The sequence below is a fragment of the Triticum dicoccoides genome, chromosome 6B (assembly GCF_002162155.2).
Source record: "Triticum dicoccoides isolate Atlit2015 ecotype Zavitan chromosome 6B, WEW_v2.0, whole genome shotgun sequence".
Classification (NCBI taxonomy): domain Eukaryota; kingdom Viridiplantae; phylum Streptophyta; class Magnoliopsida; order Poales; family Poaceae; genus Triticum; species Triticum dicoccoides.
Genome location: NC_041391.1, coordinates 148244540 through 148316628, shown reverse-complemented (window position 1 = coordinate 148316628; position 72089 = coordinate 148244540). Strand labels below are relative to the sequence as shown.

The window sequence follows — 72089 nt, the reverse complement described above, 5'->3', positions numbered from 1 at the left end:
TCCCTCTCCCTCTCCCTCTCCTTCCTTCTCCTCCTAGTTGGACTAGGAAAGGGGGAAACCTAGTCCTACTTGGAGTAGGACTCCCCCCCTTGGGCGCGCCCCTTGTGGCCGGCCGACCCCCTCCTCTCCTCCTTTATATATGGGGTAGGGGGCACCCCATAGACACACAAGTTGATCTTTAGCCGTGTGCGGTGCCCCCTCCACAGTTTTCCACCTCGTTCATATCGTCGTAGTGCTTAGGCGAAGCCCTGCGTCGGTAACTTCATCATCACCATCACCATGCCATCGTGTTGATGGAACTCTCCCTCAGCCTCAGACGGAATTCTCCCTCAGCCGAAAGTGTTCAGGATAGTTTTTGATAAAACCGGAGTGCCGGAGGGTTACCGGAACCCCCCGGGAAGTAATGGGCCTTAGTGGGCCTATAGGGGAGAGAGAGGGTCGCACTAGGAGGTGGAGCACCCCCCCAAGGGGAGTCCAAATAGGACAAGAGGAGGGGGCTCGGCCCCTCTTTCCCTCTCCCTCTCCCTCTCCTTCCTTCTCCTCCTAGTTGGACTAGGAAAGGGGGAAACCTACTCCTTGGAGTAGGACTCCCCCCCTTGGGCGCGCCCCTTGTGGCCGGCCGACCCCCTCCTCTCCTCCTTTATATACGGGGAGGGGGCACCCCATAGACACACAAGTTGATCTTTAGCCGTGTGCGGTGCCCCCCTCCAGAGTTCTCGACCTCGGTCATATCATCGTAGTGCTTAGGCGAAGCCCTGCGTCGGTAACTTCATCATCACCATCACCATGCCGTCGTGCTGACGGAACTCTCCGTCAGCCTCAGCTGGATCTCGAGTTCGAGGGACGTCACCGAGCTGAACGTGTGCGGATCGCGGAGGTGTCGTGCGTTTGGTACTTGATAGGTTGGATCGCGAAGACGTTCGACTACATCAACCGCGTTACTTATCGCTTTGGCTTTCAGTCTACGAGGGTACATGGACACACTCTCCCCCTTGTTGCTATGCATCACCTAGATAAATCTTGCATGCTCGTAGGAAATTTTTGAAATTGCTGTGTTCCTCAACAGTGGTATCAGAGCCAAGTCTATGCGTAGATGTTATATGCACGAGTAGAACACAAAGAGTTGTGGGCGATACTAGTCATACTGCTTACCCACATGTCATACTTTGATTTGGCAGTATTGTTGGATGAAGTGACCCGGACCGACATTACATGACCGCGTTCATGAGACTGGTTCTACCGACGTGCTTATGCACATAGGTGGCTGGCGGGTGTCTGTTTCTCCAACTTTAGTTGAATCGAGTGTGGCTACGCCTGGTCCTTTTTGAAGGTTAAAACAACACACTTGACGAAAAATCATTGTGGTTTTGATGCGTAGGTAAGAACGATTCTTGCTAGAAGCCCGTAACAGCCACGTAAAACTTGCAAAAACAAACTAGAGTACGTCTAACTTGTTTTTGCAGGGCTTGCTGTGATGTGATATGGTCAAGGCATGATGTGATATAAATTGTTGTATGAGATGATCATGTTTTGTAACAAAGTTATCAGCAACTGGCAGGAGCCATATGGTTGTCGCTTTATTGTATGCAATGCAATCGCCATGTAATTTTTTACTTTATCACTAAGTGGTAGCGATAGTCGTAATAACAATAGTTGGCGAGACGACAACGATGCTACGATGGAGATCAAGGTGTCGCACCGGTGACGATGGAGATCATGACGATGCTTCGGTGTTGGAGATCATGAGCACAAGATGATGATGGCCATTTCATGTCACATATTTTCATTGCATGTGATGTTTATCTTTTATGCATCTTATTTTGCTTAGTATGGCGGTAGCATTATAAGATGATCCCTTACTAAATTTCAACGTAAGTGTTCTCACTGAGTATGCACCGTTGCTACAGTTCGTCGTGCCGAGACACCACGTGATGATCGGGTGTGATAAGCTCTATGTTTACATACAACGGGTGCAAGCCAGTTTTGCACATGCAGAATACTCGGGTTAAACTTGATGAGCCTAGCATATGCAGATGTGGCCTCGGAACACTGAGACCGAAAGGTCAAACATGAATCATATCGTAGATATGATCAACATAGTGATGTTCACCATTGAAAACTACTCCATCTCACGTGATGATCGGACATGGTTTAGTTGATTTGGATCACGTGATCATTTAGATGACTAGAGGGATGTCTATCTAAGTGGGAGTTCTTGAGTAATATGATTAATTGCACTTTAATTTATCATGAACTTAGTCCTGATAGTTATTTTGCATGTCTATGTTATTATAGATTAATGGCCCGTGCTACCATTCCTTTGAATTTTAATGCGTTCCTAGAGAAAGCTAAGTTGAAAGATGATGGCAGCAACAACACAGACTGGGTCCATAACTTGAGGATTATCCTCATTGCTGCACAGAAGAATTACGTCCTGGAAGCACCGCTGGGTGCCAGGCCTGCTGCAGATGCTACTGATGACATTAAGAATGTTTGGCAGAGCAAAGCTGATGACTACTCGATAGTTCAGTGTGCCTGAAGGAAATATGCCCTAGAGGCAATAATAAAGTTATTATTTATTTCCTTATAATCATGATAAATGTTTATTATTCATGCTAGAATTGTATTTTCCGGAAACATAATACATGTGTGAATACATAGACAAACAGAGTGTCACTAGTATGCCTCTACTTGACTAGCTCGTTAATCAAAGATGGTTATGTCTCCTAACCATGAACAATGAGTTGTTATTTGATTAACGAGGTCACATCATTAGTAGAATGATCTGATTGACATGACCCATTCCATTAGCTTAGCACCTGATCGTTTAGTATGTTGCTATTGCTTTCTTCATGACTTATACATGTTCCTACGACTATGAGATTATGCAACTCCCGTTTACCGGAGGAACACTTTGGGTACTACCAAACGTCACAACGTAAATGGGTGATTATAAAGGAGTACTACAGGTGTCTCCAATGGTCGATGTTGGGTTGGCGTATTTCGAGATTAGGATTTGTCACTCCGATTGTCGGAGAGGTATCTCTGGGCCCTCTCGGTAATACACATCACATAAGCCTTGCAAGCATTACAACTAATATGTTAGTTGTGAGATGATGTATTACGGAACGAGTAAAGAGACTTGCCGGTAACGAGATTGAACTAGGTATTGGATACCGACGATCGAATCTCGGGCAAGTAACATACCGATGACAAAGGGAACAACGTATGTTGTTATGCGGTCTGACCGATAAAGATCTTCGTAGAATATGTAGGAGCCAATATGGGCATCCAGGTCCCGCTATTGGTTATTGACCAGAGACATGTCTTGGTCATGTCTACATTGTTCTCGAACCCGTAGGGTCCGCACGCTTAAGGTTACGATGACAGTTATATTATGAGTTTATGCATTTTGATGTACCGAAGGTTGTTCGGAGTCCCGGATGTGATCACGGACATGACGAGGAGTCTCGAAATGGTCGAGACATAAAGATTGATATATTGGAAGCCTATGTTTGGACATCGGAAGTGTTCCGGGTGAAATCGGGATTTTACCGGGTTACCGGGAGGTTACCGGAACCCCCCGGGAACCACATGGGCCTTCATGGGCCTTAGTGGAAAGGAGAAAGGGGCAGCCCAAGGGGGCTGCGCGCCTCCCCCCTTCCCCTAGTCCTATTAGGACTAGGAGAGGTGGCCGGCCACCCCTCTCCCTCTTTCCCCCTTGGGAATCCTAGTTGGAATAGGATTGGAGGGGAGTCCTACTCCCGGTAGGAGTAGGACTCCTCCTGCGCCTCCTCCTCCTGGCCGGCGCACCCTCCCCCCTTGGCTCCTTTATATACCGAGGCAGGGGCACCTCTAAACACACAAGTTGACACAAGTTGATCCACGTGATCGATTCCTTAGCCGTGTGCGGTGCCCCCTGCCACCATATTCCTCGATAATACTGTAGCGGAGTTTAGGCGAAGCCCTGCTGCTGTAGTTCATCAAGATCGTCACCACGCCGTCGTGCTGACGAAACTCTTCCCCGACACTTTGCTGGATCGGAGTCCGGGGATCGTCATCGAGCTGAACGTGTGCTCAAACTCGGAGGTGCCGTAGTTTCGGTGCTTGATCGGTTGGATCGTGAAGACGTACGACTACTTCCTCTATGTCGTGTCATTGCTTCCGCAGTCGGTCTGCGTTGGGTACGTAGACAACACTCTCCTCTCGTTGCTATGCATCACATGATCCTGTGTGCGCGTAGGAAATTTTTTGAAATTACTACGAAACCCCAACAGTGGCATCCGAGCCTAGGTTAATGATGTTGATGTTATATGCACGAGTAGAACACAAGTGAGTTGTGGACGATACAAGTCATACTACCTACCAGCATGTCATATTTTGGTTCAGCGGTATTGTTGGACGAGACGACCCGGACCAACCTTACGCGTGCGCTTACGCGAGACCGGTTCCCTCGACGTGCTTTGCACAGAGATGGCTTGCGGGCGACTGCCTCTCCAACTTTAGTTGAACCAAGTATGGCTACGCTCGGTCCTTGCGAAGGTTAAAACGGAGTCTATTTGACAAACTATCGTTGTGGTTTTGATGCGTAGGTGAGATTGGTTCTTACTTAAGCCCGTAGCAGCCACGTAAAACATGCAACAACAAAGTAGAGGACGTCTAACTTGTTTTTGCAGGGCATGTTGTGATGTGATATGGTCAAGGCATGATGCTGAATTTTATTGTATGAGATGATCATGTTTTGTAACCAAGTTATCGACAACTGGCAGGAGCCATATGGTTGTCGCTTTATTGTATGCAATGCAATCGCGATGTAATGCTTTACTTTATTACTAAACGGTAGTGATAGTCGTGGAAGCATAAGATTGGCGAGACGACAACGATGCTACGATGGAGATCAAGGTGTCGCGCCGGTGATGATGGTGATCATGACGGTGCTTCGGAGATGGAGATCACAAGCACAAGATGATGATGGCCATATCATATCACTTATATTGATTGCATGTGATGTTTATCTTTTTATGCATCTTATCTTGCTTTGATTGACGGTAGCATTATAAGATGATCTCTCACTAAATTATCAAGAAGTGTTCTCCCTGAGTATGCACCGTTGCAAAAGTTCTTCGTGCTGAGACACCACGTGATGATCGGGTGTGATAGGCTCTACGTTCAAATACAACGGGTGCAAAACAGTTGCGCACGCAGAATACTCAGGTTAAACTTGACGAGCCTAGCATATGCAGATATGGCCTCGGAACACGGAGATCGAAAGGTCGAGCGTGAATCATATAGTAGATATGATCAACATAATGATGTTCACCGATGAAACTACTCCATCTCACGTGATGATCGGACATGGTTTAGTTGATTTGGATCATGTGATCACTTAGAGGATTAGAGGGATGTCTATCTAAGTGGGAGTTCTTTAATAATATGATTAATTGAACTTAAAATTTATCATGAACTTAGTCCCTGATAGTATCTTGCTTGTTTATGTTGATTGTAGATAGATGGCTCGTGCTGTTGTTCCGTTAAATTTTAATGCGTTCCTTGAGAAAGCAAAGTTGAAAGATGATGGTAGCAATTACACGGACTGGGTCCGTAACTTGAGGATTATCCTCATTGCTGCACAGAAGAATTACGTCCTGGAAGCACCGCTGGGTGCCAGGCCTGCTGCTGGAGCAACGCCGGATGTTATGAACGTCTGGCAGAGCAAAGCTGATGACTACTCGATAGTTCAGTGTGCCATGCTTTACGGCTTAGAATCGGGACTTCAACGACGTTTTGAACGTCATGGAGCATATGAGATGTTCCAGGAGTTGAAGTTAATATTTCAAGCAAATGCCCGGATTGAGAGATATGAAGTCTCCAATAAGTTCTATAGCTGCAAGATGGAAGAGAACAGTTCTGTCAGTGAGCATATACTCAAAATGTCTGGGTATAATAATCACTTGATTCAATTGGGAGTTAATCTTCCAGATGATTGCGTCATTGACAGAATTCTCCAATCACTGCCACCAAGCTACAAGAGCTTCGTGATGAACTATAATATGCAAGGGATGAACAAGACTATTCCCGAGCTCTTCGCAATGCTAAAAGCTGCGGAGGTAGAAATCAAGAAGGAGCATCAAGTGTTGATGGTTAACAAGACCACTAGTTTCAAGAAAAAGGGCAAAGGGAAGAAAAAAGGGGAACTTCAAAAAGAACGGCAAGCAAGTTGCTGCTCAAGAGAAGAAACTCAAGTCTAGACCTAAGCCTGAAACTGAGTGCTTCTACTGCAAGCAGACTGGTCACTGGAAGCGGAACTGCCCCAAGTATTTGGCGGATAAGAAGGATGGCAAGGTGAACAAAGGTATATGTGATATACATGTTATTGATGTGTACCTTACCAATGCTCGCAGTAGCACCTGGGTATTTGATACTGGTTCTGTTGCTAATATTTGCAACTCGAAACAGGGACTACAGAATAAGCGGGCACTGGCAAAGGACGAGGTGACGATGCGCGTGGGAAACGGTTCCAAAGTCGATGTGATCGCGGTCGGCACGCTACCTCTACATCTACCTTCGGGATTAATATTAGACCTAAATAATTGTTATTTGGTGCCAGCGTTGAGCATGAACATTATATCTGGATCTTGTTTAATGCGAGATGGTTATTCATTTAAATCAGAGAATAATGGTTGTTCTATTTATATGAGTAATATCTTTTATGGTCATGCACCCTTGAAGAGTGGTCTATTCTTACTAAATCTCGATAGTAGTAATACACATATTCATAATGTTGAAACCAAAAGATACAGAGTTGATAATGAAAGTGCAACTTATTTGTGGCACTGTCGTTTAGGTCATATCGGTGTAAAACGCATGAAGAAACTCCATACTAATGTACTTTTGGAACCACTTGATTATGAATCACTTGGTACTTGCGAACCGTGCCTCATGGGCAAGATGACTAAAACACCGTTCTCCGGTACTATGGAGAGAGCAACAGATTTGTTGGAAATCATACATACCGATGTATGTGGTCCGATGAATATTGAGGCTCGTGGCGGATATCGTTATTTTCTCACCTTCACAGATGATTTGAGCAGATATAGATATATCTACTTAATGAAGCATAAGTCTGAAACATTTGAAAAGTTCAAAGAATTTCAGAGTGAAGTTGAAAATCATCGTAACAAGAAAATAAAGTTTCTACGATCTGATCGTGGAGGAGAATATTTGAGTTACGAGTTTGGTGTACATTTGAAAAACTGTGGAATAGTTTCGCAACTCACGCCCCCGGAACACCACAGCGTAATGGTGTGTCCGAACGTCGTAATCGTACTTTACTAGATATGGTGCGATCTATGATGTCTCTTACAGATTTACCGCTATCATTTTGGGGATATGCTTTAGAGACGGCCGCATTCACGTTAAATAGGGCACCATCAAAATCCGTTGAGACGACGCCTTATGAACTATGGTTTGGCAAGAAACCAAAGTTGTCGTTTCTTAAAGTTTGGGGCTGCGATGCTTATGTGAAAAAAAAAACTTCAACCTGATAAGCTCGAACTCAAATCGGAGAAATGTGTATTCATAGGATACCCAAAGGAAACTGTTGGGTACACCTTCTATCACAGATCCGAAGGCAAAACATTTGTTGCTAAGAATGGATCATTTCTAGAGAAGGAGTTTCTCTCGAAAGAAGTGAGTGGGAGGAAAGTAGAACTTGACGAGGTAACTGTACCTGCTCCCTTACTGGAGAGTAGTTCATCACAGAAAACTGTTTCAGTGACACCTACACCGGTTAGTGAGGAAGCCAATGATAATGATCATGAAACTTCAGATCAAGATACTACTGAACCACGTAGATCAACCAGAGTAAGATCCGTGCCAGAGTGGTACGGAAATCCTGTTCTGGAAGTCATGCTACTAGATCATGATGAACCTACGAACTATGAAGAAGCGATGGTGAGCCCAGATTCCGCAAAGTGGCTTGAAGCCATGAAATCTGAGATGGGATTCATGTATGAGAACAAAGTATGGACTTTGGTTGACTTGCCCGATGATCAGCAAGCAATTGAGAATAAATGGATCTTTAAGAAGAAGACTGACGCTGATGGTAATGTTACTGTCTACAAAGCTCGACTTGTCGCAAAAGGTTTTCGGCAAGTTCAAGGAATTGACTACGATGAGACCTTCTCACCCGTAGCGATGCTTAAGTCCGTCCGAATCATGTTAGCAATTGCCGCATTTTATGATTATGAAATTTGGCAAATGGATGTCAAAACTGCATTCCTGAATGGATTCCTGGAAGAAGAGTTGTATATGATGCAACCAGAAGGTTTTGTCGATCCAAAGGGAGCTAACAAAGTGTGCAAGCTCCAGCGATCCATTTATGGACTGGTGCAAGCCTCTCGGAGTTGGAATAAACGTTTTGATAGTGTGATCAAAACATTTGGTTTTATACAGACTTTTGGAGAAGCCTGTATTTGCAAGAAAGTGAGTGGGAGCTCTGTAGCATTTCTGATATTATATGTGGATGACATATTACTGATTGGAAATGATATAGAATTTCTGGATAGCATAAAGGGATACTTGAATAAAAGTTTTTCAATGAAAGACCTCGGTGAAGCTGCTTACATATTAGGCATTAAGATCTATAGAGACAGATCAAGACGCTTAATTGGACTTTCACAAAGCACATACCTTGACAAAATTTTGAAGAAATTCAAAATGGATCAAGCAAAGAAAGGGTTCTTGCCTGTGTTACAAGGTGTGAAATTGAGTAAGACTCAATGCCCGACCACTGCAGAAGATAGAGAGAATATGAAAGATGTTCCCTATGCATCAGCCATAGGCTCTATCATGTATGCAATGCTGTGTACCAGACCTGATGTGTGCCTTGCTATAAAGTTTAGCAGGGAGGTACCAAAGTAATCCAGGAATGGATCACTGGACAGCGGTCAAGAACATCCTGAAATACCTGAAAAGGACTAAGGATATGTTTCTCGTATATGGAAGTGACAAAGAGCTCATCGTAAAAGGTTACGTTGATGCAAGCTTTGACACTGATCCGGACGATTCTAAATCGCAAACCGGATACGTGTTTACATTAAACGGTGGAGCTGTCAGTTGGTGCAGTTCTAAACAAAGCGTCGTAGCGGGATCTACATGTGAAGCGGAATACATAGCTGCTTCGGAAGCAGCAAATGAAGGAGTCTGGATGAAGGAGTTCATATCCGATCTAGGTGTCATACCTAGTGCATCGGGTCCAATGAAAATCTTTTGTGACAATACTGGTGCAATTGCCTTGGCAAAGGAATCCAAATTTCACAAAAGGACCAAACACATCAAGAGACGCTTCTACTCCATCCGGGATCTAGTCTAGGTGGGAGACATAGAGATTTGCAAGATACATATGGATCTGAATATTGCAGACCCGTTGACTAAGACTCTTCCACGAGCAAAACATGATCAGCACCAAAGCTCCATGGGTGTTAGATTCATTACAGTGTAATCTAGATTATTGACTCTAGTGCAAGTGGGAGACTGAAGGAAATATGCCCTAGAGGCAATAATAAAGTTATTATTTATTTCCTTATAATCATGATAAATGTTTATTATTCATGCTAGAATTGTATTTTCCGGAAACATAATACATGTGTGAATACATAGACAAACAGAGTGTCACTAGTATGCCTCTACTTGACTAGCTCGTTAATCAAAGATGGTTATGTTTCCTAACCATGAACAATGAGTTGTTATTTGATTAATGAGGTCACATCATTAGTAGAATGATCTGATTGACATGACCCATTCCATTAGCTTAGCACCTGATCGTTTAGTATGTTGCTATTGCTTTCTTCATGACTTATACATGTTCCTATGACTATGAGATTATGCAACTCCCGTTTACCGGAGGAACACTTTGGGTACTACCAAACGTCACAACGTAAATGGGTGATTATAAAGGAGTACTACAGGTGTCTCCAATGGTCGATGTTGGGTTGGCGTATTTCGAGATTAGGATTTGTCACTCCGATTGTCGGAGAGGTATCTCTGGGCCCTCTCGGTAATACACATCACATAAGCCTTGCAAGCATTACAACTAATATGTTAGTTGTGAGATGATGTATTACGGAACGAGTTAAGAGACTTACCGGTAACGAGATTGAACTAGGTATTGGATACCGACGATCGAATCTCGGGCAAGTAACATACCGATGACAAAGGGAACAACGTATGTTGTTATGCGGTCTGACCGATAAAGATCTTCGTAGAATATGTAGGAGCCAATATGGGCATCCAGGTCCCGCTATTGGTTATTGACCAGAGACATGTCTCGGTCATGTCTACATTGTTCTCGAACCCGTAGGGTCCGCACGCTTAAGGTTACGATGACAGTTATATTATGAGTTTATGCATTTTGATGTACCGAAGGTTGTTCGGAGTCCCGGATGTGATCACGGACATGACGAGGAGTCTCGAAATGGTCGAGACATAAAGATTGATATATTGGAAGCCTATGTTTGGACATCGGAAGTGTTCCGGGTGAAATCGGGATTTTACCGGGTTACCGGGAGGTTACAGGAACCCCCCGGGAACCACATGGGCCTTCATGGGCCTTAGTGGAAAGGAGAAAGGGGCAGCCCAAGGGGGCTGCGCGCCTCCCCCCTTCCCCTAGTCCTATTAGGACTAGGAGAGGTGGCCGGCCACCCCTCTCCCTCTTTCCCCCTTGGGAATCCTAGTTGGAATAGGATTGGAGGGGAGTCCTACTCCCGGTAGGAGTAGGACTCCTCCTGCGCCTCCTCCTCCTGGCCGGCGCACCCTCCCCCCTTGGCTCCTTTATATACTGAGGCAGGGGCACCTCTAAACACACAAGTTGACACAAGTTGATCCACGTGATCGATTCCTTAGCCGTGTGCGGTGCCCCCTGCCACCATATTCCTCGATAATACTGTAGCGGAGTTTAGGCGAAGCCCTGCTGCTGTAGTTCATCAAGATCGTCACCACGCCGTCGTGCTGACGAAATCTTCCCCGACACTTTGCTGGATCGGAGTCCGGGGATCGTCATCGAGCTGAATGTGTGCTCGAACTCGGAGGTGCCGTAGTTTCGGTGCTTGATCGGTTGGATCGTGAAGACGTACGACTACTTCCTCTACGTCGTGTCATTGCTTCCGCAGTCGGTCTGCGTTGGGTACGTAGACAACACTCTCCTCTCGTTGCTATGCATCACATGATCCTGTGTGCGCGTAGGAAAATTTTTGAAATTACTACGAAACCCCAACAGTGCCATGCTTTACGGCTTAGAATCGGGACTTCAAAAGACATTTTGAATGTCATGGAGCATATGAGATGTTCCAAGAGTTGAAGTTAATATTTCAAGCAAATGCCCGAGTTGAGAGATATGAAGTCTCCAACAAGTTCTACAACTGCAAAATGGAGGAGAATAGTTTTGTCAATGAACACATACTCAAAATATCTGGGTACCATAACCACTTGACTCAACTAGGAGTTAATCTTCCTGATGATAGTGTCATTGACAGAGTTCTTCAATCACTGCCACCAAGCTATAAAGGCTTCGTGATGAACTATAATATGCAAGGGATGAACAAGACTATTCCCGAGCTTCTCGCGATGCTAAAAGCTGCGGAGGTAGAAATAAAAAAGGAGCATCAAGTGTTGATGGTCAATAAGACCACTATTTTCAAGAAAAATGGCAAAGGGAAGAAGGGGAACTTCAAGAAGAACGGCAAAAAGGTTGCTTCTTAAGAAAGAGACCCAAGTCTGGACCTAAGCCTGAAACTGAGTGCTTCTATTGCAAAGGGACTGGTCACTAGAAGCGGAACTGCCCCAAATATTTGGCGGATAAGAAGGATGGCAAAGTGAAAGGTATATTTGATATACATGTTATTGATGTGTACCTTACTAATGCTTGTAGTAGCGCCTGGGTATTTGATACTGGTTCTGTTGCTCATATTTGCAACTCTAAATAGGGGCTATGGATTAAACGAAGATTGACTAAGGACGAGGTGACGATGTGCATGCGAAATGGTTCCAAGGTTGATGTGATCGCCGTCGGCACGCTACCTCTATATCTACCATCGGGATTAGTTTTAGACCTGAATAATTGTTATTTGGTGCCAGCATTGAGCATGAACATTATATCTGGATTTTGTTTAATGCGAGACGGTTATTCATTTAAATCAGAGAATAATGGCTGTTCTATTTATATTAGTAATATCTTTTATGGTCATCACCCTTGATGAGTGGTCTATTTTTGTTGAATCTCGATAGTGATGATACATATATTCATAATATTGAGGCCAAAAGATGCAAAGTTGATAATGATAGTGCAACTTATTTGTGGCACCGCCGTTTGGGTCATATCGGTATAAAGCGCATGAAGAAACTCCATGCTGATGGACTTGTGGAATCACTTGATTATGAATCACTTGGTGCTTGTGAACCATACCTTATGGGCAAGATGACTAAAATTCCATTCCCCGGAACAATAGAACGAGCAACTGACTTATTGGAAATAATACATACAGATGTATGCGGTCCAATGAGTGTTGAGGCTCGTGGCGGGTATCATTATTTTCTTACCTTCACAGATGATTTGAGAAGATATGGATATATATAATTAATGAAACATAAGTCTGAAACATTTGAAAAGTTCAAAGAATTTCAGAGTGAAGTGGAAAATCATCGTAACAAGAAAATAAAGTTTCTACAATATGATCGTGGAGGAGAGTATTTGAGTTACGAGTTTGGTCTTCATTGAAACAACATGGGATAGTTTCACAATTAACGCCACCTGGAACACCACAGCAAAATGGTGTGTCCGAACGTCGTAACCATACTTTATTGGATATGGTGCGATCTATGATGTCTCTTATTGATTTACCGCTGTCATTTTGGGGTTATGCTTTAGAGATGGTTGCATTCACATTAAATAGGGCACCATCAAAATCCGTTGAGACGGCGCCTTATGAACTATGGTTTGGCAAGAAACCAAAGTTGTCGTTTCTTAAAGTTTGGGGCTGCGATGCTTATGTGAAAAAGCTTCAACCTGATAAGCTCGAACCCAAATCGGAGAAGTGCGTCTTCATAGGATACCCAAAGGAAACTGTTGGGTGCACCTTCTATCACAGATCCGAAGGCAAAATCTTTGTTGCTAAGAATGAATCCTTTTAGAGAAGGAGTTTCTCTCAAAAGAAGTGAGTGGGAGGAAAGTAGAACTTGATGAGGTAATTGTACTTTCTCCCTTATTGGAAAGTAGTTCATCACGGAAATCAGTTCCAGTGATTCCTACACCAATTAGTGAGGATGTTAATGATGATGATCATGAAACATCAGATCAAGTTACTACCGAACATCGTAGGTCTTCCAGATAAGGTCCACACCAGAGTGGTACGGTAATCCTGTTCTAGAAGTCATGTTACTAGACCATGATGAACCTATGAACTATGAGGAAGCGATGATGAGCCCAGATTCCGCGAAATGGCTTGGGGCCATGAAATATGAGATGGGATCCATGTATGAGAACAAAGTGTGGACTTTGGTGGACTTGCCCGATGATCGGCAAGCCATAGAAAATAAATGGATCTTTAAGAAAAAGACCGACGCAGACGGTAATGTTACTGTTTACAAAGCTCGACTTGTTGCAAAAGGTTTTCGACAAGTTTGAGGAGTTGACTACAATGAGACTTTCTCACCCGTAGCGATGCTTAAGTCTGTCCGAATCATGTTAGCGATTGCCGCATTTTATGATTATGAAATTTGGCAGATGGATGTCAAAACTGCATTCCTGAATGGATTTCTAGAAGAAGAGTTGTATATGATGCAACCAGAAGGATCCAAAGGGTGCTAGCAAAGTGTGCAAGCTCTAGCGATCCATTTATGGACTGGTGCAAGCCTCTCGGAGTTGGAATAAACGCTTTGATAGTGTGATCAAAGCATATGGTTTTATACAGACTTTTGGAGAAGCCTGTATTTACAAGAAAGTGAGTGGGAGCTCTGTAGCATTTCTGATATTATATGTGGATGACATATTGTTGATTGGAAATGATATAGAATTTCTGGATAACATAAAGGGATACCTGAATAAGAGTTTTTCTATGAAAGACCTCGAAGAAGCTGCTTACATATTTGGCATCAAGATCTATAGAGATAGATCAAGACACTTAATTGGACTTTCACAAAGCACATACCTTGATAAAGTTTTGAAAAAGTTCAAAATGGATCAGTCAAAGAAAGGGTTCTTGCCTGTGTTACAAGGTGTGAAGTTGAGTCAGACTCAATGCCCGACCACTGCAGAAGATAGAGAGAAAATGAAAGTTATTCCCTATGCTTCAGCCATAGGTTCTATCATGTATGCAATGTTGTGTACCAGACCTGATGTGTGCCTTGCTATAAGCATAGCAGTGAGGTACCAAACTAAACCCGGAGTGGAGCACTAGACATCGGTCAAGAATATCCTGGAATACCTGAAAAGGACTAAGGATATGTTTCTCGTTTATGGAGGTGAAAAAGAGCTCGTCGTAAATGGTTACATCGATGCAAGCTTTGACACTGATCCGGATGACTCTAAGTCACAAACTAGATACATATTTTTATTCAATGGAGGAGCTATCATTTGGTGCAGTTCCAAGCAGAGCATCGTGGCGGGATCTACGTGTGAAGCGGAGTACATTGTTGCTTCAGAAGCAGCAAATGAAGGAGTTTGGATGAAGGAGTTCATATCCGATCTAGGTGTCATACCTAGTGCATCGGGTCCGATGAAAATCTTTTGTGACAATACTGGTGCAATTGCCTTGGCAAAGGAATCTAGATTTCACAAGAGAACCAAGCACATCAAGAGACGCTTCAATTCCATCCATCATCAAGTGTCGAAAGGGGACATAGAGATTTGCAAGATACACACGGATCTGAATGTTGCAGACCCGTTGACTAAGCCTCTTCCACGAGCAAAACATGATCAACACCAAAGCTCTATGGGTGTTAGAATCATTACTATGTAATCTAGATTATTGACTCTAGTGCAAGTGGGAGACTGAAGGAAATATGCCCTAGAGGCAATAATGAAGTTATTATTTATTTCCTTATTTCATGATAAAGGTTTATTATTCATGCTAGAATTGTACTAACCGGAAACTTAGTACATGTGCAAATACATAGACAAAACATATTGTTCCTAGTATGCCTCGACTTGAGTAGCTTGTTAATCAAAGATGGTTATGTTTCCTAACCATAGACATGTGTTGTAATTTGATGAACCGGATCACATCATTAGGAGAATGATGTGATGGACATGACCCATCCGTTAGCTTAGCATTATGATTGTGACAGTTTCATTGCTACTATTTTCTTCATGACTTATACAAGTTCCTCAGACTATGAGATTATGCAACTCCCTAATACCGGAGGAACACTTTGTATGCTACCAAACGTCACAACGTAAATGGGTGATTATAAAGGTGCTCTATAGGTGTCTCCGAAGGTGTTTGTTGTGCTGGCATAGATCGAGATTAGGATTTGTCACTCCGTGTTTCGGAGAGGTATCTCTGGGCCCTCTCGGTAATACTCATCAATATAAGCCTTGCAAGCATTGTGACTAATGAGTTAGTTGCGGGATGAAGTATTAAGGAATGAGTAAAGAGACTTGTCGGTAACGATATTGAACTAGGTATGATGATAACGACGATCGAATCTCGGACAAGTAACATACCGAGGACAAAGGAAACAATGTATGTTGTTATGCGGTTTGACCGATAAAGATCTTCATAGAATATGTAGGAACCAATATGAGCATCCAGGTTCTGCTATTGGTTATTAACCAGAGACGTGTCTCAGTCATGTCTACATAGTTCTCGAACCCGTAGGGTCCGCACGCTTAACATTGGATGACGATTGGTATTATGAGTTTATGTGTTTTGATATACTGAAGGTTGTTCAGAGTCCCGGATGAGATCACAGACATGACGAGGAGTCCCGAAATGGTCGAGACATAAAGATTGATATATTGGACCATGTTGTTCGGACACTGGAAGTGTTCTGGATAGTTTCGGATAAAACCAGAGTGCTGGAGGGTTACCGGAACCCCCCGGGAAGTAATGGGCCTTAGTGGGCCTATAGGGGAGAGAGAGGGCCGCACCAGGAGGTGGCGCCCCCCCAAGGGGAGTCCGAATAGGACAAGGGGAGGGGGGGCGCGGCCCCTCTTTCCCTCTCCCTCTCCCTGTCCTTCCTTCTCCTCCTAGTTGGACTAGGAAAGGGGGAAACCTAGTCCTACTTGGAGTAGGACTCCCCCCCTTGGGCGCGCCCCTTGTGGCCGGTCGACCCCCTCCTCTCCTCCTTTATATATGGGGCAGGGGGCACCCCATAGACAGACAAGTTGATCTTTAGCCTTGTGCGGTGCCCCCTCCATAGTTTTCCACCTTGGTCATATCGTCGTAGTGCTTAGGCGAAGCCCTGCGCCGGTAACTTCATCAGCACCGTCACCACGCCATCGTGCTTATGGAACTCTCCCTTGGCCTCATCTGGATCTAGAGTTCGAGGGATATCACCGAGATGAACGTGTGTGGATTGCAGAGGTGTCGTGCGTTTGGTACTTGATCGGTTGGATTGTGAAGACGTTCGACTACATCAACCGCGTTACATAACGTTTCCGCTTTCGGTCTACGAAGGTACATGGACACACTCTCCCCCTCGTTGCTATGCATCACCTAGATAGATCTTGCATGATCGCAGGAAATTTTTGAAATTACTGCATTCCCCAACAGTAGATGGGATCAAAACCAACACGATGGCGTGGTGGTGATGGTGGTGGTGGAGCACCGACAGTGCTTCGCTAAGCGTCGCCAGGACGAGGCGGTGGAACTACAGAGTAACAAGAGAGAGAGAGGGGCGCCAAGGGCTTGGTGTATCCTCTTGGGCGCCCCCCCTCTATATATAGGTGGAGGGGCATGGGAAACAACCCCTCCAAGCCCTAGGGCGCAGCTAAGGGGGAGAGGACTTGCACTCCAAGTCCAATCCTATTTCTACTAGGACTCCTTCATTTTTTTTCCTTCGCTAGCCACATGGGCTTTTGAGGACTTGGTGCGCCTAGCCCAATAAGGCCATGGCGCCTCCCCACAACCCATGCTAGCCCTTGGGTCGTGGTGAACCCACTTGTGGACTTTCGGACCCCTATGGAATCCTCCAGAACCTTCTGGAAGCTTCCCAGTACAATACCAAAAAAACTGCACTTTGTTCTGGAACCCAAAATATGACTTCCCATATATAAATATTTACCTCTTGACCATTTTGAGACTCCTCGTGACGTCCAAGATCTCATTCGGGACTTCAAACAACATTTGGTTACCACTCATCAAATATCCCAATACTACTCTAGCGTCAACAAACGTTAAGCGTGCGACCGTACGGGTTCGAGAATTATGTAGTCATGACCGAGACACCTCTCTGGTCAATAACCAATAGCGGGACGTGGATGCCCATATTGATTCCTACATATTCCACAAAGATTTTCTATTGGTTGAACCTTTATGACAACATACGTAATTCCCTTTGTCTGTCGGTATGTTACTTGCCCGATATTCGATCGTTGGTATCTCTATACCTAGTTCAATATCGTTACCAGCAAGTCTCTTTACTTGTTCCGTAATACATCATATTGCAACTAACTCCTTAGTCACTTTGCTTGCAAGCTTCTTGTGATGTGTATTACCGAGAGGGCCTAGAGATACCTCTCCTATACACGGAGTGACAAATCCCAATCTCGATTCACGCCAACTCAACATACACCTTTGGAGATACCTGTAGATCATCTTTATGATCAGCCAATTATGTTGTGAAGTTTGATAGCACACATGGTATTCGTCCGGTATCCAGGAGTTGCATGATCTCATGGTCGAAAGAACATGTATTTGACATTAAGAAAGCAGTAGCAATAAACTGAACAATCATATGCTATGCTAATGGTTGGGTCTTGTCCATCACATAATTCTCCTAATGATGTGATCCCTTTATCAAATGACAACTCATGTCTATGGTTAGGAAACCTTAACCATCTTTGATCAACGAGCTAGTCTAGTAGAGGCTCACTAGGGACACGGTATTTGTTTATGTATACACACATGTATTTACGTTTCCGGTCAATACAATTCTAGCATGAATAATAAACCTTTATCATGATTAAGGAAATATAATAATAACCTTTTTATTATTGCCTCTAGGGCATTTTTCCATCAGTCTCCCACGTGCACTAGAGTCGATAATCTAGTTCACATCACCATGTGATTAACACCCAAAGAGTTCACTAGAGTCAATAATCTACTTCACCTCGACATGTGATTAACACCCAAAGAGTTCTAAGGTGTGATCATGTTTTTCTTGTGAGAGAAGTTTAGTCAACGGGCCTGCCACATTTAGATCCGTATGTATTTTGCAAATTTCTATGTCTAAAATGCTCTGCATGGAGCTACTCTAGCTGATTGCTCCCACTTTCAATACGTATCTAGATTGAGATTCAGAGTAATTTGGATCGGTGTCAAAGCTTGCATCGACGTAGCTCTTTACGATGAACTCTATATCACCTCCATAACTGAGAAACATTTCCTTAGTCCTCTTAGGTACCTAAGGATAATTTTAACCGCTATCCAGTGATCCACTCCTCTATCACTATTGTATCCCCTTGCCAGACTCATGGAAAGGCACACAATAGGTCTAATGACGATGAGATGTACCTAGGGTAGGGTCTTAGGCCTGACCTAGACACCCTACCCAAGGACACTGCCCTAGAGTCAAAGACATTCAAAGTCCAACAGAGGGTACCGACTGAAATCACCTTGAAGTGTAATCCACTCGACAGAAGATTCCACTCGGATACCCCAATTCCACTCGACCACTATAGAGTCACTCAACCATATGGAGAATCACTTGGAGTACAAAAGATCTAAAGCCACCCCAGGATGGCAATGGTCAGGCGTTCACTCTGTAGTCATAAAGATCATTAATAGCTGGCGTTACCAGTAACGCCTCAGTCTTAACTCACATTGAACCCTGTGTAACTGAGGGTTGCGAGGGTCCTGGCGCACTCTATATAAGCCACTCCCCTCCTCAGGCACAAGGGTTCACACCCCCTATAACTTCCATGCATAATCCAGTCGACAAGCCTCTGGGCACCGAGACGTAGGGCTGTTACCTCCTCCGAGAGGGGCCTGAACTCATAAACTTGTGTGTACAACCTCACCGTCGCTAGGACCTTGCCTCTCCTATGTACCCCCTATTCTTACTGTCAGACTTACTCCCACGATAGTACTAGGATGAACCTACGTATAACATGGAGAAATCGCCAGCGATTTTTGAGTTTAACTCTTGTCATCGGATCGCTGACCAGTTCACGCTTACTATGACGGTCAGTTTTCGGCTTTCTCCCCGGAGGTGCTTAACTCGGCTAGCTAGAAGTACAATCGCAGAGGTTCTCCCTTTACCTTCTTAGCCGAACGTGCAGAACGTAAGAAAGCAAACACAGGAGCCGGGCAACCCAACTATTAACCCAAGACATAGTACGGAACTAGTGCATATAGTGCAATATCCGAGATGCCAAACACACAACGGAAAGTGGTGCCGGACTTGGTACATAGAGCTGATGAAGAAGTCAAGCCCTTGGTCAATTAACCGGTTTGTATTTATCACACAATGTGTGCATGCCAAGTTGTTCAAAGAGTGGAAAGAAGAAAAAGAGGGGCTAGACAATACAGATGCCCGAACACCACAAAAGGTGTTTTTATTTTTCGTAAGCTCAGGATGTCGTACAATTCGTACTGCCGATGCATTTATTATGAATAAGAAAAGAAAATTTTACATAGGAAAGGTTTCCACATGGCCTTGATGTGTGGGTCCAAGCCTCAACGGTACCCTGCTGCACGTATGCGCCTTTGCTTCTGGTAGGTAGAGGGGGAGGGGCGTCCATGTAGAAAACGCATGCCGGCAAGGGAGGCCTTGAATAGGAACCCTGAGAAGTAGCCGCGTTTCACAGCTTGATGTTGGGCGAGTCTGGAGTCGTACCTGTTGTTGTCCGAGGACGTGGTGATCCCATAGTTCGGTTGAGCCGGACATATGGTGTTGTTTGTTTGATATAGGCTGATACGTCCATTTTGCATCATACTTTTATGTTGATATTTATTGCATTATGGACTGTTATTTCACATTTTGGTTCAATACTTATGCCCTTTCTATCTTATTTTACAAGATATACATCAAGAGGGAGAATGCCGGCAGCCGGAATTCTGGACCAGAAAGGAGCAAATCTGAGAGACATATTCTGCACAACTCTGAAATCCTGAAAATTTATGGAGAATTATTTTGGAGTAAATAAAAATATTGGGCAAAGAAAATACCAGAGGGGACCCACCAGGTGACCACAAGCTTGGGGGGCGCGCCTCCAGGGCTTGTGGGTCCCCTGGCAGGTCCGCGGTGCCCAACTTTGGCTATATGGAGGGTTTTGACCTAGAAAAAAACCAGAAGATAACTTTCGGGACGAAGCACTGCCATCTTGAGGTGGAACCTGGGCAGGAGCAATCTAGAGCTCCGCAGAGCGATTCTGCTGGGGAAACTTCCCTCCCAGAGGGGGAAATCGAAGCCATTGTCATCACCAACGATCCTCTCATCGAGAGGGGGTTAATCTCCATCAACATCTTCACCAGCATCATCTCCTCTCAAACCCTAGTTCTTCTCTTGTATCCGATCTTTATCTCAGAACCTCAGATTGGTACCTGTAGGTTGCTAGTAGTGTTGATTACTCTCCGTAGTTGATGCTAGTTGGTTTATTTGGTGAAAGATCAAATGTTCAGATCCTTAATGATATTCAATACCCCTCTGATCTTGAACATGAACATGCTTTGTGAGTAGTTACTTTTGTTCCTGAGGACATGGGAGAAGCCTTGATATAAGTAATCATGTGAATTTGGTATTCATTCGATATTTTGATGAGATGTATGTTGTCGTTTCTTTAGTGGTGTTATGTGAACATCGACTATATGACACTTCACCATGTATTGGGACTAGGGGAAGGCATTGGGAAGTAATATGTAGATGATGAGTTGCTAGAGTGACAGAAGCTTAAACCCTAGTTTATGCGTTGCTTTGTAAGGGTCTGATTTGGATCCACACGTTTCATGCTATGGTTAGATTTATCTTAATTCTTCTTTCGTAGTTGCGGATGCTTGCAAGAGGGGTTACTCATAAGTGGGAGGCTTGTCCAAGTAAGGACAACAGCCAAGCACCAGTCCACCCACATATCAAATTATCAAAGTAACGAACGCGAATCATATGAGCATGATGAAAACTAACTTGACAGTAATTCCCATGTGCCCTCGGGAGCGCTTTGCTTTATATAAGAATTTGTCTAGGCTTGTCCTTTGCTATAAAAAGATTGGGCCACCTTGTTGCACCTTGGTTACACTTGTTACTTGTTACCCATAACGAATTATCTTATCACAAAACTATTTGTTACTGATAATTTCAGTGCTTCAGAAAATACCTTGCTGAAAACTGCTTGTCATTTCCTTTTGCTCCTTGTTGGGTTCGACACTCTTACTTATTGAAAGGACTACGATAGATCCCCTATACTTGTGGGTCATCATAGTCCCCCACATCCGCCCATGGTATTTTGAGCGCGAAGTTGTGCTCACGAGGCATGTAGAGCGCAACTAGGATGGGTATGCCGTGGGGCGCGTGTACCTATTTGCAACGAGTGCAGGCGAGCTCCCATGACGGGGACCCAAACTAACCTCTCTTCGGAAAGGGGGAGGTAGTTACTATCTTCAGAGTCATTGAGGTCTTCAAGATTGAGTGGATCCTCATGCTCTTCGTGGTCGCCTTGTGCTTGCTCATCGGCATCGTGGTTGCCGAGGTTGTCCACGTTGTCAGGAGTGTCATTTTCTTCGGTATCTGCGTTGCTTGCGTGGCTTCGACGTGCCTTGTAGCGGCGGCATTGTCTGCGTCATTTGGCGGCTCGTCGTTGGGCCTGCCGTTATCCTTTCTGGTGGTGCCGTTGTCATCTTTTAGAGTGTCCACCATGTAGACGTTGTAAGTGGACGTGGCTGTCTAGCGGCCGGTGAAGGGGGGAGCGGCGGTGGCGTTGGCCATGGCTCCGCTATCCTTGTCCATGATATCGACATTTTCTGAGGTGTAGTCCAACATGTCGGTTAAGTCCCTGACTATGACCACTCGGTGGGTGGTGGGTGGGTCGTAAAATTCCCTGTAATTCACCTCGAGGGGCTGCTAAACGCAGGCCGAGGGTGAGTCATCTCGAATGGCCATCATCCGAATTCGGTCAAGCGCCTCGTTTAACAAAGCAAGGCCTGCCAAGCTGGCGTGAGGCAGCTGCTCAGGACCGGTCTCCATTGTGGCAGGGAGAGGGGTGATCCAGGTCCGGACTGAACGCTAGTCTCTGAGGGCCGAGTCAACCTCGAGGCCCAAGGTCAGATTCGTGGCCGCGTAGGCAGGAGAGACCGAGGATGAAACCTTGTCTTCGGATGCTTCCTCCGTGTTGGGGCTCGATGCCAAGCTGGTGAGGGGGAGGTCAGTAGGGGATGATTCCTGATTTCCGAACATCGACCTGTCACTGGGGCTCAAGGAAAGATTTGTGACATGGGGAGAGGGTTCGGCCGAGAGTGACTCTTGGCGTCCGAACACCGCTCCCACGCTGAGGCCTGAAGCTGGGTCTTGGGCGGGCATCATTGGCGTGGCCGAAGGGTTTCCTGGTCCCCGGGCAGGACGGAGATGTCCAAGCTCGAGGCCGACTGAGGGGTTGAGGCCAATCCGTAGATCAGATCGGGAGAAGACTCCGGAGTAGGCCCCGCCGGGCCCACGGGGGTACCGGGTGAGGCTGTGAATCCGGCAAAGACCAGATCACCTCGAGCATCCGCGATGTACTCCAGGTTGCTGAATCTAATTTGGTGCTCGGGGGCAAAATTGTTGATTTGGTCTAGATGACCAGTTGGGCTGGCATGCAGCACGATGCTGCCGAATGCGAAGAGCTAGCCGGGGACAAAGAGGCCCCTCGGAGTTGACGCCATCTCCGATGATCAAGCGAGCCATCGACCCTTCAGCGACCCAACAACGGAACTCTCAATGAAAGCACCAATGTCGGTGTCCAAACCGGCAGATCTCAGGTACGGGGTCCCGAGCTGTGGGTGTACGATCAATGTGGAACAAAGGACGAACAAGACGGTGTTTACTTGGGTTCGGGCCCTCTCTAGGAGGTAAAACCCTACGTCTTGCTTGATTGTATTGATGTGTATGGTATGGTTACAAAGTCGATCTACCTCGAGATCAGACGAGCTAAACCATAGGTTGATGGGGTATTGGATGTTGCTCTAACCCTAAAGACTAAAGCCCTTCGGTTTATATAGACACCTGTAGGGTTAGGGTTACACATGGTCGGTTACAATAAGGGAAAGATCACGCTAAATCTTGACTTGGAGGGCACACCACGGCTCCGAAGGTTTTCTATCCGTTCACGGGTCCACGCCCTAGCTTGGCTTCATAGCAACCCATCAGTCCGGCCCATATGCGACGAGCCGGCGGCCCGAGGACCCCTTAGTCCAGGACTCCCTCAGTAGTTAATGAGGAAAAAGGTGTTTATGGTAACATACCATATTACCATAACATAATGCAGTCCAAGGTAAAATTAGTCTACAACCTACTAAATGCAACCATCTATAATACTTCGCACTATGATGTCAGTAACGTAGACTATTGTCATATGTCAAAGTTAATCCCTCTGTCTGGATTTATTGGACCTCTCAGCAATATAGAGGCGTCCATTATTCTAAATCCCCTCCTTGATTAACGCTAAAAGATGTTAGTTGTGCCCTTTAATTAATAGTACGCTTTTAATTCCGGCCGTAGTACTAGCCAATGCATGATGTTCTTTCCTCCACCGAGGGCCAGGCACCCGAGACTTTTGAGACTACCCATAGTGGGAATAAGAACAAATGTAATAAGATACAATCAACAGGCTATAAGGATTAAACAATTATATTTGTACTGAGTTGGATCAGAGAGAATATGAGAGAGAACTGTAGATTAACTGCCGGCTATAGCACAGACTCCAAGAAACATTGTGAAAGTGTACGGTGGGCCATGCATTAATAAAGTAATACTTCTTATAACAACTAACTAATATACATGTTGGTTATTAAGTTGACTATATGTGACATGACAACTTTATATAACCGGTTGTTGGCTATACTGTTAACCATGCTCTAACATAGATAGTAATATAGATGACACCTAATAAAAAAAGATGATACTACAATTATGTTACTTTGCACTGTAAAGATAGTAACATGGTTAGTATTTCTTTCGCAAAAAAGAAAAACATGGTTAGTATTCTCGCATAAAAAACATGGTTAGTAACAAATGCATGTTACTTGTCTAAGTTACTCTTCATTATAACTAGTCTTAGTCATCTTGCAGCGAGCACCCTTTATAAGGTAGTTATCAGTTAGCGTTTAATTCTTTTTATTTACTTCTTAAACTAGCACATATAATTAATAGGTTGCCTTGGTTTCTGACCCAATAGACTCACACGCAAGTAGTACTCCTCAGTATGACTAGCCTTATAGAATAAGATTCTTTTTTTTGAGATAAACCCTATAAACTGAAAAGAAGGTAGTAGGCGATGAAAGTAAAGGACACAATAAATCCCGAACATTCAGATTTTAAGCACGTTATCCCGACTGTTTTTTCATGGGAACTTTAGTTGACGCGAGATGCCAACTTTAGTTGTTAAAACATGTGTCTAGTTTGTTTGTTTTTCAGAAAATTATCATGTTTGTCAATCTCACGTGAACTGAAATTGCCATGAAAAACGCTAATTTATTATTTTTGAAAGTAAATTATTCTTGGCTGAGACGTACTCCGATATGCAATTAATTTGGCGCAAATCTAGAGAGAAATTTCATGGGCCAGTGTTGACATAGTCTCCTCGGTAGCAACTCACTGACAACCCCACTGGCAATCTATGATAGTATAATTTGGCACACATCTAGAGACAACTTGACTGCACGAAATAATCTACATTAATGAAATTGCCTCCCCGGCCGTGTCAAACTTGCCTCTCAGCGAGTCTAAGGCTGGTCATAGTGGAAGTAACATAGGTAGTAACATAGATGCCACACAAGCAAAAATAATGATGTGGCAAGTAGTTAATGAGGAGAGAGGCAAATAGAGTAACATAATATGTTACCATCACATAGCGGTTTCCAATGCATAATGAGTCTACAAAGTAATAAATGAAGGCAACTATGTTACTACACCTATAACACTACCCACTATGAAGGTAGTAACATAGACTAGTAACATATGTATGTTACTAGTCTAAGTTACTTCCCACTATGACCAGCCTAATGGACATCGTTAAAGGACATTGCAACTGTGTTGTGTTGATTAAAATTTCAAAACCAGCTAAGACCTCTAGCATCAACCTACCCGGCCAGCTAGTATTGTCCATATGTACACGCAAGTTGAAGCTAGCTAGAAAGCAAGAACATGTAGAGAGTTCTTGAAAAGTACCGACCAAAAAGGCAAAAGAATCAAGCACGGGAGAGAGAGAGAGAGAGAGAGAGAGAGCGCTAGGGTGTGAGTCCAGGCCCTAAGCACTCTATGGCCATGGAGTTCGCGACGGGGGCGATGGGCTCTCTCATCCCCAAGCTGGGGGAGCTGCTCCTGAATGAGTACAACCTGAAGGAGACTGTTAAGAAGGGGATTAGGGACCTCAAAGCTGAGCTCGAGACCATGCAAGCTGCTCTTGAGAAGGTCTCCAATGTCCCTCACGACCAGGTTGACTCACAGGTCAAGATCTGGGCAAACGAAGTCAGGGAGTTGTCTTTTGTCATTGAGGACAGCCTTGACTCATCCATGGTGCAAATAGAGGGCCTTGAACAGACCAAGCCACTCAGCTTCAAGGGCTTTATCAAGAAGACTCGCAACAAGGTCACCAAGTTCAAGATTCGCCATAAAATAGCTGATGACATCAAAGACGTCAAGACTCAAGTTAGGGAGGTGAAGGAACGGTATGAAAGGTACAAGATCAGCGATGTTGTGGCTAATCTCGCAACAACGACAGTTGACCCTCGTCTCCTGGCTATGTACAACAAGGTTAGAGTGCTGCTACTGATTGATCACCATGGCGGGATCTTTTTTCTTATTTTTTCTCTTTTTATTTTCTTTGTTGGCTATGTGCATCCTGGATATTTTTAGGCATCTTGTTGTTGCAAAGGCTGAGTGTAATTGGTATCTACTTGATATTAATATATTTCCCTTTTCAAAAAAAAATGTACAACAAGGTATCTGAGCTTGTTGGCATCGACAAGGCGAATGATGAGCTAATAGAGAGGTTGTTTGAGGGTGATGATCTATCTAGGACAAAGCTCAAGGCCGTTTCTGTTGTGGGATTCGGAGGATTGGGCAAGACAACTCTTGCTAAAGAAGTGTATGATAAGATTAACAAGTCATTCGATTGTGGTGGTTTTGTTCCAATGGGTCGGAATCCTGACAGAAAGAAAGTTCTCAAGGACATCCTCCTTGAACTTGACAAGCAATTGTATATGGATGCATCGACGATGGATGAAAGGCAGCTCATCAACCAGCTGCGAGAATTCCTCGCAGATAAGAGGTAACCATTATCCTTACCCCTAAGCTAAGCTAGTTTATGCCATCTTCGTGTTACCTTGTTGAGATTGTGTATTGTGGTTAATCCCTTTTGTATACTCTATGGCAAATGTCAAAACTAAACTATTATTTTTTGAGCGAAAGGGGTTTCCTCCTGATTTCCATTAAGAAATAGTCAACCATATCCAGACCAGCAACTCCCAAAAGCTACCTCCAAATTAACAAGATCAAATAAGAATCTTAGATTTAGGGACATGCTCCAACGTTAAACCGCAACCTGATTGAAATCTAACTTCCATGCTACCAGCAGCGCTCAGGAACTTAAACCATCTTCCTAACTTCAAAGCCAGGACAAAGCTAAACTAAGGCTTTGATCAATCAAAGAAGATACATAATGTATACTTTAATTTCTTGAAAGAACTATTATAGTCAGGCTGGCATTTTTTTAAGCTGTGTACACATGATGACATGACCCTTTTCTTGAAACATAGGGAAAATCCCACTTAAAAATTGTGAAAAATTACTTCCGTTTTCCTGTTCCTAGATAACTGTCACTTCCGTATCCCTTACTACTTTTCCCCCGTACCCATTTTTCTCTGAATAGCAAAGGTTTTGTAGGCTGGATCTTATATGGTTGTTAGGACATTTTTTATGTTCAAGGTTGGCATGCTTCATGTTTAAACACATACTACCACTTCTTGATAGTGTAACTAATTCAAGCATCATGTCTTCTTGTGCAAATAGGTACTTGATTGTTATTGATGATATATGGGATATACCAACATGGGAACTAATTAAATGTGCTATGGTGGATAGTTGCTCTGGAAGTAGAATAATCATCACTACTCGTATTTGTGGAGTTGCCGAAAAAGTTGGTGGTGTTTACAACATGAAACCACTTTCTGATGAGAACTCCAAAAGGTTATTCTTCTCTAGAATTTTTGGTGGCAATCCATGCATCAATATTGATAACCAATATGATGAAGTGCCTAGTAAAATTTTATGGAGATGTGGCGGTGTGCCACTATCCATAATTACAATAGCTAGCTTGCTTGCTGGCAAACGGAGGGAGGACTGGCATGAGGTATATGATTCTATTGGTTTCGGGCATGAAAAGAATGAAGTTGTTGAGAACACCAGAAAAATACTATCTTTTAGCTATTATGATCTGCCTTTTTGTCTGAAGACCTGTTTATTGCACCTATGTATATTTCCTGAAGATTTCTCTTTTGGGAAAGAATCGTTAATATGGAAGTGGGTAGCCGAAGGTCTCATCCCGGATATACCAGGGACAGGACTATTTCAGTTGGGAGAGAGCTACTTGAATGAGCTTGTTAATAGAAACATGATCCAGTTGGTCGAGCCATGTCGTATAGGTGATCTGTCGGTTTGTCGACTTCATGATATGGTGCTTGATCTCATCCGCACCTTGTCAAGTCAGGTAAACTTCATCACAATATACGACAAGGAGCAGCACATCACATCTTCACCTACGAATAGTGTTCGTAGGTTAGCCATTCATGGAGGAAGTGTGAAGCACAACCCTGGCATGGAGATGCAACACGTGAGGTCATTCAATGCTACGGGGTGGCAAAACAGTAGGATGCCCTCACTTTTGAGCTTTAAGGTATTGCGTGTACTGATTATGTATAAATGTAGTTTCTCTATGGGAGGTTCTAATCTGGAGCATCTTAGAAAGTTGGTTCAGCTGAGGTACCTTGGGCTGGTATGCACACATGTGGTGGAGCTACCAGCAGAAATTGGACTTGACCTTAAGTTCCTGCAGACATTGGACTTGAGGGAAAGTGGCATAGAAGAACTGCCACTGTCCGTTGGTGAGCTGAGTAAATTGATGTGCTTGCGCGCTAGTGAGGGCACAAGAATGATGTTCGAGATAGGGAAGCTGATATCCTTGGAAGATCTGCAGCTGAGCTCGGTTGACATGTCCCCAAACTTCTTCACACAGCTAGCGAATCTGACGGAGATGAGGGTGCTCGATATATGTTTTGATGAGATGGATGAGAGCAGGCACAAAAATATGGTGGAGTCTCTGCGCAAGCTGCGTAGAATTCAGACTCTGAATATATCATTTGCATGGAAGCAGATAATTCACGTTGACAGCTGGGAGCAGTGGATGCCCCCTGCTGCGCTACGTGAGCTGGGTTTGTCTGGCATAGTTCTACGCAAGCGGCCGTTGTGGTTGGATTCCTCATGTGTTCCACACCTCTCTAGCTTGTCATTGGAAGTGGAGGTGGTTGACGAGCAGGATCTACAAATTCTTGGGGTGTTGCCATCGCTCCGCTGTTTCTTCCTCAGGGTATGGAACATGGAGGTATTTTCGCATACTGTTGGTAGCTACGAGTTTCAGAAACTGAAAGATCTTGACACGAATATAGAGATCATCACATGTGGGGAGAGAGTGTTGCCAATGCTTGAACAGCTGGAATGCGGTGCCACCGTGGGAAGACAGGACGAGGTTGGTCTAGTGCCGGAAAACATGCCTTTGCTCCAGCACGTCACCTATAGGCTTGACTGCCAGTATTGCACTCCTAAGAGAGTGGTAGAAGCAGCTGCAGCACTGAGGCTTACGACGAAAATCCACCCCAACCACCCCACTCTGGAAATAGTTAGAATCAACTATGATGATGATGATGATGAATGATCGGAGGCGGTTTTGGCTCCTGACAGAGGTACGTTCCTACATGCCTAATTACATATATGTTGTACATATGTAGTACAATAATCTTAGTCGTTACCGCTTCAGCAATCATAATCATTAGTGCAATTTGTTCATTTTCTCTTTGTTTCTCATTCATAGAGATATATATGGATGCTACTTCAGCCGGGGCCGGACAATGGTGGGGCAGACAAGATATCTCAAGTAATGAGGAAGCGGCCGGGCCGGCGAGACAACATTGAATAATTTGTGTCTCATTTATCATCATGTGTTCGGACATGCCATGACCCATGAAGGTAAGTAGCTCCCTGTACTTGCTCTCTTTTCCGTTTCCATCAGTATGCACGCGTATGTATGTGTCTGTTTCTCCATATTAATTCGATCACACGAGGAATATATTACATAATCCCCTTTGGTTCTTAGAAAATTAAGTAAATATCCCCATTCTCAGAATACTTTTCCCTACCTTGAGCTTAAACTAGAATCTCAAAGTTACTCCCCAATGCCGTAGTGGGTAATACCGTATCACTCATATGGTACTAATGTATAATACTACCTCCATAACAAGTATCATAGATTAGTATCTTAATTGACCTTATTTATTGTCATGCAAGAAATACGGTTGTATAGTTATTATGATACGGTATAATGATATGATACTGAACTCTTTTTTCCATTTAATTCTATGTCACTTCACTAAAATTGCCTAGTTGGCATGCATGATACTAGCCGTGATACTTTCACTGTGGGCCTTCTAAGAATTCTCAAAGATCATGTATACATGAATGCATGCCCTCTGTGCTTAAATTGTTCACTTGACTTTTATGCAGCGTGGCGTCCGCAAAGTGGCCGGACAGGACCGGCTGGATGGCTTGCTGTTAGCTCACCGCACCTCCTGGCAGTTGACACCTCACCTATGAGGCATCTTGGATCGCTTTATTGTTGAGTCATTTTACAGTACACCAAATTATTTTAGGCATTTCTTTTGTGATCCACTGGCCCGGATATGACAATACTACACCAAAATTCTAGTAGTATATTTAACTGTTAGGGGCACTTTGGGCAGTTTAATGTTATATTCTTAAGTCAACTTTTCATGTCATGGACAGCATAGTAATTAGCACGTTGGCACTATGGCCAGAATACTGGTTAGCAGTGATTACCCATGATTCTTCCGAGTTATGGCAGTGCACGAGTATGACAAAATACTAATCTAAAGCCTCCTTTGGTTTACAGGAATTTTGTACCTTAGGAATTCTAAAGAATGTGAATTATGTAGGAAAATTTCCTTTAGAGCCATTTGGTTTGTGGAAATGGATTCCTATTTCTATGTAAGATAGGAACTAATCCTTCACATTTTAAAAGGAACAAAAAACATTAGCCTAGACCGGATAGAAAAATCCTTATCGTATGAATCAAGTGACATCTCTTTACCTATAGAAATTAAGATGCATGTCATCTCACTTCCAAATTTTTTCTATTCCTATAATATCCTATCGTATGAACCATAAGTTTGCTGCTCTCTGTAAAAAAACTAAGGCCTCTTTTAATTCATAGGGTAGAAATATCATAGAAATGGGAAACTTGTAGGAAATGATATGTCATGTATCTCAAATCTATGAACAAGAATAGGAAAAGAGATGTACTTTGGCTTGCATGATAGGAATTTTTTCATTGTGTCTAGTCTAATAGAGGATAGGAATAATTCCTCTATAGGAATATGACTCTATTCCCACAAATCAAGATCAACCCTTCTACCGTTGTTTTCATTGAGCTCATCCGACAATTTTTCTCCCTTTGGATGCTTGGCCATGCGGCCCATCTTGATGAGTTATCCGAGGATGACATTATGTGGAAGCACACAACTAGTTGGCACTACTCGGCGGGCACCGCCTACAAGCCACAATCCTTGAGCCTGGTCCTCTCCCCCATGGACCAAATTGTTTGGAAGGTTTGGGTACCGCCAAAACTCAAGTTCTTCACATGGTTGGCTCTTCAAGATAGAATTTGAAATGTCGGCAGGTTGGCCAAACAGGGATGGCCAAATTATGGGCTTTTCCCAGTTTGCAAGAGTGCTGGATAGGCCTCTTTTTGAGATGTCATTACACCCTAAGGATTTGTAGCTTGTTTATTGAGATACTCCGCCTTGAGAACATGAACATATCCTCTTGGCATATTGATGGATCCGTAAAGGATTGGTGGGCAAGTAGAACCGACACCGGCACCACAAATAGGAAAGTCTTGGCTTCCCTTACCATGCTTGTGTCGTGCATCATTTGGAATGAGAGGAACAATATTGTCACAAGAGCGCAACACCAACAATCTTGCTCAACAATCATCATGGCTGAGGTAAATTTTTGGATCGTCGCCGGAGCGAAGAAACTAGGGTGAATTGTATTGCAAAAATAGCCTTTCAATAGATGACACGTTGCGCCATTGGCGCAAAGACCAACTGTGGTCCGGAAGTTAAATGAACTATTTGAAACAGTAGCCAGGAAGTTAAGCAACGCTATGGGCAGCACGTCTAACAAATGTTTGTTCTATAAATCATCGCTAAAGGCCATTAGCATGAATAAGAATATAGATGACCCGTTGCATCATTGGTGTAAAGACTAACTACAGCCAAGAAGTTAAGCAAGCCAAGAAAAGCACATTCATTAGAAGTTTTCTATTGCTACATCCGGGGAATCTTCCAAAAGATACAAAGGTCACCACAGAGAGCACTATTTCTTACTCCGAAACTAAAATCAACACCAAGATAAAAATGAACCCATCAACTCGACTCTTCGGCAGCTGAATTTGAACTAAACAAAGAATCGAGGGCGCAAATGGCTCCACCTAGAGGATGGCCATCCACCTAGCATCCGCCTCAAACTGTTTCACCTCCTCATCACTGACAATCATGTTGTCAAGTTCGTCGTCGTTCAAATCTAGGAACTCTATCATCTCCTCCATCTTCTTGCCACTCCATCCACTAGCTGAGGACGACGATCCAACGGGCAATACCTAGTGGCGAACCCACATGTTAGCTGTGGGGTCAGCTAACCCCACAACTTTTTTGGAAAATAGCCACAAAACACTGTATGGTTAATGTTCATCATGAAGAAAAAATAATAAAAAATACCACTGACCACATGGATTGTTGGGGCTGGTTTCACCCCTGACTGCCATCGCTCAGTTGGAGATCACAGATGTATACAGAGAACCCGACAGCGCTGGTGGCAAGCACGGCAAGGTCCATCCGGTGGGTGGGGTAGATAAACAAAGATACTCACACCAGCGATTAGATCGCCTCCAGGGTCCAAAACTCAAAACTCTAAGAGCATCTCCAGCCGTTGTGTCCAGGGACGTTTTTTGCATCGGATAAAAATGTGGCGGCGCTAATTTTGCTCTTGGGGTGGTAACTTTCCCAGTCGAGGCCACACACCTCACTCGCTCGCCCGCCTGGCCGCCTTCATGCAGACCGCCGCATCCACCCCGCGCCAGGGCCGACGAGCTCGTCCGCCGCCGCTCGAGCCGCTGCCGCATCCGCCCCGGGCCAGGGACGACGAGGAGCTCGTCCGCGCGCGCCGGCCGCCGCTCGAGCCGCCGCCTCGGCCGTCCGCCCCGCGCCTGGGCCGGCGAGGAGCTCAACCGCGCGCGTCCACCTCCTCCGCTAGCTACACGCAGCTCTGCGTCTGCATCTGAAGTGAAGAGCACACATGGACATGGAAGGGGATCCATCACATCACATCACATCACATCACAGGATCGATCAGAGTCACAGAGGTAGGACTGCCCCCCGCCCTTCCCCGGTGGACGGTGTCCGGTCGCCATCCTCTCCATGTGCAGCTGCTCTCCCCCTCTCCCCCCTGGCTCTCCGCAAGTGGGTTTCTCCCCTCCCTCCTCTCTGTTGCCAGTGCTTGGTTCTCGTTTTTGGGCCCTGGGGTCGGATGTGGAGGATTCGCAGTCTCCTTCCCCCTCCCCCGGTGGTGCGGTGACCTGCTCGAGGAGGAGGGGTGGGGGGTGGGGGTGGCCTGCGCCGCCCCTCGCCTTCGTAAGTTCGCCCCCGGGGGTCGAGGCCGGCCGGTGGTTGTGTCTCCGTCGGTCGACGGCTGGATCCGGATCTTGCGGCGTCGGCGTAAATCTGGTAAGTTTGCGGTCGCATCTCCTGCTCCTGGTATCTTGGGTTGTGCTCCTGATGGGGAGCTTGGAGGCTCCCCATCTCCATCTCCCTCTCCCTCTCCTTCTCCGTCTTCGGCTGTTGTGGCTTCGTCGCCGGTGGCGGCGTCGGCGGGGCCGGCAGTTGCCCCGTGTACCCTAGATCCAGATCTCAGTGCGGTGGCCTCTGGCCTGCGGGCCTGCCCTCCGTGTGGGCCTGATGGGCCTATCGGGGCGGTGTTGGCTAGTGGGCCTCCCCCCTCCTTTCTTCGGTGGTCGATTTCCCCCCGCTCGTTTCTTTTGGCCCAGTTGGGCCCAACACCCGGCTACCGGCTCCCCATCCTCCTTCGGCCCATTTGGCGAGTCGGGCCCAGGGGGGCACGGCTCGCTCGGGCTATATATGGATCCTACGCGGTTCGGCGTCCCCCCCTGCTAGGGTTTCTTGCTTCCGCCTCTGATTTGCGCCGCTATCGCCTTCCCATCCGTCGCGTCTTTAGATCCCCTCCACCTCCACCCCTCCTTCTTACTTTTGCTGCGGTGATCTCCATGGACAAATCTAGGGGCTCTTCCTGCGAGGCGCTTTCTGGTAGCAAGCGGCGCCGCGAGGACTCCCCCGCCTCCTCGCTGGATCTGGAGCTAGAGGCCTCGCTCCGCTCCAAGCTGGAGTCGGAGCAGGCGGCGCGCGAGCAGGCGGCTCGTGGCCGCGATGCCTGGGCTTCGGGTCTGGAGCGGGTGCAGCGCTCGGAGAGGGATGGGGTGACTGGATCTGGGCCGCAGGGCTCTAGATCTGGTCCTTCTCCCTCTCCGGTGCTGGATCCGTGGGAGGCGGCGGTGGCCTCCGGCGGTGGGGTATCTTCGTCCTCGGCTTCCCTTCCTGCTCAGGGTGCGGGGCGGGGCTCGTCTGCCCCGTCTCGGCCCCTGCCTCCCCCGCCTCCTCGCGCATTTGGGGTTGGATCTGGTTTTCGTCCGCCGCCTCGCTCCTTCGCGGGGCCGGCGCGTCGGCCACCTGGTCCGGCCTCGGGGGCGCCCCTCCCTCCGGGCATGGGGGATGGGATCCTTCCTCCTCCTCCGGCGTATCAGCAACCCCGCCCCTCCCCTTCCTCCCACAGCAACCCTTCGGCGCTCACCTGTTTTGCCTGCCACCGACCGGGGCACTTCCAGTCTCGCTGCACCAACCCCCCATTCTGCTTGATTTGCCGTTCTGATGGTCACCTCATGGTCAACTGCATGGATAGGCAGAAGCCTCCCACGGTCTTCCAGTTTGGTATGGGCCCCCCTGGTTGCTCTTTCTTCGCCTTTGATGGTGACCTGCCTGTTCGGGAGGTGGCACCTGCGCTGTCCAATGCGGCGATTGTCTCTGTCAAGGACCAAAAGATCTCGCCCCAAACTCTTCTGGAAGGGCTCCGCATTTGGGATGTGGCTGGTTGGGACTGGCAAGTTATGCAGCTATCGGACTTTGACTTCTCTGTGGTGTTCCCCTCCAAAGAATGCCTGCGTATGATCGCTTCCTGCACCAGTTTCACCTTGCCCCTTAACCAACTGGTGGTTTCTGCTAAAGCGGCTTCATACAATGGTACTGCAGTTGGCCCTCTCTCTCAAGTGTGGGTGTTGATCGATGATCTGCCGGCTGGTCTGCGCTCGTCTGCTTTTCTCATGTCCTTTGGGGTTCTGATTGGGAAACCCATTGAGGTGGATGAGGAGTCTCTGAACAAGGTTGGTCCTGCTAGGATGAAGGTTTGGTGCGTTGACCCTGAACGGGTGCATGGTTTCATTGATGTTTACCCATCTCCCAATGGCATCAGACTGCGGGTGCGGGTGGAGGGGGCGGCGGCGGCTTTCCAAGCTCCACCTCCCCCCCTCCGTCTGTTAATCCTTCGGATAAGCATGATAAGCATGACAAGGAAGGGGATGGTTCCTTTGGTGGCCCTAATCAGAGCTTTGGGTCTAATCTCCGCTTCACTCAATCCGAATGGGATGGACTGGCAGACTCAGAACGGGAGTTGTTTCAATCTCAAGCGCCTGGTGGTGATGCCCCTCGTGATGACTCGGTGATCCCCCCTGCTGCTCAGAGTGCTTGCTCCAATCTTCCTGCTCGCCCTCTCTCCCCCACCCGCTCGGGAATTGAAGATCTTCCTGTCTCTCCTGCTCGTGATATGATGGAATCCCAGCCCCCCTCGAAGAAGAAATCCTCAGTGCGCAAGTACTCGGCTAAGAGCCGGAACTCGTCGGGCTCGAAGCAATCAATGACGGGGATTTGTCGGCGTCTTGATCAAGATCTGGGCTCCATGTCCCGCTCGGGACCCCATGTTGGCTCTCTTGCTGTGCGGTCGCCTGCCATCCGTTCCCCGGTGTCCACGGCCCGTAAAGGTAGATGGGTGGCGCACTCTGGTGGTTCTATCCTGGAACGGGCGGAGAAGCGGGTTGCGGCGAAGGACCTCCCTCCCCCAGGTACCTCCCCATCCTCATTTGCCGCTGTTTCTCCGATTCGGGTGGTTTTATCTTCGATGTCTGATGATCATCTTTTAAACATTATGTCGGATGTGGGTATGGTGGTCGATTCTTCTGTTGGTTCTCCTAGTTCGCTTCTTGCCATTATTCGGGCTAATGAATTGGCTCAGGCAGCCATTGCGAAAGCCAAAGAGGCTGTTGCCTCGTGGGTCGCGGATGCTGGCTGTGTTGCGGGGGAGGCTTCGGGTGCTGGTAGTGGCCAGCCCCCTTCCTGTCCTGCCAAGAGGGGCGCTAATAAACGTTCTAAATCCTGCATGGCCCCCTGTAGGTCGAGTCTCCGTATCAAGAACCTGTCATATAAATGAGGGCTTTATTCTGGAATATAAGGGGGTTCGGTGCTAGGGGGCGCCGTGACCAACTTAAAGATTTGGTTCGTTCTAACTCTATTGATTTTGTGGGGCTGGTTGAAACTTTTAAGGATTCCTTCTCCCCTAGTGAGCTCTCTGCTATCGTGGGTATGGATAGATTTCATTGGCAATTCTTACCTGCTTCGGGACACTCTGGCGGGATTTTGATTGGCTCTAATAAGGATATTTTTGATTTCGTTGCTTTTGATCATGGGTTTTTTTGGGCTAGTGTTGTTCTGTCTCACAAATCTATGAATACTCTGTGTGAGTACATCGTTGTTTATGGGCCTGCGGACCACTCTCTATCGAACCTTTTTCTTAATGAACTCTCGACCAAGATTGAGTCTTGTACTTTACCGATGGTTATTGGGGGAGACTTTAACTTGCTGTGTTGCCCTCTTGACAAGAATAATAATAATTTCTCTTGGTCTTTAGCCAATGCTTTTAATGACTTCATTAGTGCTAACGCCATTCGTGAGCTTCCTCGGGAGGAGCTCGCTTTACTTGGTCTAATCATCAGGCTAAACCTATTAGATCCGTGCTGGATCGTGTTTTCCTTGGTCCCAGGTGGGATGCCCTGTTTCCTAGGTCTTATCTTCTCGCTAAATGCATTGTCGGGTCTGATCATACCCCCTTGATTCTTGACGATGGTTACATCTGCAATAGACCTCCGGCTAGATTTCAGTTTGATGCTTCTTGGCTGTCGGTTGACGGCTTTGTCGATATGGTCGCTGCGAAAATTTCCCACTCCCTTTCCTCCAACCTCCGCTCCTTTGGTCCTCTGGATGACTGGCATTCTTGCTCCTATTCCCTTCGCAAATTTCTTAGAGGGTGGTCGCGTAACTATGCGGCGGAGGATCGACGCTCCAAAGCCTTTCTTGAAAATCAGATGCTGGAGCTGGATCGTACTGTTGACTCTATTGGGCTCTCTGACGATGGATGGGCCGTTCGTTATAATCTGGAGGCTGCACTTTTGCAGTTGCACCATCAGGCTGAGATTTACTGGCGCCAAAGGGCCACTCTTAATTGGACACTCAAAGGGGACGCTCCTACTGCATATTTTTTTGCGATTGCGAACTGTAGGCGTAGGCGCTGTGACATTAACAGTCTGATGATTAATGGTGTGCGCTCCTCTGATCAGTCGGTGATTCTAGCTCATGTAGTGGATTTTTTCTCGTCTTTGTTAGGGGCTAAACCTCAATCGGGCTTGTCCATTTCCCCCCACCTTTGGAGTTCTGGTCTTAAAATTTCCCCCGAGGAGAATGCCTCCTTGATGATCCCGCTCTCTGATCAGGAAATCTGGGACGCGGTTAATTCTGCTAACCCCAATGCAGCGTCTGGGCCAGATGGCTTTTCCATTCCTTTCTTTCGGAGATTTTGGCCCCAGTTGAAACAGTTGGTGTGTAGCGTTATACAGGGTTTCTGTCTTGGGACTGTCGATATCTCTCGTGTGAATTACGCTGTAATATCCCTGATTCCGAAGGTCAAGGGTGCTGATGTTATTTCCCAATTTCGGCCTATAGCGTTGATTAACAACTTTGCCAAATTCCCTTCCAAAGGCTTTGCGAATCGGCTGTCCCCGGTTGCGCATAGAGTTATTAGCCCCTTTCAATCTGCTTTTATCAAAGGGCGATTCATTCTAGATGGCATTCTTTCCCTTCATGAGATTGTTCACGACCTTCACGCGCGGAAAGCTAAAGCGGTTATTCTTAAGTTAGACTTTGAAAAAGCGTATGACTCGGTCAGTTGGCCTTTCCTCAAGCAGGTTCTTGCCAAAGGGTTCGACGGTGCTTATGTCCATCGTATCATCCAGTTGGTCTCGGGTGGCCATACTGCTGTTGCTGTGAATGGCGTTATTAGTAACTTCTTTGCGAATGGCAGGGGCCTTCGCCAAGGGGATCCAGCCTCCCCGGCTCTCTTTAACTTTGTGGCCGACGCCTTCTCTTGCATGCTCTCCAAGGTGGCCCGTTGTGGGCACATTACCCCCGTGATCTCCCATCTTCTGCTGAAAGGTGTCTCCCATCTGCAATACGCTGATGATACAATCATATTGGTGGAGTTGGATAATGCCTGTATTGCCAATCTTAAATTCATCTTGCTGTGTTTCGAAGCTGTTTCGGGTCTGAAGATCAATTTCGCCAAGAGTGAGGTTCTGGTGACGGGTGTGGACGGGGCGGAAGCCTTGCGGGTTGCCAGGCTCCTTAATTGCGCTTTAGGTTCTTTCCCTTTCAAGTATTTAGGACTTCCTATCTCTCCTGGTATCCTTCATGCGAAGGACTTCGCTCCGGTGGTTGCTAAAGTAGGAAACAGGGTGCTCCCATGGAGGGGTAGATATAATACCAATGCAGGCAAAGTGGCTTTAATCAATTCTTGCATGTCTTCTCTCCTTATGTTTCTTATGGGCTTCTATCTTCTCACGAATGGCGTGCATTCTGGCTTCGACAAACATAGGGGTGGCTTCTACTGGAATTCAGCTGATAACAAAAGAAAATATAGGCTGGTTAAGTGGCAACTGATGTGTAGGCCTAAAAACCTTGGGGGTTAGGCATTATTAACACTCGGGTGATGAACATGTGTTTGCTCATCAAGTGGTGGTGGAAAATTATGACTGTGGGGGCCGGGTCGCTGTGGTTTTCGATTCTTAAGGCCAAATATTTCCCCCACTCCAATCCTATGTTTGCTCCCGCGCGGCGTGGTTCTCAGTTCTGGAAAGCTCTTATTAAAGTTAGGCCGATTTTTTTGGAGCATGTCAAGTTTTCTGTGGGGAATGGGTCTGCTGTTCGTTTTTGGTTGGATTGGTGGTCTGGGGATGCGCCACTTGCCGTGAGCTTTCCGATTCTGTTTTCTTATTGTCCCAATCCGCAGATCTCCATCGCGGAGCTGGCTGCTAATAATTGGGATTTGGCTTTCCGTCGGGCTCTGTCTCCTGAAGAGTTGGAAGATTGGCAAAGCCTCTCTGCCCTCTTCCCCGTGCTCTCGGAGTCGGCTGACTCGGTGTTTTGTCCACTTTTGGCCTCTGGTAAATTTTCTGTTAAGTCGTTGTATTCTAGACTCATTGGTGGTACCCCCTCGGCTAGATTCTCTGGTGTCTGGAAATCAAGGGTTCCTCCGAAAATTAAGATTTTTCTCTGGCAGGCCTTTCGTGGTCGCCTCCCTACTGCTGATCAGATCAAAAAACGCAATGGGCCGGGCTCTGAATTCTGTAACCTGTGTGGGGCCTTGGAAAATTCCGACCACATCTTTTTCAACTGTGTACTTGCCAAATTAGTTTGGTCTTGCGTCAGATCTTGGCTTCGGGTTTCTTGGAATCCCTCCTCTTTTTCTGATATTAGAACTCTAGCTAAAACTTTGGTCGGGGTCACCAAGAGGGTATTTTGGGTTGGCTTGGGAGCCTTATGCTGGGCCTTATGGAATATTAGAAAAAAATTTACTATTGAGCTTACCTTCCCATCTAAACCTGCTGATGTTCTATTCAAATCATGTATATTCTTGCAGCAGTGGAGATCATTGACTAAGGAGCCTGATCGGGACGCCCTGGACCTGCTCATCAACAAAATTCGGGCTTCGGCTTCTCAGATATCCGGGACGAACCCTGCCATATAATTTGGTGCTGTCATTTGCGGACATTTGGTCTTTCTCCTCCCCGGCCTGCGTGCTGTGTAAGGCAGTTGCCTGTATCATGCTTGCTTAGGTTTCTCTTAAACTCCTCTGTGTGGTTATGATTTCTTGTGAACCTGTGGTATCCATGACGCTGCCTGGTGGCTTTATCTATAAAGTCGGGCCTTGGCCTTTTCTCTAAAAAAGAGTCACAGAGGTCACCTTGATGCGCTTGGAGATTCGGGAGTGGGAGGCCTCGAGGTCACGGGCGTTGTCGGCGTGGAGCGCATCCAGGCGGCAGTTGAGAGAGTCGAGGCTCGAGGCAGCGAGGCTCCTTAGGTCGCCGACGGTGGACACGGAGGCCAGTGTGGACGTGGCCGCCGCGGAGAGGGGCCATTTGGTCTGGGGCGTCACCGGCGAGGCAGGCGAGAGGAAGCCGCCGCGGCCGACTGCAACGGGGGAGGGGGACCCGGCACTGGCGGACGGCGATGAGGCGCCGGAGGGGGAGTCAGGGCTGACCTTCACCTTGGGCTTGGCCCTCGCCCTGGGCTTTGGCTTGGAGGCGGAGAGGAGGCCGCAACCGAGTGCGCCGGGAGAGGGAGACCTGCCGCTGCCGCCAGACGGCGACGAGGAGCTGGAGAGGGAGTCGGGGCTGGCCTTGGCCTTCCTCCTAGCCCTGGGCTTGGGCTTGGAGGCCGCTGCGAGCGAGAAGGTGGAGCAGGGGCTCCTTGAGCGCACGCGCGGGCGGATCGGAGCGGAGGCGAGCCAGCACAACGGCGCGCGCGGCGAGGCAGGAGGTGGTGTCGGGGTGGGAGCTTGGCGAGGGCGGCGCGCGGCGGACCGGCGGGGACCAGAGTGGACGAGCGGGGGCGCGGACGAGCGTCCGAGCTCTTCCTCGGTGCGAGCGACGGAGAGAGAAGAGAGCTTGTTTTTTCTTGCATGCTGCATGTGGTGGGCCTAGGCAGGAGAAGGAAGGAGAGAGGCTTGTAGTGGGCATTGTAGCAGCTAAATATAGCGCCTGCACCCCCAGCTGACCCCTAGCTTTCTGGGTTTCCCTTGCGTGCCCCGGCTGTAGTTTTCGCTAAATCCGACGCAAAACAAGCCCGTGGGGGTGTGGCTGGGACCTTTTTGACCGCCGGCGCTGAAAAATGCTCCTGGGGGCCTAGTGGAGATGCTCTAAGAGCATCTCTAGCCGTTCGGCCCCCAGGGTGGCAAAAAAAGCCACTTGGGGGCGAACCGGTGCAAGTTTGGCGCATGGGTGCGACTCCATTCCGAGTCGTCGCCCACCAGGTCGCCGCGAGTTCGGCGAAATTACGTACAAAGTTGTGCAAACTCGGCGATCTGGTACGAACTCGGCGAAATTTCATTAAAATTTGTACAAAAAAGGAGAAACATGTAAACTACAGCAAACTATGCCAAACTACACTAGCCACTGCGCGGCGTCCACCGCCCGCCATCTACATGCCGAGAAGCTTGTAGAAGCGGGTGTAGTCGCCGCCGACGTCGTCGTGCGCCCCGTTGGAGCCACCCCCGACCCTCCTGCACCCCTGCCCAGGGTCGCCGACGCGCGGCGGTGCACTGGACGGCCCGGCCTCACACTCCTTGTCGCTGTCGAGGATGATGACGCCGCCCTCCTCGCGGCCGTGTCGCCTGACCGTGCACCGGGTCTGGAGCTCCACGTACGCCTGGCGCTGGCGGCGCACCTGCTTGCGGATGTAGTCCTCCTTCGCCCATTTCAGGGCGGCCTGTCGTCGGGGGCGACCATGTCGACGTGCTCCGGCTTCACGGGGAGCAGGCCCGGCTCGGGCTTCGGCCGGACCAGGCGAATGGAGCACGGGGAGGGGCGGGCACCCTCGTTGATGACGAGGGCGCCGCTACGGGTGCGGCGCCGCTGCCGTGTCTCCTCCGGCTCGGGCTTGACGGGACGGAGAGCCGGCGAGCCGAAGGACAGCGAGCCGGATCCCGATGACGAGGGAGTCGGCTCCATTCGCCGCGGCATCCAGGAACTGCCACGGCGGTGGGAGAAGGACGGCCGCGTCGGGTACTCGAGGCGTGGCATGTTGCGGTCTTGATGTGGTCGAGGACAGCTTCGAGGGTGCGTCCTAGGATGCCCCACAACTCGCGCCGTCCTTCGGCGTTGAGGCGGCTGCGGGGAATGACGCTGTTGACGGAGGCGATCTGCTCTTCACGGCGGCGCTCGAAGTACATCGTCCACAGTGTTTCGCTGTCGGGCGCATACCTCGGCTCGTTCCGCTGTTCCTCCATCAGGGACAAGTGGCTGCGGGCGATCTTCGCCTACCGTGTCGCCCATTCGGGCACCGGTGGCATTGGGACGTCGCCGACGCTCTGAAAGTGCGTTACGTCGACTAGAGGGGGGTGAATAGGCGATTTTTATGAATTCTTCACTGAGGAATTTCAGGGTGAGGAAATTCCTAAGCGAAGAACTACTTGCAGCAGAATAAGTACTCAGGTATAAGGATAACAGAGCAACAACATAATCATCATGATGAAATGGAAGACAAACACAAAGTATAGACAGTGCAAACACAGGATAAACAGGATGAAGGCAAGTTGACTGAAGAAATAGAACTGAGGAAATAGAGAAAGTCTTCAGTCCAAGTCTTCAAACAGTATGATCAGGTTCATCAACACATTAATGAGGAAATGAAAGGGTTGAGGAAATAGAACCAGTAGGCTTGGTGAAGACAATGATTTGGTAGACCAGTTCCAACTGCTATGACAGTTGTACGTCTGGTTGGAGCGGCCGAGTGTTTAAACTCGAGGACACACTGTCCCGCACACACAGGCCTCACCGTATTCTCCTTGAACTAAGATCACATAGACCTTGCCCAACAGTAGTGGTAAGTCTTCACAGGTGACTTCCAAACCTTCACAAACTTGGTCACTCGGCAATCCACAATTCCTCTTGGATGCTCAGACCATGATGCCTAACCGTCTGGAGGATACACAGTCCTAAAAGGTAACAAGCGTCGGTTCCACACAGGAACAATCTCTTTAGTGATGCTCAATCACTTTGGGGTTTGTAAGTTTGGGTTTGGGATTTGGGTTTTCCTCACTTGATGATTTTCGCTCAAAGTCCTCGGAGGATGGGATGCTCTCAAATGACAACTGTCAGTTTCTCTCGGAGCAGCCGACCAGCTAGTGGTTATAGGGGGCGGCTATTTATAGCCTAGGGAGCAGCCCGACATGATAAGACATAAATGCCCTTCAATGATATGACCGTTAGGTGGTAGGATATTTTTGGACAGCTGGCGTGTGGCACAGCAACGGTCGGATTTTAGGTTCGAATTCCTCACGGCTATCATGTTCCTCACTGTGTAGGCAATTCGCACTGGCAAATTCCTAACTCCTCAGCCAGAACAAATTCCTTAGAGACCAGAAGATCTTCGTCTCTGTCACTAAAGAAATTGACTGAACTGATATGAGATTTCCAATGGCTTCACTCGAAGGATTGGGTAGTTGTAGGATTTTGAGATGAGCATCACTTGGAAATCAGCTTCCTTAGTATTACCTCGACCCCCTTTAACAGTATGGTGTTTCCTATGACTCAAGAAAGAGAAAATGAAACAACGAAAACAAAAGTCTTCACACTTCAAATTCCTCGCATGAATATCCAAGTCTTCAAGGTCACACCAATTTCTTCACTTTCAAAGTCTTCAGGAGAACCAAAGTCTTCAGTCGAAGACATTCATTTTTAGGGGTCGACTTTCACTGTAAATATCAAACTCCTCATTGACTTATAGAACCCGTGTACACTCACAAACACATTAGTCCCTTAACCTATAAGTCTTCAATACACCAAAATCACTAAGGGGCACTAGATTCACTTACAATCTCCCCCTTTTTGGTGATTGATGACAATATAGGTTAAGTTTTCAACGGTGATAAACATATGAATTTAAAGTACTCAATAGTGAGGAATTTGATTGCAAGATATAGAAGAACTCCCCCTGAGGATGCGCATAGCGAGGAATTTGCTTTTGAAGCAATGCACATTTGAAGAGTAGAATCATGGAGAACTCCCCCTATATCTTGTAATTCATACACGCATTTAACATATTGAATGAAGAATTTGAAATGCATGATGAAATATGGTGACCGACGTAATTCAGCATGCGTGTATAGCATATATGAGGAAATAGCATGCAAAAAAAAAAACAGAGCAAAAGTATCAGGTCACCATCGGACTTAAGTTTACAACTCATTCAACAAACACTTCAGAAGAGCAAGAGTTGCAACTTAACAAAAAAAACGCCCATAAGGATAGACCCGCATGAATACTAACTCAAATTTCTCCCCCTTTGTCATCAAATGACCAAAAGGGACAAAAAATGAGGACTAACGCCCCTGAAGAATTTCATCACGAAGTCGATGGAGGAGCGCCAATGTTGTTGGGGTCGGTTGTTGGAGTAGGGCCTGCCATAGTGTCGTCCAAGTCTTCATTTTCATATGTCTCACGGGATGAGGAATATGAGCTGGGCACTAAAGGAGGAACTTCGACCTTCTTGAATTTCTTCGGAGGAGGTTTAGACCAACCGAAGTCCTGCTTGAAGCCCATCTGCTTGAGGTCTTCATCACCGTAGAGACGAGTCAGAATAGCCCAGGTGCGATCAAAAACTTCATTGAGGTAGTAGTGGTTCTTCTTCACTGAATTATATGTGGCAGTCATGTGGTGAAGAATTGAACCAAACTGACGTTTGACCCATTTATGATTGCGATCCACCTTCTGATGAAGACTGAGGAGAAGCTCACGATCAGTTATCTCCCTTGGAGCTGTGGCCTGAGGACTTTGCTTTTGAGGCATTGGCGGCAGAGTCATGAGTAGCAAAGTCATCATTGGTGGAATAAGAGCCAGCTTTGCGGAACTGTCCATCCAATGGACGATTGCCCTCATCAATAATTGCAGTGGCCTTGCCCTTTTCATCAGCTGAGGAAAATGTCCGCTTGAGGACTTCAATAGGGGGCAAGAAACTGCCATGATTAAGTGTGTCAGCTTTGTAGTTGTGTGAAGACCTTGATCTGAGAATCTCATAATCCAAGGAGCATAAGGCTTCAACTCAAAAGGAGACATCACAACATTTGCCAAAGTCCTCATGAAGAAGTCATGGTAGTTCACTGGAATACCATGCATGATATTGAAAAGCAGATTCTTCATGATGCCAACAACTTCTTCATCATTTGAGTCGTGGCCTTTGATAGGACTCAGAGTCTTGGTCAGAATGCGGTAGACTGTCCTTGGCACATATTGCAATTCCTTCACAAGGAACTTTGTCCTTGAGGCTTTACCAGGCCTCAATGGCTTCATCAAAACTTGCATGAAGTGATCAGACAGCTCAGTTTCAGAGTAGATGAGACGCGCACCTTCTGGGGCAGGACTAACAGGCATGGCACGAAGCAATTCAGTGGTCGGTGCCTTATAGTGAGTATTTTCTGTCATCCAGTCCAACACCCATGAGTTCACATCTTCAGCATTGCCAGTGATGTGAAGCGTCGCACAGAACTGAAGAATGAGTTCTTCGTTCCAATCACAGATGTCTGTGCAGAAGTTAAGCAGTCCAGCATCATGAATAGCAGCGGGGACTGTTGCGAAGCATGGTAGTGATTCCATATCAACATGAGGAATATGCTCATGGTCGAAGACTTTGTCTTTGTTGAAAAGTACTGAGGAATAGAAATTGGCTTGGCTGGTAGTCCAGAAGCACTTCCTTCTCAGACGAGCAGAGTCATATGGATTATAGTCAATGAAGAACACATGCTCATTGAAGAAAGCATCAGCCTTGAATTCTGGAGTCTTGGAGAAGGGATTCTTTGGCTTTGGCTGAGGAGTATCAGTCAGTTGAATAAAAACCTCAGGAATCTCAATCTTCGGAGCCGCATGCTGAGGAATATAAGCTTCTGCTTCAGTAGCAGCCTGGGCCTCCATTTCTTTATCAGCTTGGTCATCAGCACTAGTGGCTGGAATCTCTTCATGAATGGAAGGGGTAGTATGAATTTCTTCAGAGCCCATCAGAACTTCAGTTGGTGCTGGGGACTGAGGAATTTGTTGGAGTGGTGTGAACAGAGGAGAGTTGGGGTGCTGACTGTCCTAAAAATCATTGTTCGTCACAGGTGTGGTGCTCCCAATGTCCACATCCTCATCCTCTTCCATTTCTTCAATGCCGGCCTCTTCAGCTGTGAACTGAGGTGTTGGCGATGATACCTGGGGAGTTGAAGTGATAGCATCCACTTCAATTTCTTCATCCATCTTCTCTGTGGAAGCAACCGAGGGATCTTGTTCAGCAGATTCATCAGGAATCTCATAATCTTCACCATAAGGAACAAGTTCCTTTGATGGCATGCTTGAGAGAGGAACAACATCGATAGGGTTCTCAATAGAGCTCATCAAAATCTTTGCCTTCTTGGGTGCACAAGATTATGTGGAAATAGATGCTTTCCTTTTCTTCAGAGCGGCTCTCTCTGCAGCTTTTGTTTTCTTCACTTCCAGAGAAAAAGGAAGAATTGGGCTTGGTGTTGGTGCAGGCAGAGCAGAGGGAATTTGATCAATTTCTTCAGGAACAACTGATGCATTTGGCCTGTTTTGAACAATTTTTTCAGGCACAGCTTCAGCTTCTTCAGCTATCCTGACTTGTTCTTCAGGCCTAACACTAGTGGTTGCCCTGGCAGTTTCTTCAGCGACTGGTATTTCTTCAGCCTTGGTGCTAGCAGTTTCATCAGCAGCCTGATGTTCATTAGCGGTGCTGGCATGTCCTTCAGTCGGCTGGGCAGATGCTTCAGCCAAGGGAACCTCAATGTGCGATGGATCAACAACATTGGAGGTGAATTTCTTAGCCATTTTGACGAATCTAACTTTCGCTCCCAGCCATTCTGCCTTGTAGGCGTCAAATTCATCACTGAGCTTCTTGGGTCATCACCTTCTCATTAAAAAGCATCCGTTGGAGAGCACACTGTCATTTGCATTCATTACTATTAGTTTATATTGGGTATGACTTGACTGGATCTCCTTTACCATGAATTACAATGTTTAGTCAGTCCTTGGTCTTTAAAGGTGCTCTACATTTATGTTTTGCGTTCTCAGAAAGGGCTAGCGAGATACAATTTTGTTATATCATATTATGGATGTTTTGAGAAAGTGTTGTCATCCGAGTTTTATTATTATTGCTTGCTAGCTGATTATGCCATTGATATGAGTAAATGTGAGACCTAAGTGTTATTGTGAGTATGGTTAGTTCATAATCTTTGCTGAAAACTTGAATGCTGCCTTACATATTTACAGCAACAAGAGCAAATAGAGTTTGTAAAAGTTTTTCTTTATCACTTTCAGTTTATCAACTGAATTGCTTGAGGACAAGCAAAGGTTTAAGCTTGGGGAAGTTGATACGTCTCCAACGTATCTACTTTTCCAAACACTTTTGCCCTTGTTTTGGACTCTAACTTGCATGATTTGAATGAAACTAACCCGGACTGACGTTGTTTTCAGCAGAACTGCCATGGTGTTGTTAATTGTGCAGAAAACAAAAGTTCTCGGAATGACCTAAAAATCCACGGAGATAAGATTTGGAAAATATAAAAAATACTGGCGAAAGAATCAAGGCCAGGGCCCCCACACCCTATCCACGAGGGTGGGGGGCGCGCTCTTCCCCCCTGGGCGCGCCCCCTGTCTCGTGGGCCCCCTACTTCTCCACCGACCTCAACTCCAACTCCATATATTCTGTTTCACGGAGAAAAGTATCAGAGAGAAAGTTTCATCGCGTTTTACAATACGGAGCCGCTTCCAAGCCCTAATCTCTCTTGGGAGGGCTGATCTGAAGTCCGTTCGGGGCTCCGGAGAGGGGGATTCGTCACCGTCGTCATCATCAACCATCCTCCATCACCAATTTCATGATGCTCACCTCCGTGCGTGAGTAATTCCATCGTAGGCTTGGTGGACGGTGATGCGTTGGATGAGATTTACCATGTAATCAAGTTAGTTTTGTTAGGGTTTGATCCCTAGTATCCACTATGTTCTGAGATTGATGTTGCTATGACTTTGCTATGCTTAATGCTTGTCACTAGGGCCCGAGTGCCATGATTACAGATCTGAACTTATTATGTTTTCATGAATTATATGTGTTCTTGATCCTATCTTGCAATTCTATAGTCACCTATTATGTGTTATGATCCGACAACCCCGAAGTGACAATAACCGGGATACTTCTCGGTGATGACCATAGTTTGAGGAGTTCATGTATTCACTATGCGCTAATGCTTTGTTCCAGTTCTCTATTAAAAGGAGGCCTTAATATCCCTTAGTTTCCACTAGGACCCCGCTGCCACGGGAGGGTAGGACAAAAGATGTCATGCGAGTTCTTTTCCATAAGCACGTATGACTATATTCGGATTACATGCCTACATTACATTGATGAATTGGAGCTAGTTCTGTGTCACCCTAGGTTATAGCTATTACATGAGGAATCGCCTCCGACATAATTATCCATCACTTATCCAATGCCTATGAGCTTTTCACATCTTGTGCTTTGCTTATTTACTTTTCTGTTGCTACTGTTACAACTACTACAAAACTGCTATCTTTACTTTTCCGACTGTTACCATTACTATCATACTACTTTGCTACTAAATACTTTGCTGCAAATACTAAGTTATCCAGGTGTGGTTGAATTGACAACTCAACTGCTAATACTTAAGAATATTCTTTGGCTCCCCTTGTGTCGAATCAATAAATTTGGGTTGAATACTCTACCCTCGAAAGCTGTTGCGATCCCCTACACTTGTGGGTTATCAAGACTAATTTCTGGCGCCGTTGCCGGGGAGCATAGCTCTATTCTTTGAGTCACTTGGGATTTATATCTGCTGGTCACTATGAGGAACTTGAAAGACGAAAGAACTAAGATTTTGCCCTCAACTACGAGGGGAGGTAAGAAACTGCCATCTAGCTCTGCACTAGATTCTCCTTCTGTTATTAGTAAGCTTGCAACACCTAAACCTGCTACTTCTATGAATTCTGATATGTCGCATGTTATTGATGATGCCACTTCTGCTATGCATGATACTTATGATGAAACTACTTCTGTGCGTGACACTACTTTGCCATTTGGTGAATTTCTTCATGAACAACTTGCTAGGGTTAGCGAGAATGTAATTATTGAAGATGCTATTATTGATGATAGTGATGATGATGTTGGGGAACATTGCAGAAAATTAAAATTTTTTCCTACGGTTTCACCAAGATCCATCTATGAGTTCGTCTAAGCAACGAGTCATCAAAAGAACGGGGTTGAAGTAGTCGTTCAACGAGTCATCTATGAGATCCTAGCGCCGAACGGATGGCACCTCCGCGTTCAACACACGTACGGTCAGCGTAACGTCTCCTCCGTCTTGATCCAGCAAGGGGGAAGGAGAGTTTGATGATGATGGCTCCAGCAGCAGCACAACGGCGTGGTGGTGGTGGAACAGCAGCACCCCGGCAGGGCTTCGCCAAGCACGTGACGGAGGAGGAAGAGGTGTAGCAGGGGGAGGGGGCGCCAGGACTTCAGGGTGCGGCTGCCCCCCTCCCCCCTCCCTTTATATAGGCCCCCAAGGGGGGGGTCGCCGGCCCTGGGAGATCCAATCTCCCAAGGGGGCGGCGGCCAAGGGGGTGGAGTGCCCCCCAAGGCAAGTGGGGCGCCCCCCACCCTAGGGTTTCAACCCTAGGCGCAGGGGGTGCGCCTAGGGGGGCGCACCAGCCCACTAAGGGCTGGTTCCCCTCCCCACTTCGGCCCTTGGGGCCCTCCGGGATGGGTGGCCCCACCCGGTGGACCCCCGGGACCCTTCTGGTGGTCCCGGTACAATACCGGGTGACCCCGAAACTTTCCCGATGGCCGAAATACCACTTCCTATATAGTTTTCTTTACCTCCGGACCATTCCGGAACTCCTCGTGATGTCCGGGATCTCATCCGAGACTCCGAACAACATTCGGTATGCTGCATACTCATATTCATACAACCCTAGCGTCACTGAACCTTAAGTGTGTAGACCCTACGGGTTCGGGAGACACGTAGACATGACCGAGACAGCTCTCGGGCAATAACCAACAGCGGGATCTGGATACCCATGTTGGTTCCCACATGCTCCTCGATGATCTCATCGGATGAACCACGATGTCGAGGATTCGAACAACCCTGCATACAATTCCCTTTGTCAATCGGTACGTTACATGCCCGAGACTTGATCGTCAGTATCCCAATACCTCGTTCAGTCTCGTTACCAGCAAGTCACTTTACTCGTACCGTAATGCATGATCCCGTGACCAAACACTTGGTCACTTTGAGCTCATTATGATGATGCATTACCGAGTGGGCCCAGAGATACCTCTCCGTCATACGGAGTGACAAATCCCAGTCTCGATCCGTGTCAACCCAATAGACACTTTTGGAGATACCTGTAGTGCACCTTTATAGTCACCCAGTTACGTTGTGACATTTGGTACACCCAAAGCACTCTTACGGTATCCGGGAGTTACACAATCTCATGGTCTAAGGAAGAGATACTTGACATTGAAAAAGCTCTAGCAAAACGAACTACACGATCTTGTGCTATGCTTAGGATTGGGTCTTGTCCATCACATCATTCTCCTAATGATGTGACCCCGTTGTCAATAACACCTAATGTCCATAGTCAGGAAACCATGACTATCTGTTGACCAACGAGCTAGTCAACTAGAGGCTCACTAGGGACATGTTATGGTCTATGTATTCACACGTGTATTACGATTTACGGATAATTCAATTATAGCATGAATAAAAGACAATTATAATGAATAAGGAAATATAATAATAACCCTTTTATCATTGCCTCTAGGGCATATTTCCAACAGTCTCCCACTTGCACTAGAGTCAATAATCCAGTTACATTGTGATGAATCGAACACCCATAGAGTTCTGGTGTTGATCATGTTTTGCTCGCGAGAGAGGTTTAGTCAACGGATCTGCGACATTCAGATCCGTATGTACTTTGCAAATATCTATGTCTCCATCTTGAACATTTTCACGGATGGAGTTGAAGCGACGCTTGATGTGCCTGGTCTTCTTGTGAAACCTGGGCTCCTTGGCAAGGGCAATAGCTCCAGTGTTGTCACAGAAGAGTTTGATCGGCCCCGACGCATTGGGTATGACTCCTAGGTCGGTGATGAACTCCTTCACCCATATTGCTTCATGCGCTGCCTCCGAGGCTGCCATGTACTCCGCTTCACATGTAGATCCCGCCACGACGCTCTGCTTGCAGCTGCACCAGCTTACTGCTCCACCATTCAACATATACACGTATCCGGTTTGTGACTTAGAGTCATCCAGATCTGTGTCGAAGCTAGCGTCGACGTAACCCTTTACGACGAGCTCTTCGTCACCTCCATAAACGAGAAACATGTCCTTTGTCCTTTTCAGGTACTTCAGGATATTCTTGACCGCTGTCCAGTGTTCCTTGCCGAGATTACTTTGGTACCTTCCTACCAAACTTACGGTAAGGTTTACATCAGGTCTGGTACACAGCATGGCATACATAATAGATCCTATGGCTGAGGCATAGGGGATGACGCTCATCTCTTCTTTATCCTTTGCCGTAGTCGGGCATTGAGCCAAGCTCAATCTCACACCTTGCAGTAGAGGCAAGAACCCTTTCTTGGACTGATCCATTTTGAACTTCTTCAAAATCTTATCAAGGTATGTGCTTTGTGAAAGACCTATGAGGCGTCTAGATCTATCCCTATAGATCTTGATGCCTAATATATAAGCAGCTTCTCCAAGGTCCTTCATTGAAAAACACTTATTCAAGTAGGCCTTAATGCTGTCCAAGAATTCTATATCATTTCCCATCAAAAGTATGTCATCTACATGTAATATGAGAAATGCTACAGAGCTCCCACTCACTTTCTTGTAAACGCAGGCTTCTCCATAAGTCTGCGAAAACCCAAACGCTTTGATCATCTCATCAAAGCGAATGTTCCAACTCCAAGATGCTTGCACCAGCCCATAAATGGATCGCTGGAGCTTGCATACTTTGTTAGCATTCTTAGGATCGACAAAACCCTCTGGCTGCATCATATACAGTTCTTCCTTAAGATGCCCGTTAAGGAATGCCGTTTTGACGTCCATCTGTCATATCTCATAATCCTAGTATGCGGCAATTGCTAACATGATTCGGACGGACTTAAGCTTCGCTACAGGAGAGAAAGTCTCATCGTAGTCAATCCCTTGAACTTGCCGATAACCCTTAGCGACAAGTCGAGCTTTATAAATGGTGACATTACCATCCGCGTCCGTCTTCTTCTTAAAGATCCATTTGTTTTCTATCACTCGCCGATCATCGGGCAAGTCAGTCAAAGTCCATACTTTGTTTTCATACATGGATTCTATCTCGGACTTCATGGCTTCTAGCAGTTGGAATCTGGGCCCGCCATTGCTTCTTCATAGTTCGAAGGTTCACCGTTGTCCAACAACATGATTTCCAGGACAGGGTTGCCGTACCACTCTGGTGCGGAACGTGTCCTTGTGCACCTACGAAGTTCAGTAGCAACTTGATCCGAAGTACCTTGATCATCATCATTGTTTTCCTCTTTAGTTGGTGTAGGCATCACAGGAACATTTTCCTGAGCTGCACTACTATCCCGTTCAAGAGGTAGTACTTCATCGAGTTCTACTTTCCTCCCACTTACTTCTTTCGAGAGAAAATCTTTTTCCAGAAAGGATCCGTTCTTGGCAACAAAGATCTTGCCTTCGGATCTTAAGTAGAAGGTATACCCAATGGTTTCTTTAGGGTATCCTATGAAGACGCATTTTTCCGACTTGGGTTCGAGCTTTTCAGGTTGAAGTTTCTTGACATAAGCATCGCATCCCCAAACTTTTAGAAACGACAGCTTAGGTTTCTTCCCAAACCATAATTCATACGGTGTCGTCTCAACGGATTTAGACGGTGCCCTATTTAAAGTGAATGTAGCTGTCTCTAGAGCGTATCCCCAAAATGATAGCGGTAAATCGGTAAGAGACATCATAGATCGCACCATATCCAATAGAGTGCGATTACGACGTTTGGACACACCGTTACGCTGAGGTGTTCCAGGCGGCGTGAGTTGTGAAACGATTCCACATTTTCTTAAGTGTGTACCAAATTCGTGACTTAAATATTCTCCTCCACAATCCGATCGTAAGAATTTTATCTTTCGGTCACGTCGATTCTCTACTTCATTCTGAAATTCCTTGAACTTTTCAAAGGTCTCAGACTGTGTTTCATCAAGTAGACATACCCATATCTACTCAAGTCATCAGTGAGAGTGAGAACATAACGATATCCTCCGCGAGCCTCAACTCTCATTGGACCGCACACATCGGTATGTATGATTTCCAACAAGTTGGTTGCTCGCTCCATTGTTCCAGAGAACGGGGTCTTGGTCATTTTACCCATGAGGCATGGTTCGCATGTGTCAAATGATTCATAATCGAGAGACTCTAAAAGTCCATCAGCATGGAGCTTCTTCATGCGCTTGACACCAATGTGACCAAGGCGGCAGTGCCACAAGTATGTGGGACTATCGTTATCAACTTTACATCTTTTGGCATTCACGCTATGAATATGTGTAACATTACGTTCGAGATTCATTAAGAATAAACCATTGACCATCGGGGCATGACCATAAAACATATCTCTCATATAAATGGAACAACCATTATTCTCGGATTTAAATGAATAGCCATCTCGTATCAAACGAGATCCAGATACAATGTTCATGCTCAAACTTGGCACTAAATAACAATTATTGAGGTTTAAAACTAATCCCGTAGGTAAATGTAGAGGTAGCGTGCCGACGGCGATCACATCGACCTTGGAACCATTCCCGACACGCATCGTCACCTCGTCCTTCGCCAGTCTCCGCTTATTCCGCAACTCCTGCTGTGAGTTACAAATGTGAGCAACGGCACCGGTATCAAATACCCAGGAGTTACTACGAGTACTGGTAAGGTACACATCAATTACATGTATATCAAATATACCTTTAGTGTTGCCGGCCTTCTTATCCGCTAAGTATTTGGGGCAGTTCCGCTTCCAGTGACCCTTCCCCTTGCAATAAAAGCACTCAGTTTCAGGCTTGGGTCCATTCTTTGACTTCTTCCCGGTAACTGGCTTACCGGGCGCGGCAACATCTTTGCCGTCCTTCTTGAAGTTCTTCTTACCATTGCCCTTCTTGAACTTAGTGGTCTTATTGACCATCAACACTTGATGTTCTTTCTTGATTTCAACCTCTGCTGACTTCAGCATTGAAAATACTTCAGGAATGGTCTTCACCATCCCCTGCATATTATAGTTCATCACAAAGCTCTTGTAGCTTGGTGGGAGCGACTGAAGGATTCTGTCAATGACCGCCTCATCCGGGAGGTTAATGTCCAGCTGGGATAGGCGGTTGTGCAACCCAGACATTTTGAGTATATGCTCACTGACAGAACTATTTTCCTCCATCTTACAACTATAGAACTTGTCGGAGACTTCATATCTCTCGACCCGGGCATGAGCTTGAAAAACTAGTTTCAGCTCCTTGAGCATCTCATATGCTCCGTGTTGCTCAAAACGCTTTTGGAGCCCCGGTTCTAAGCTGTAAAGCATGCCGCACTGAATGAGGGAGTAATCATCAGCGTGAGACTGCCAACATTCATAATGTCTTGGTTCTCTGGGACGGGTGCATCACCTAGCGGTCCTTCTAGGACATATTGTTTCCTGGCTGCTATGAGGATGATCCTCAGGTTCCGGACCTAGTCCGTATAGTTGCTGCCATCATCTTTCAGCTTGGTTTTCTCTAGGAACGCGTTGAATTTCATGTTGACATGAGCGTTGGCCATTTGATCTACAAGACATATTTTGCAAAAGTTTTAGACTAAGTTCATGATAATTAAGTTCATCTAATCAAATTATTTAATGAACTCCCACTCAGATTAGACATCCCTCTAGTCATCTAAGTGTTACACAATCCGAGTCGACTAGGCCGTGTCCGATCATCACGTGAGACGGACTAGTCATCGTCGGTGAACATTCTCATGTTGATCGTATCTTCCATACGACTCGTGTTCGACCTTTCGGTCTCCGTGTTCCGAGGCCATGTCTGTACATGCTAGGCTCGTCAAGTTAACCCTAAGTGTTTTGCATGTGTAAAAGTGTCTTACACCCGTTGTATGTGAACATAAGGATCTATCACACCCGATCATCATGTGGTGCTTCGAAACGACAAACTTTAGCAACGGTGCACAGTTAGGGGAGAACACTTCTTGAAATTGTTGTAAGGGATCATCTTATTTACTACCGTCGTTCTAAGTAAACAAGATGCATAAACATAATAAACATCACATGCAATTATATAGTAGTGACATGATATGGCCAATATCATATAGCTCCTTCGATCTCCATCTTCGGGGCTCCATGATCATCTTCGTCACCGGCATGACACCATGATTTCCATCATCATGATCTCCATCATTGTGTCTTCATGAAGTTGTCACGCCAACGACTACTTCTACTTCTATGGCTAACGCGTTTAGCAATAAAGTAAAGTAATTTACATGGCATTCTTCAATGACACGCAGGTCATACAAAAAATAAAGACAACTCCTATGGCTCCTGCCGGTTGTCATACTCATCGACCTGCACGTCGTGATTCCTATTACAAGAACATGATCTCATACATCACAATATATCATTCATCATTCATCACAACTTCTGGCCATATCACATCACATGACAATTGCTGCAAAAACAAGTTAGACGTCCTCTAATTGTTGTTGCATCTTTTACGTGGCTGCAATTGGGTTCTAGCAAGAACGTTTTCTTACCTACGAATAACCACAACGTGATCTTGTCAACTTCTATTTACCCTTCATAAGGACCCTTTTCATCGAATCCGCTCCAACTAAAGTGGGAGAGACAGACACCCGCCAGCCACCTTATGCAACTAGTGCATGTCAGTCGGTGGAACCGGTCTCACGTAAGCGTACGTGTAAGGTTGGTCCGGGCTGCTTCACCCCACAATACCGCTGAAGCAAGATAAGACTAGTAGCGGCAAGCAAGTTGACAAGATCTACGCCCACAACAAAATTGTGTTCTACTCGTGCAATAGAGAACTACGCATAGACCTAGCTCTGATACCACTGTTGGGGAACGTTGCAGAAAATTAAAAATTTTCCTGCGGTTTCACCAAGATCCATCTATGAGTTCATCTAAGCAACGAGTCATGGGAGAGAGATTGCATCTACATACCACTTTGTAGATCGCGCGGAAGCGTTCAAAAGAACGGGGTTGAAGTAGTCGTTCTCGTCGTGATCCTATCACCGAAGATCCTAGCGCCGAACGGACGGCACCTCCGCGTTCAACACACGTACGGTCAGCGTAACGTCTCCTCCATCTTGATCCAGCTAGGGGGAAGGAGAGGTTGATGATGATGGCTCCAGCAGCAGCACAACAGCGTGGTGGTGGTGGAACAGCAGCACTCCGGCAGGGCTTCGCCCAGCACGTGACGGAGAGGAAGAGGTGTAGCAGGGGGAGGGGGCGCCAGGACTTCAGGGTGCGGCTGCCCCTCCCCCTCCCTTTATATAGGCCCCCAAGGGGGGGCGTCGGCCCTGGGAGATCCAATCTCCCAAGGGGGCGGCGGCCAAGGGGGTGGAGTGCCCCCCAAGGCAAGTGGGGCGCCCCCCCCACCCTAGGGTTTCAACCCTAGGCGCAGGGGGTGGGCCTAGGGGGGCGCACCAGCCCACTAAGGGCTGGTTCCCCTCCCCACTTCGGCCCTTGGGGCCCTCCGGGATGGGTGGCCCCACCCGGTGGACCCTCGGGACCTTTCCGGTGGTCCCGGTACAATACCGGGTGACCCCGAAACTTTCCCGATGGCCGAAATACCAGTTCCTATATAGTTTTATTTACCTCCGGACCATTCCGGAACTCCTCGTGACGTCCGGGATCTCATCCGGGACTCCGAACAACATTCGGTATGCTGCATACTCATATTCATACAACCCTAGCATCACCGAACCTTAAGTGTGTAGACCCTACGGGTTCGGGAGACACGTAGACATGACCGAGACGGCTCTCGGGCAATAACCAACAACGGGATCTAGATACCCATGTTGGTTCCCACATGCTCCTCGATGATCTCATCGGAGGAACCACGATGTCGAGGATTCGAACAACCCCGTATACAATTCCCTTTGTCAATCGGTACGTTACATGCCCGAGACTCGATCGTCGGTATCCCAATACCTCGTTCAGTCTCGTTACCGGCAAGTCACTTTACTCGTACCGTAATGCATGATCCCGTGACCAAACACTTGGTCACTTTGAGCTCATTATGATGATGCATTACCGAGTGGGCCCAGAGATACCTCTTTGTCATACGGAGTGACAAATCCTAGTCTCGATCCGTGTCAAACCAACAGACACTTTCGGAGATACCTGTAGTGCACCTTTATGGTCACCCAGTTACGTTGTGACATTTGGTACACCCAAAGCACTCTTACGGTATCCGGGAGTTACACGATCTCATGGTCTAAGGAAGAGATACTTGACATTGAAAAAGCTCTAGCAAAAGGAACTACACGATCTTGTGCTATGCTTAGGATTGGGTCTTGTCCATCACATCATTCTCCTAATGATGTGATCCCGTTGTCAATAACATCTAATGTCCATAGTCAGGAAACCATGACTATCTGTTGACCAACGAGCTAGTCAACTAGAGGCTCACTAGGGACATGTTATGGTCTATGTATTCACACGTGTATTACGATTTCTGGATAATACAGTTATAGCATGAATAAAAGACAATTATCATGAATAAGGAAATATAATAATAACCCTTTTATCATTGCCTCTAGGGCATATTTCCAACAGATGAAAGTTCTCCCCCTGATTATGAATTACCTGTTGTTCCGGAGGGTTATGTTATGGATGAAGAAGCTGCTAGAGCTATTTTTGCTTGCAATGATAGATATGATCTTAAGAAGTTATTAGCTAAATGGAAGTAGCAATCTATTAATGCTAGAATGAAACCTGACCCCGCTTTTGCTACTTCACCTATCTGTGTTACTGATAAGGATTATGAATTCTCTGTTGATCCTGAGATAATTACTTTTGTTGAATCTGATCCTTTTTATGGCCTTGAATCTGAAACTGTTGTGGCACATCTTACCAAGTTGAATGATATAGCCACCCTGTTTACTAATGATGAGAAGTCTCGCTATTATTATATCCTTAAGATATCTCCATTCTTATTAAAGGGTGATGCTAAGACTTGGTTTAATTCTCTTGGTCCTAGTTGTGTGTGTAGTCCCCAGGATATGATTTATTACTTCTCTGCTGAATATTTCCCTGCTCATAAGAAACAAGCTGCCTTGCGGAAAATTTATAATTTTGTGCAAATCAAAGAAGAGAGTCTCCCACAAGCTTGGGGGAGGCTTCTTCGATTACCTAATGCTTTGCCTGATCATCCTCTTAATAAAAATGAAATACTTGATATCTTTTATAAAGGACTAACCGATGCTTCCAAGGACTACTTGGATAGTTGTGCTAGTTGTGTTTTCAGGGAAAGAACAGTAGACCAAGCTGAATTACTATTGAATAATATGTTGACTAATGAAAATAATTGGACTCTTCCTGAGCCAATTCCTGAGCCAATTAAGCCAACTCCTGAGCCTATCCCTAAACCAACTCCGAAGAAGAGAGGTGTTCTATTTCTCAATCCTGAAGATATGCAAGAGGCAAAGAAATCAATGAAAGAAAAAGGTATTAAAGCTGAAGATGTTAAGAATTTACCACCTATTGAAGAAATACATGGTCTTAATATACCGCATGTCGAACAAACACATTGTCTTGATAACCCGACACAGGTAGTAAAGGTAAATTATCTCTATAGATATGACAAAGTTGAAATCCCATCTACTAAATTTCATAGCCCATGCTTATATGAATTTGATGACTTTATGGCTAGACAAGAAAGTTTTAATGCTTATGTTGGTAGAGAATTAAAGAATAATGCTTTCGAGATAGGACGCTTGAGTGATTATATGGCTAGAGTTAAAGGTGAACTTAAACTCATTAGCAAATATGCTTCTATGGTTGCCACTCAAGCTGAGCAAGTACTTAAAGCTCAAAATTATTTGCTTGATGAATTAAATAATAAACGTGACTTTGCTGTTAGAGTGGCTACTAGAACGGGTAGAATGACTCAGGAACCTTTGTATCCTGAAGGCCACCTTAAGAGAATCGAGCAGGATTCTCAGAGAAATAATTTAGAGGCACCTAGTCCTTCTAAAAAGAAGAAAAAGAAAAATGATAGGACTTTGCATGCTTCTAGTGAGCCTGTTATAGACACACCTGAGAATCCCAATGATATTTCTATTTCTGATGCTGAAACACAATCAGGTGATGAACATGAACCTAGTGATAATGCTAATGATAATGTTCATGTTGATGCTCAACCTAGCAATAATACCAATGTAGAGATTGAACCTGCTGTTGATCTTGATAACCCACAATCAAAGAATCAACGTTATGATAAGAGAGATTTTGTTGCTAGGAAGCACGGTAGAGAAAGAGAATCATGGGTTCAGAAACCCATGCCCTTTCCTCCTAAACCATCCAAGACAATGGATGATGAGGATTTTGAGCGCTTTGCTGAAATGATTAGACCTATCTTCTTACGTATGCGCTTAACTTATATGCTTAAAGTAAATCCTTATGCTAAGTACATGAAGGATATCATTACAAATAAAAGAAAGATACCGGAAGCTGAAATTTCCACCATGCTTGCTAATTATACTTTTAAGGGTGGAATACCTAAGAAACTAGGAGATCCAGGGGTACCTACAATACCATGCTCCATTGAAACTATGTTAAAACTTCTTTATGTGATCTTGGAGCCGGTGTTAGTGTTATGCCTCTCTCTTTATATCGTAGATTTGAATTGAATAAGTTGACACCTACTGAAATATCTTTGCAAATGGCTGATAAATCAACTGCTATACCTATCGGTATTTGTGAGGATGTGCCTGTTGTGGTTGCAAATGTCGCTATCTTAACGGACTTTGTTATTCTTGATATTCCCGAGGACAATAGTATGTCGATTATCCTTGGTAGACCCTTTTTGAATACTGTAGGGGCTGTTATTGATTGCAACAAAGGCAATGTCACTTTTCATGTTAATGGTAATGAGCATACGGTACACTTTCCGTGGAAACAATCTCAAGTTCATAGCATTAGTTCTATTGGAAAAGTTCCAACTATCATTATTGGAGGTTTTGAATTTCCTCTTCCTACTGTCAAGAAAAAGTATGACATTCTTATTGTTGGGGATGTTCATATCCCCGTTGAGGTAACTTAGTGTTATTCAAAACTTCTCCGGTTCCGTGTTATTCGGAATGAGTTTGTTAACAAGACTTGATCAACCTTGTTAGTGGATTCATTTTGATGATCATGAGATGGATGAGACTAGAAGGCACAACCTTCTGTACCCTCTTTTTACTTTATGTTATTTAGAATAAATAAAGCAAAAATAGTATTATCTGTCTGTTTTCTGAATTATCCGTGCAATAAAAAAATATCCCGAAAATAAAAGTGCTCCAAATGCCCTGCAAATTTAGTATGATTTTTTATGGAATATTTGAGGATTTTAGGCACTGAAAACACTGCAGGAGGGGCAAGCACCTGGCCACGAGGGTGGAGGGCGCGCCCACACCCCCTGGGCGCGCCCCCTGGCTCGTGGGCCCATGGTGGCCCCCCTCCACTTATTCCTGCACCCACACACTCCATCTTCTTCCCAAAAAAATCCCCATCCAGCTCAAGCACGAGTTCTAGCTCATTTTGCTGCGATTTTCGATCTCCTTGCTCAAAGCTCCATTCACAAAACTGCTTTGGGAGATTGTTGCTTGGTATGTGACTCCTCCATTGGTCCAATTAGTTTTTGTTCTAGTGCTTTTTTCATTGCAAATTTTTGCTGCATAGGTGACCCTGTTCTTGAGCCTGCATGTCAAATTTATGAGGTCCCAAGCAATTCTAATGCATGATATAGGCTCTAGGCACATGTATGAGTAGTTGCTACCAATCTTGTTTAGTTTTATTCACTTTTATTTTGAAGCTACTAAAATTTCAGAAATTTTTCAGAAAAAGAAATATGTCTAGGAGAATGTACCAAGGTGGTTCCTCAATAAAGAAAGGACCCAGGCTTGCTATGCGTGAGCAAGACAATAAACCACCAAGGGATGCAGAAGTGCGAGCCTGTGAGTGGCCATGAGATGATTTAATGGTCAATGCAGGCTTTAAGGATGAATTTGACGCATATGTGCGTAATGCCGATCTTGAGGACTTCTTACAAGATAAGTGTCCTCAGTACTATCAATTGACTGATTCATTCGTGAGAAGGTTCAAATATAAATCTTCACGTAATTCAGAGAGTGTCTTGTTTGATATTTATGATAAATCTTATACCATGGACTTAGATGATTTTACAACTGCTTGCAAACTCCCGCAATGGGGCAATGTTAATGATCCCCACAAATCTGAATATAAAGACTTTCTTGCTAGTATTACTGTGGGAGAATCTAGGATATAGCACAAGCTACCATAGGGAGCATTCATTTTCCTGCTATACATTATTTTGCTCTCTTCAGTGGTAGATGCATTAACGGTAAAGATGAAGCATGTCATATGTGTGTCCCTGATCTTTGTGTCCTCAAGAGTGCTGTGCTAGGAGATAAACAATATAACTTGGGGGCCATAGTTGCACGTAGGTTGCATAATAATGGTAGGGCTGGATATTTATTTGGAGGAATTTATGCGACCCGTGTGGCTAGTTATCTTGGTATAGCCCCACGAGAGGGGGATATGGTGTTGCCTCCTGCTTATTTAGATTATGACACTATGGTCAAACAAAGTTTTCTTTTGAGGAATGAACAATTCCTCCAGTATCGACTAATCTTTGACAGACATAGCTCTATCCATGTTACTCTCCCTACTCCTTTCCTTTTTGATTACCAGGCAAAACAAAGATATGTTGTTACCAGGGAGGAGGCAACTGAACACGAGGGGAGAGCGGAGGCGGCTAGCCAACATACCGCAGCTTAGGAGGCATTTGCTGCTGCATCTCAGTACGACCCCAGCTACAACTACGGATATCAGCCAGGCTACCCTTGGCATTAGACCAACTTAGGCCAAAAGCCTAAGCTTGGGGGAGTACGTATTTCTCACTAACTTTACATTCATGTTCACACACTATTCTTTTCGTCGGTGCTCATACTCTTTCATTGTATTATCCATGCTAGTTTAATTTTCTTGTTCTCGCTTTCTTCTTGTGTGTTTGATAAACCTTAAGAAAAACCAAAAAAAATTAGTTAGTTTACTTTCCATACTTGTAGTAGTAATTAAATGAAAACCCCAAAAAGATTTCTCGTTCTTCTTCTTGCTTGTTGGGAGCTTTCCCGTGTAAATAGTTTTATTTTATTTTCTTTCCTTTGGGGGTCGAGAGTAGAAGACCATATTGAAAATGTTTAGTGGCTCTCATATGCATGATTGTTGATTTAACTTAGAGCCCATATTACTTTGTCTTCTCTCTTGAGTTGAATGCTTGCAGATTCCAGCTTAGTCCAATGCATGTGCACTACTATTATTATACACATCATTCGGTCGTGCAAGTGAAAGGCAATAATGACGATATATGATGGACCGATTGAGATGAGAGAAGCTGGTATGAACTCGACCTCTTTTGTTTTTGTAAATATGATGAGTTCATCGTTCCCGATTCATCTTATTATGAAGTAAACATATTTGCAGTGACATTTAGAGATTATAGTTGCTTGTGCCATGCTTGATTAGCTATGAGTTATAATGGTTTACCTTGCGTGCCAACATGCTATTAAAATGATTATGATGTGGTATGATGGGATGGTATCCTCCTTTGAATGAATTGAGTCACTCGACTTGGCACATGTTGAGGCATGTAATTGAAACAAATCAACATAGCCTTCATGATATTTATGTTCATGGTAGATTATATCCTACTCATTCTTGTACTCGGTGTGAATTAATTTTAATGCATGTTCATGGCTGTTGTCGCTCTCTCGGTTGGTCGCTTCCCATTCTTTTGCTAGCCTTCACCTGTACTAAGCGGGAATACTGCTTGTGCATCCAAACTCCTTAAACCCCAAAGTTGTTCCATATGAGTCCACCATACCTTCCTATATGCGGTATCTACCTGCCGTTCCAAGTAAATTTGTATGTGTCAAACTCCAAACCTTCAAATGAAATTATGTTTTGTATGCTCGAGCAACTCATGTTTCAACTAGGGCTGCCTGTATCTTCCATGCTAGGTGTGTTATTCTCAAGAGGAGTGGACTCCGCTCCTCATTCACGAGAAAGGGTCGGTAACCGGGATGCCCAGTCCCATGATCCAAAAGATCAAAGCAAATCAATATAATTAAACAAAAAAACCCCAGGGCTGTTGTTAGTTGGAGGCACTCATTGTTTGGAGCAAGCCATGGATTGATGCTTGTTGGTGGTGGGGGAGTATAAACTTTTACCATTCCGTTTGGGAACTGCCTATAATGCATGTAGTATGGAAGATATCGCCATCTCATAGTTGTTGCATTGACAGTGAAAGTATGCCGCTCAAAATGTTATTCATCTCTATTTTAAAATCGAGCTCTGGCACCTCTACAAATCCCTGCTTCCCTCTGTGAAGGGCCTATCTATTTACTTTTATGTTGAGTCATCACCTTCTTATTAAAAAGCACCCGCTGGAGAGCACATTGTCATTTGCATTCATTACTATTAGTTTATATTGGGTATGACTTGACTGAATCTCTTTTACCATGAATTACAATGTTTAGTCAGTCCTTGGTCTTTAAAGGTGCTCTGCATTTATGTTTTGCGGTCTCAGAAAGGGCTAGCGAGATACCATTTTGTTATATCATATTATGATTGTTTTGAGAAAGTGTTGTCATCCGAGTTCTATTATTATTGCTCGCTAGCTGATTATGCCATTGATATGAGTAAATGTGAGACATAAGTGTTATTGTGAGTATGGTTAGTTCATAATCTTTGCTGAAAACTTGAATGCTGCCTTACTATTTACAACAACAACAACAAATAGAGTTTGTAAAAGTTTTTCTTTATCACTTTCAGTTTATCAACTGAATTGCTTGAGGACAAGCAAAGCTTTAAGCTTGGGGGAGTTGATACGTCTCCAACGTATCTACTTTTCCAAACACTTTTGCCCTTGTTTTGGTCTCTAACTTGCATGATTTGAATGAAACTAGCTCGGACTGACGTTGTTTTCAGCAGAACTGCCATGGTGTTGTTAATTGTGCAGAAAACAAAAGTTCTCAGAATGACCTGAAAATCCACGGAGATAAGTTTTGGAAAATATAAAAAATACTAGCGAAAGAATCAAGGACAGGGGCCCCATAGCCTGTCCACGAGGGTGGGGGGCGCGCCCTCCCCCTGGGCGCCCCCCTGTCTCGCGGGCCCCCTGCTGCTCCACCGACCTCAACTCCAACTCCATATATTCCGTTTCACAGAGAAAAAAATCAGAGAGAAAGTTTCATCGCGCTTTACGATACAGAGCCGCCGCCAAGCCCTAATCTCTCTCGGGAGGACTGATCTAGAGTCCGTTCAGGGCTCCGGAGACGGGGATTCGTCGCCGTCGTCATCATCAACCATCCTCCATCACCAATTTCATGATGCTCACCGCTGTGCGTGAGTAATTCCATCGTAGGCTTGCTGGACGGTGATGGGTTGGATGAGATTTACCATGTAATCAAGTTAGTTTTGTTAGGGTTTGATCCCTAGTATCCACTATGTTCTGAGATTGATGTTGCTATGACTTTGCTATGCTTAATGCTTGTCACTAGGGCCCGAGTGCCATGATTTCAGATCCGAACCTATTATGTTTTCATGAATATATGTGTGTTCTTGATCCTATCTTGCAATTCTATAGTCACCTATTATGTGTTATGATCCGACAACGCCGAAGTGACAATAATCGGGATACTTCTTGGTGATGACCATAGTTTGAGGAGTTTATGTATTCACTATGTGCTAATGCTTTGTTCCAGTTCTCTATTAAAAGGAGGCCTTAATATCCCTTAGTTTCCACTAGGACCCCGCTGCCATGGGAGGGTAGGACAAAAGATGTCATGCAAGTTCTTTTCCATAAGCACGTATGACTATATTCGGAATACATGCCTAGATTACATTGATGAATTGGATCTAGTTCTGTGTCACCCTAGGTTATAGCTATTACATGAGGAATCGCATCCGACATAATTAGCCATCACTGATCCAATGCCTACGAGCTTTTCACATCTTGTGCTTTGCTTATTTACCTTTCCGTTGCTACAGTTACAACTACTACAAAACTGCTATCTTTACTTTTGCCACTGTTACCATTACTATCATACTACTTTGCTACTAAATACTTTGCTGCAAATACTAAGTTATCCAGGTGTGGTTGAATTGACAACTCAACTGCTAATACTTAAGAATATTCTCTGGCTCCCCTTGTGTCGAATCAATAAATTTGGGTTGAATACTCTAGCCTCGAAAGCTGTTGCGATCCCCTACACTTGTGGGTTATCATAGCTTCATCAACACCATCATCACGCCGTCGTGCTGACGTAACTCTCCTTCGAAGCTCTATTGGATTGTGAGTTCGTGGGACGTTGCAGAGCTGAACGTGTGCAGATCGCGGAGGTGTCGTACATTCGGTACTAGGATCGGTCGATCGAGAAGACGTATGACTACGTCAACCACGTTGTCATAACGCTTCCGCTTACGGTCTATGAGGGTACATGGACGTCACTCTCTCCCTCTCATTTCTATGAATCACCATGATCTTGCGAGTGCGTAGGAATTTTTTTGAAATTACTACGTTCCCCAACAGTGGTATCAGAGCCAGGTTTATGCGTAGATGTTATATGCACGAGTTGAACACAAGTGAGTTGTGGGCGATACAAGTCATACTGCTTACCAGTATGTCATAGTTTGGTTCAGCGGTATTGTTGGATGAAGCGGCCCGGACCGACATTACGCGTACGCTTACGCGAGACTGGTTCTACCGACGTGCTTTGCACAAAGGTGGCTGGCGGGTGTCAGTTTCTCCAACTTTAGTTGAACCAAGTGTGACTACGCCCGGTCCTTGTTGAAGGTTAAAACAACACTAACTTGACGAAATATCATTGTGGTTTTGATGCGTAGGTAAGAACGGTTCTTGCTCAGCCCGTAGCAGCCACATAAAATTTGCAACAACAAAGTAGAGGACGTCTAACTTGTTTTTGCAGGGCATGTTGTGATGTGATATGGTCAAGATATGATGCTAAATTTTATTGTATGAGATGATCATGTTTTGTAACAGAGTTATCGGCAACTGGCAGGAGCCATATGGTTGTCGCTTTATTGTATGCAATGCAATCGCCCTGTAATTGTTTTTACTTTATCACTAAGAAGTAGTGATAGTCGTAGAAACAATAGTTGGTGAGAGGACAACGATGCTACGATGGAGATCAAGGTGTCGCACCAGTGGTGATGGTAATCATGACAGTGCTTTGGAGATGGAGATCAAAGGCACAAGATGATGGCCATATCATATCACTTATATTGATTGCATGTTGTCGGTGGGAAACGACACCTATGGGATCACTGGAATCCCTACTACGGTTGCGGGGCGTGGGATCGTGAGAAGATCGGGACTAGCAGACAGCACAAAGGGGATTTACCCAGGTTCGGGCCGCAAAGATGCATAAAACCCTATGATCCTGCTTTGGTGGATGTATTTAGTGTTCTTGAGCTCTTGAACTAGCTCTGGGTGTTGCCAGGTTTGAAAGAGCCGAATCCCTCTCTAGTGCACCATGGGCCTCCTTTTATAGGTGAAAGGTGAGGGAGTCCTGGATTAGGGGGTATCCGGACAGCCGGACTATATACATCGTCCAGACTATCGAAGCGTGGAGATACAAGACTCAAGACTTCGGCCCGTGTCCAGATGGGACTCTCCTTTGCGTGGAAGACAAGCTTGGCGATCCGGATATTATATTTCCTTCCTTGTAACCGGCTCCATGTAAACCCTAGCCCTCTCCGGTGTCTATATAAACCGAAGAGGATGGTCCTTAGAAGGACGATCACAATTACAATCATACCATCATAGGCTAGCTCCTAGGGTTTAGCCTCTATGATCTCGTGGTAGATCTACTCTTGTATTACTCATATCTTCAATATTAATCAAGCAGGAAGTAGGGGTTTACCTCCATCGAGAGGGCCCGAACCTGGGTAAACATTGTGTCCCTTGCTTCCTGTTACCATCAGCCTAGGACGCACAGATCAGGACTCCCTACCCGAGATCCGCTGGTTTTGACACCAACATTGGTGCTTTCATTGAGAGTTCCTCTGTGTCGTCACTTAAAGGCCTGATGGCGTCTTCAATCGTCAACAACACGGTCTAGGGTGAGACTTTTCTCCCCAGACAGATCTTTGTGTTCGGCGGCTTCGCACTGTGGGCCAATTCACTTGGTCATCTGGAGCAGATCAACAGCTACGCCCCTGGCCACTAGATCAGGTTCAAGAACCTGAACTACACGGCGGACATTCGCGGAGACTTGATCTTCGACGGATTCGGGGCTGTGCCAGGAGCGCCGGACAGTCACGACGAGCACGGCCTAGACCTGCTGTCGGACAATGCTCAGGACATCATCCCTGCAGCAGCCCCGGATTTCAATCCGGAACAGGTTGCGTCGCCCAAGGACGGAGGGTTAGACCCCACCCCGCAGTTCGCACACTCATCGGCGGTGCAGCCGAACACAGGTCGCATCTCTGTGGAGGCCTGTATTCCCGGGCCCCCGGACTCGTATCCGGTCGTTGGTCTCGGTCCGCGCACTCTTGAGCCAGCCGAGCCAGGTTGGGCTCCGATGATGGAGTTTACCGCTGCGAACATCTTTCAGCACTCGCCCTTTGGCGACATGCTGAACTCATTAAAGTCTCTCTCTTTGTCAGGAGACTCTAGGCCGAACTATGTCCAACTTGAGTGGGAAGCAGGCGACGAAGGAATTCGCTGCCCACCTACCACCCACTTCATTGCCACGATCGATGATTTAACTGACGTGCTTGACTTCGACTTCGAAGACATCGAACGCATGGACAACGATGTCGGAGACGTACAGGAGCCACCGCTCACAGGGCGGTGGACAACCACCTCTTCATACGATATATACATGGTGGACACTCCGAAAGAAACCAAAGGCGATGAGGCAATGGAGGATAACCCCTCCAAGAAGAAAGCAAAGCATGGGCGTCGACCGCGCCGCTCCAAGGCCCGCCAAGGCAATACCGACACTAGAGACGAAAACAATCGGGACTGTGCCGACGATGAGTACAACCCTGAAGAGCCCGCTTTTGAGGAGGCCAAACAGGAAGATTGGCATGACAGCCCATACGAACAGGCGACGGACGGGTATCCGGAGGAGGACAACTACATGCCCCCCTCCAAAGACGAGATTAGCCTCGGCGACGACGAGTTCGGCATGCCCGAGGAGCCCGCGGAGTAGGAGCGCTTCAAGAGTCGGCTTATTGCCACTGCGAGAAGCCTGAAGAAGAAGAAGCAGCAGCTTCAAGCTGATCAAGACCTGCTCACAGATAGATGGACAGAAGTCCTAGCAGCCGAGGAATACGGACTCGGGCGCCACACGGCTGACCGGCCGCCTGGAGGCTGGGATAAAGCGACATATCAGCCCGAATACCAGCCCGCACCCCCGCGCCAATTTTCTACGGCCCAGGGTAATACTCAGGACCCGCGCAATAAACTGGATAACACCGCAGGACAGCCAAGATCGATCTACGGATCACGGGGGCACGCCGCAGCACATGACGATGACCGTCATACCGGACACACTAATAACAAATCCAGCCGGGCCAAATATAACCAGTCAGACGTAGCCGGACTGCGTCGCGACATAGCCCGGCACAGAGGCGCCGTGCACCCCCTCTGCTTCACCGATGAAGTAATGGATCATGAATTTCCAAAAGGGTTCAAACCCGTAAACATCGAATCATACGATGGCACAACAGACCCCGCGGTATGGATCGAAGATTTCCTTCTCCACATTCACATGGCCCGCGGAGATGATCTACATGCCATCAAATATCTTCCCCTCAAGCTCAAAGGACCAGCCCGACATTGGCTGAACAGCCTGCCCGCAAATTCCATTGGCAGTTGGGAAAACCTGGAAGACGCATTTCTTGACAATTTCCAAGGCACATATGTGTGACCTCTAGATGATGATGACTTGAGCCACATTACTCAACAGCCCAGAGAATCAGCCAGGAAATTCTGGACTCAGTTCCTAACTTAAAAAAACCAAATAGTCGACTGTCCGGAGCCGAAGCCCTGGCGGCCTTCAAGCATAATATCCGTGACGAGTGGCTCGCCCGACACCTCGGCCAGGAGAAACCCAAGTCAATGGCAGCTCTCACGACACTAATGACCGGCTTTTGTGCGGGCGAGGACAGTTGGTTGGCTCGCAGCAGCACTGCACCACATTCTGGCACGTCAGATGTCCGTGACAATAACGACAATCTACGGCGCAACAGACACAAGCGACGGAACAACGGTGACAACATTGAAGACACGACGGTCAATGCCGGATTCAGCGGATCCAAATCCGGTCAGCGGAAGAAGCTATTCAAGAGAAACAATCAGGGACCGTCTAGTCTAGACCGTATACTGGAGCGCTCGTGGCAAATTCATGGCACCCCGGACAAGCCGGCCAACCACACCAATAGAGACTGCTGGGTATTTAAACAGTCCGGCAAAATAAACGCCGAAAACAAGGACAAGGGGCTGCACAACGATGATGAGAGACCCGACGTGCGAACATGGGGGACAGAAGAAATTTCCCCCCAGGTGAAAACGTTTAACATAATCTACGCGACCCACATCCCCAAGCGGGAATGGAAGAGAGCACTACGGGACGTCTACGTGACGAAGCCAGTCGTCCCCAAATTCAACCCATGGTCAGCTTGTCCGATCACCTTTGATCATAGGGATCGTCCTACTAGCATCCGTCACGGTGGCTCGGCCGCATTGGTCCTAGACCCAATCATAGACGGATTTCACCTCACAAGAGTCCTTATGGACGGAGGCAACAGCCTGAACCTGCTTTACCAGGATACAGTGCGCAAAATGGGCATCGATCCTTCAAGGATTAAGCCCACCAAAACCACCTTTAAAGGTGTAATTCCTGGAGTAGAGGCCCGTTGTACGGGCTCTATAACATTGGAAGTGGTCTTCGGATCTCCGGATAACTTCCGAAGCGAAGAGCTCATCTTCGATATCGTCCCTTTCCGCAGTGGTTACCACGCACTGCTCGGACGAACCGCATTCGCTAGATTCAATGTGGTACCACACTATGCATACCTCAAGCTCAAGATGCCAGGCCCACGCGGGGTTATAACAGTCAACGGAAATATGGACCGCTCTCTCCGGACAGAAGAGCACACTGTAGCCCTTGCGGCAGAAGTACAATGCGGCCTCCTCCGGCAAACCACCAGTCCGGCGACGACAATCTCAAGCTCCGTCAAGCGAGGGCGGAACACCCCACAACAGGATCAGCAGGCACGCCAAGAGCACGACTAGCAGTCCGGGCTCCACTCAAATTCCATCAAAGCAACATTCATGCCATGCGTACACAATTACGCACTTAAAATACCATGGGCACAGGCGGAGGCGTAGCAGTGGCTCAGTCAACAGTATGGTATCGCTTTGTAACCTTTTCTTTTACCTTTAAGGACATGGCTTTAGTGCAGATTCTCCAGAAGAGCCGGATTGTCGGACTTACATAGGAGAGCAAACCAAGGAGGCAACAGGCTTTGCGCACTGAAGGAAATACCCAGGTGGAATCTATTTGCGATCGTTATACCTACTTTATCTATCTGTACGTAGCCTGCCTCTGGATATGGTATGTCAAATAATCCTATTTATATCCTCTTAATGCATTCGTTGTAAACATACGCCTAAACATATTATTCATCAATGGGAGATCATATATAGCATCAACTTATTATTCTTATTTGAGCATTTTTTCTTACAAATGTCTTTTAATATTGCATCCGTACACTTTGGTACGTTGAGTTTGCCAGGGGCTTCTTATGGCGCCCCATAATACGACACGACAAGTCCGAACACTTTCAACAGTGCGGCACCCCGAACTTATAGCATTATATGCATCAGCTCCGAATCATGTCTTGGGTCTACAGTTGGGATAGCCCGGCTCCCTTGTTTTGGTGCCTTACGTTCCGTTATATCGGCTAAGGTAGCGCAGGGAGAACTACTGCGATTGTGCCCTGGTTCTTCCGGACGAGAACCTCAGTAGAGAAAGCCGAAAACTGACCGTCATGATGTGGCAAGAGCTGGTCGCTGTTCGAGAGGTCTTAAAATCCTTAAAGATTTTTCCGCTTTTGGCGATAAATCGGCTTCGTCCGATCTAGGCGTGTATAGCGCCCCAATTCGGTCTTCCAGATTCTAGGGGCTTCGCCGAAATTTAAAATTGTAGACTTCTATGGCTAAGTGAAGGTTATAAAGCCGCATAGTCCGATTGCCTTGTTCGCTGCGCTGGACACATTCTTAAGGGACCAAACATTTGGATAAAGAGTGTCCGGGTTATCCACGAACACCCCAGTACTAGTTACATCGGGGCAGAAGCCGACGACTGGCCTACTTTTAGAATTTGATAAATAGCCGCATAGAAGGTAATGTTTTAAATAACAAAAGCTCTACATAGCACAAGTAACTTCGTCTTTAAATTACAAACATGACAGAAGTGAATTCATTCAAAAATTATGTCCTTGGTACATTCGTCGGCCATGAGGCGAGCACCCTTCATAACACCATCATAATACTTCTCGGGAACGCGATGCGGCTTGCCCTCTGGCGGCCCGTCCTTCACCAGCTTCTCCGCATCCAGCTTGCCCCAATACACCTTCACACGGGCAAGGGCCCGGCGGGCACCCTCAATGCAAACAGATCGCTTGATGACTTCCAGTCGCGGACAGGCATTCACCATCCGCTTGATCAGACCGAAGTAGCTGGTGGGCAGGAGGTCAC

General features: G+C 46.1%; 1 protein-coding gene across 1 annotated transcript; it reads left to right on the top strand.

Moving 5' to 3' along the window:
- Positions 1 to 25668: 25668 nt before the first annotated feature.
- On the top strand, positions 25669 to 29332 carry LOC119320932 (disease resistance protein RGA5-like). The gene is made up of 3 exons (XM_037594833.1): positions 25669 to 26157; positions 26346 to 26674; positions 27415 to 29332. Exons 1-3 carry the CDS (start codon positions 25669 to 25671, stop codon positions 29330 to 29332), a joined length of 2736 nt encoding a protein of 911 aa, XP_037450730.1.
- The last annotated feature ends 42757 nt before the right edge of the window (positions 29333 to 72089 follow it).

What these genes read in the sequence shown, in the direction of transcription:
- LOC119320932 (XM_037594833.1), top strand. Translation starts at nt 25,669, where the DNA reads ATGGAGTTCGCGACGGGGGCGATGGGCTCTCTCATCCCCAAGCTGGGG. An exon ending in TCCTGGCTATGTACAACAAG is followed by an intron (nt 26,158 to 26,345) that starts GTTAGAGTGCTG and finishes ATGTACAACAAG; the next exon opens with GTATCTGAGCTTGTTGGCAT. An exon ending in GAATTCCTCGCAGATAAGAG is followed by an intron (nt 26,675 to 27,414) that starts GTAACCATTATC and finishes TTGTGCAAATAG; the next exon opens with GTACTTGATTGTTATTGATG.